This window comes from Nerophis lumbriciformis, linkage group LG20 (assembly GCF_033978685.3).
Source record: "Nerophis lumbriciformis linkage group LG20, RoL_Nlum_v2.1, whole genome shotgun sequence".
Lineage (NCBI taxonomy): Eukaryota > Metazoa > Chordata > Actinopteri > Syngnathiformes > Syngnathidae > Nerophis > Nerophis lumbriciformis.
The window spans coordinates 3,737,625-3,809,713 of NC_084567.2; the positions used below are offsets into that span (position 1 = coordinate 3,737,625).

A 72,089-nucleotide genomic window follows, 5' to 3' on the forward strand; every position below is an offset into this window, starting at 1 on the left:
GTAGTTCCATGAAGTGCGGTGTGCTTGCAAAGAAGTCAGAGTTGGATGAGAGTAAAAAAACGAGTTGGATTGAGTGAACTGTACCTTCAGGAGGTAAATATCCTTGTGGTGCTCATGGATTCTCTCGATGGGCTTCAAAAGGTAGTCATCTGAAAGGGTTTTTGTCATGACTTGGTCTTGGGTGTTTGCTTTTCCGGAATGCAATGGCTCGGGCGAGACGGGAATGTAAGTACATTTTTATTTAACACTATAACTACAAAACAAGGAAGTAAACAAAAGGCGCGCACAAACTATGAAAAACAAAAAGACTATAAACATGGAACAAAAACTTACTTTGGCATGGGACATGAAGCAGGATCTTAGAGGATGAAGAGTGTACAGAAGCATAAATGTGGAGATGTTGTCAGAACGACAAACTGAAAAGAATGAACTTAAATACTATGGACATGATTAGTGAAAGCAGGTGCGTGACTCAAAACGTGAAACAGGTGCGTGACGTGACAGGTGAAAACTAATGGTTGCTATGGTGACAAAACAAAAGTGCACAAAAAGTCCAAAAACCAAAACGAACATGACCAAAACAAAAACATGATCACACAGACATGACAGTTTTCACTTCACAGGTGTGCTTGAAGCTCATGGAGAGAATGCCAAGAGTGTGCAAAGCAGTAATCAGAGCAAAGGGTGGCTATTTTGAAGAAACTAGAATATAAAACATGTTTTCAGTTATTTCACCTTTTTTTTGTTAAGTACATAACTCCACATGTGTTCATTCATAGTTTTGATGTGACAATCTACAATGTAAATAGTCATGAAAATAAAGAAAACACATTGAATGAGAAGGTGTGTCCAAACGTTTGGCCTGTACACCAATATTGTGGTACCAAAATGTATATCGTTATGTGTTTCAATACTTTTTGATACTTTTCAAAATAAAGGGGACCACAAAAATGTAATCATTGGCTTCATTTTAACAGAACATTTATGATAAAACTTATGTTTCTTATCGCGCCCAAATAACACATTTCAAAGTTAGGAATTAAAATTAAAATTGAGCTGTGCTTTAAGACATATACAATAATTATAAACACTGCAAACAAGGCTAAAAGTACACAGATCAAGTATCATGTAAACAGTGTTGGGACTAACGCCTTACAAAGTAACACATGACTGTAACCAGTGTTGGGTTAGTTACTGCAAAGCAGTAACTAGTTACAGTTACTAGTTACTTCATTTCAAAAGTAACTCAGTTACTAACTCAGTTACTTACACCAAAAAGTAATGCGTTACTGTGAAAAGTATCTATTTAGTTACTTCTTTTTTTCTTCTTTTTTTTTTTTTAAAGCTCCCATTAATTCCCTTTTAGCCTTCATTTCAGTACTGTTATTGTAGTGGAGAATAATACAATCTGTTGATCAACTTTACATGCATTTGCATCACTGAACTCTGCTAAGCAATGTGCTCTACATACAACACACAAAGACAAAGATATGTTACAAAGGCCAATTTGTTTCTGGCCAGAACAAATTGACAAAACTATTTTAAATAGCTGCAACATAACGTACATAAGTAACAAACAGCATAATAACAGCATAGATGTAAACCAAGAAAGGCACACACTACATACACAAAGCCTAACCAGGCATTTTCTTTACTGAGCAAAACTCTTTATTGTCGGCCATAAACACATCACCAAAACATTAGTAAAAAAAATTATATCTAGCAAAAGTGGTCATTTTCTGCAGTACAAACCAGACCAAAAGCTACTTTGTTATATCGACAGCAGCCACTCGCTCTTTCTCACATGTGCCAACACTTGCACATATGGCACTTAGCCAGTGATGCGTTTACAGACACACAAAAAGTCGGACAACTCCAACACCACACATAAAGTGTAATTCCAGGTTGTTACACTATGATTTACCAATCAAATGTGTGCTTATTCTAGTGTCATTTATTAGGAATCTTAATTTATAAATATTAATCATTAAATGCTGTTAGTATATTAAATAAATACTAATAAAAATATATTTTTTACAAACAGGAAGTTGCAGGAATGTACACATGATCCCCTGCTTACATCTCATTGTGCAACATGTGAATGTTTTAATGGGAACTAAATGAAAGGGGTACAAACTATTTCCAAAGCAGGACCTCCACCCAGACAAACAATACAAGTACACAGTTCATGAAAAACAATATTTGTTGTTATTGTCATTGTAAGTGGGCCTAAACACTTATATTAGAAATGGAAATGACTGCTGTCATTTGATTCTAATAATAAGAGAAGGTTGTCTGTGTATCTGTGTTGGCCCTGTGATGAGGGGGGGTCTTGTCCAGGGTGTACCCTGCCTTCCATCCGAATGCAGCTGAGATAGGCTCCTGCGACCCGAAAGAGACAAGCGGTAGAAAATGGATGGATGGATGGAGATTGAACTTGTTATTTAGTCACGTTTGGGACAGGTGTGCTGCTGGTGTCGCCACAGTGTGCACGTCTAAAGTTGCTCACATGGACTCCACTCAATGCTCAGGGAGTTTTTGCGTTTGCTCACACACATGAACAATTAGAGGGAACATTGATTGACAGAGTGTGTGTACCTTCAGCGGTGAATGATGAGGCAGAGGCAGAGTTAATCCTTAAATGGTGGTGGTGGAGGTGAAGTGGCATCAGAGTCTCTGTCTCTCTTTACTAGCTTCGTCGAAGCATGTTGCTTATGTAGCTTGTTTCAGCAGATTTGAATTGCTGTTTTGGGCAGTAGATGGGATTTTTGATCCAAAGCACAATTTACATTTAACTAAAATGTTATTTTCTTTGTGCTCGACAAAAGAAAAGTAGTGAAAATATCTCCATGTTAGCAAACTCAACTTCTGGCTCCGCCATGATCAGACACGCCCCCCTCCCCTCCCTCCCCACACTCACACACAGAGCGCATATGTCTCTCTTCTCCGGCTTGTGACACAAGAAGAATCAGAACGATGACACAGCAGCGCTCCGATAAAACACACTTTATACTACATAAAAAGTAACGTAAAATAACGCAGTAACGCATCATGTAGTAACGGTAACTGAGTTACTGAATATAAAAAATAACGCGTTAGATTACTAGTTACCGCCGAAACTAACGGCGTTACAGTAACGCGTTACTTTGTACCGCGTTAGTCCCAACACTGACAGTAACGCCATTATTTTTCGGCAGTAACTAGTAGTCTAATGCATTATTTTTTATATTCAGTAACTCAGTTACCGTTACTACATGATGCAGGCATGTGATTTGACCACAATGAAAAAGACTGAAAACATTTCCGGGGGTCTGGGGGACGAAGGCCCCCAGCCAGGTCCCCCCTGGTGGGGGGACAAGGGGGGCGATGCCCCCCGAAGCTCCTGGTTTTTCACCAATTTAACATGCTAAAATTAACAAAGACAGCACCATTTGAAGAAAATATTTTAGTGTTTAAAGACATGAAAACATCATTAATAAAACATACATAACCAAATGATCCTAATGAATCACTGTATATGGTTCAGTCCCAACAGTATTTAGTCACTAATATTTACATCTTGTGTTCATTTCACATCCACAGGTGTCACATTGATCAGTATTATTATCTACACTTTATTTACAGTATTACCACATTACTTCAGTTCACTTCACACATTAGCTTTCTCGGAGAGCCCTAACATGAGCTTTCCTTGCAACTTTCTGAGCAGCCTGCATTTTCCTTTTGGTCTCTGCTTTTGGGGCTTCTTTTTTGGATTTCACTGCCAACTTCTGCCTCTTGGACTCTCTCTCCACTTCCATCTGCTCTAGATCATCCCTGTACCTCTTGCTTGAGGTTCTGATCTTGAGACACAGTTTTCCGTTGACAGGGTCCATGACAATGTCTTTCCTTGAGAAATGTTGAACTGATGATTTCTTTTTAGATCTTAGGCCATACTTTACTGTGTGGATTGCACTGTATGTGGAAATATGTATATAATTGCCTACAAGTTTAGTTATACCGTATTTTCCGCACCATAAGGCGCCCTGGGTTATAAGCCGCGCCTTCAATGAACGGCATATTTCAAAACTTTGTCCACCTATAAGCCGCCCCGTGTTATAAGCCGCATCTAACTGCGCTAAAGGAATGTCAAAAAAATAGTCAGATAGGTCAGTCAAACTTTAATAATATATTAAAAACCAGCGTGATGTGGGCGCACATGGAGTCGTATATCAACATGGACGGAGCTGCGTGAAAAAAGCCACCCGGCCTCTTCGCGTAAACTTCCCTTAACCACTCGCTCATCTTTTCTTCATCCATCCATCCCTTCGAGTTAGCTTTTATGATGACGCCGGCTGGAAAGGTCTCTTTTGGCAAGGTCTTCCTTTTGAATATCACCATGGGTGGAAGTTTCTGGCCATTAGCATGGCAAGCTAGAACCACAGTGAAGGATGACTTCTCATTCCCTGTGGTGCGAATATTCACCGTACGTGCTCCCGTTGTATCCACAGTGCGGTTCACAGGAATATCAAAAGTCAGTGGAACCTCGTCCATGTTGATAATGTTCTCTGGCCGGATCTTTTTTTCAGCTATCTTGTTTTTACAATATGCACGGAAAGTAGCCAGCTTTTCTTGAAAGTCTTTAGGCAGTTGCTGTGAAATAGTAGTCCGTGTGCGGATGGAGAGATTGCGTCTTTTCATGAACCGGAAACCTGTCGCTTAGTAGGAGCCATTTTGTGGTCTTTACAGATGTAAACACACAAAGGAAATGAAACGTAATATCCGCGCGCTTCTTCTTCTTCTACGCGGGCGGGTGGTTGCTTACAGTAGAAGAAGAAGCGCTTCCTGTTCTATGGGGGCGGGTGCTTACCTTGGCGGTTGCTTGCGTAGAAGAAGAAGCACTTCCTCTTCTACGGGGAAAAAAGATGGCGGCTGTTTACCGTAGTTGCGAGACCGAAACTTTATGAAAATGAATCTTAATATTAATCCATATATAAAGCGCACCGGGTTATAAGCCGCACTGTCAGCTTTTGAGTAAATTTGTGGTTTTTAGGTGCGGCTAATAGTGCGGAAAATACGGTAAATATAACAAAATACCAAATGTAAACATTTCATTCTTTTCGCCAAAATAGGATATAAATTTATGAAAATAATGAAACATGTTTAGTATTGTTTACTCATATTTGAAAATAGGAAATAATAATAATGTGAGGACACTGACATATTGCATGAAAATATTTACCTTCAAGATTGTTACACCACTGACAATATTGTTTCAAGAGACTACATAAGAACTTAATATTACAAAATAGTATTATATGCAAATTTATTTCAAATAAATTGTTAACTGGAATCAATAATGCGACTCTCTGAATTTCTGTAATTTCATAATATATTTTCACATGGCTTTTTATTTTTAGAAAAACCCATTTATATTTCGCAAAGCAATAATTGGTTAATATTTAAAACAAACATGCGTATTTCGCAAGCAAATATTTTTTAGCTTACCTCATTATTAACAACACTGTCTGCAACTGAAGTGGGTTGTTTGGGTGGATCTTTCCTCTCCATGTCTACGGCAGTTGTCGATGTAAACAAAGGATGAAGTCCGTAAGGTTTGCTCACTTTCGGTTGACATCCAAAAGTACCAGCTAGTGAAAAGTTTGTTTTCCTTGCTTCAAGTTGTTTCATATGTTTTTGGCGTTTCGCATGTACTTCCAAAGCCTTGAAACCTCGTGATCCATAGTCAATATTATCATGACACCACGTGCACAAAACCTTTCCGGGACGATCGATTTTCCGAATAAAATCACTGAACAAAAAAATCAAAATGAAGTCCCATCGAAACTTATTTTTGACATGTTTATCAATTTATTTTACTCGTAAAGCGTCCTTTCTCTCGAGAACCGACATCGTTTACATATGGAAAATGGCGGTAATAACCATTATGAATGATGACGTTATTAACGTCATCATTCATAACAGATGTCCTGATTGGTCACAAGGAACATATCGACCAATCAACTACGGCGTAATATAAACTACGTCTCGAATCTTGATTTAGATTCGGAAAAAAAAACGGAAAAACGGGAGATAATTATTTTTTTTTCCGAGATTAAAAAAGACGGAATTCCGACTTTAGACGGAAAAATCACATGCCTGATGACGCGTTACTGCGTTATTTTTTATGTAGTATCGGCTAGAAACTGAGAAGATCCATCCATCCATCCATTTTCTACCGCTTATTCCCTTTGGGGTCACGGGGGGCGCTGGAGCCTATCTCAGCTAGAATCGAGCGGAAGGCGGGGTACACCCTGGACAAGTCGCCACCTCATCGCAGGGCCAACACAGATAGACAGACAACATTCACACACTAGGGCCAATTTTAGTGTTGCCAATCAACCAAACTGAGAAGATCTGAGTGTGTTTTATTGGAGAGCTGCAGTGTCGTTCTTCTGAATCTTCCTGTGTCACAAGAGGGAGAAGAGGTGGGCTGTGTGTGTGTGTGGGGGGGGGGGGGGGGGGTGTCTGTGTTTACTAACAAGACATCATGGCAGAGCTGAAGTTGAGTTTCTTAAGATGGAGATATTCTCACTACTATTCTTTCGTCGAGCACAAAGCAAAGCACATGTTAAATGTAAGTTGTGTCTTGGATCAAATATCCTATCTACCGCCCAAAACAGCGATTCAAATCTTCTGAAACAGCAACAAAAGCAACATGCTTCGACGAAGCTAGTAAAGAGAGAGACAGACTCCGATGTCACTTCACCTCCACCTCCACCTAAGCAACAGCGGCTGGCTTTTAACGGGGGGACTGCTAGCCAGGACAAGATTGATAGAGCCATTGCAGCGTATGTGCTAGAAGACATGCAGGCTATTTCTACAGTGGAGTCAAACAACAAATGGCACAAAAACATGTTCCAAGTACCTGGACAGTGAGGACATAAACATGGAAAGCGAGCTAAAGAAAACATTCAAAACTCTGCCTCTGCGCATCATTCAGCACTGAAGATACACACACTCTGTCAATTGTCTTATATACTCTTTCATTCTTGACTTCTAGAGTGTTTGATTATCACATCACTCTAAATGTATAGACTATAAAGTTCACAAACATAAAGAGGAATCCTCGTGGGCCAGGCCAATATTTCCTTATCTCTAAACTAAAACTGGGGAAATGCGTAGAGTGTTCTGGGCTTCAGTACAGTGTTGATGTCCTGAAGACATGATTTCATTTCACAATTCCTTGAGAGAAAAAATTGCCTGGTTAGGCGTGTGTATAGCAGTATGTGTGCTGTATATAGTGACATGACCTATAATCATGTCATGTGTGCCTTCCTTGGGTGAAGCCAGGTTTACAGCTATGTTGTTATTATGCTGTTTGTTACTTATGTATGTTATGTTGCAGCTATTTAAAATAGGTTTGTCAATTTGTTCTGGCCCGAAATAAATTGGCCCTTTGTAACATATCTTTGTCTTTGTGTGTTGTATGTAGAGCACATTGCTTAGCAGAGTTCAGTGATGCAAATGCATGTCAAGTTGATCAACACATTGTATTATTCTCCAGTGCAATAACAGTACTGAAATGAAGGCTAAAAGGGCATTAATGGGAGCCTCAAAAAGAAGTAGTAACTAAATAGTTACTTTTCACAGTAACGCATTACTTTTTGGTGTAAGTAACTGAGTTAGTAACTGAGTTACTTTTGAAATAAAGTAACTAGTTACTGGTTTTCAGTAATTAACCCAACACTGCAGGTAAAACACACATTGTTACAGATGAAACACATGAAAAAGTGGGCATTTGCTACAAAATTCAGTCAATTTACATTATGTGGACGGTGTCGGAGGAAGATATTTACATATATCCGAATTTAAGTTGTACTTCTTTTATTTCATAGTCATATTTGAAAACAGCTCGTGTTTTCCATTTCTTCTCTTGCTGCTTTGTCTGCAAGTAAACTGTGTGTGTTAACCTTGAATTCTTTGGAATGTAAGAAGAAGCGATAATAAGCATTTGTTTTGGCTAGAGACAGAGGACTGCCAGGGACTTAAGAAGAGAGAGAGGGTTTTGGGGTTGGGAGGACAGACCATTTTGGCGGGGCGATAGAATGTTCTATGCTGGACTGGTCTGAAAGTATATCTGCAAAGCTTTGAAAATATACAACAAAATACCTATTCTGTCTCTGGTGGTTTTTTAACTCAGCTTTAAGTGTCGTAAAAAGCTTGGGAGCGACTTGTGACTTGAATTCCCTGGGAGGAACAACTGGTCCAAAACGCAACAACGGTTTGGACTGCTCTAATCATTCCCAACAAGCCAAGCAGTCTTGTATCTACTTTCTGTTAACTATATTACCTGCCATGCTCCATGTGCACTCCATGATGTCCACATAGAGAGACACGGAAGTGATTATATCTCCCCTATAAATAGTTTGTCTGTGTTCGCGCCTATAATAATAATATCACTAATACTTATAGTTAATAGTCAAGTCACAAAATGTAAATTGAGTATTGTTATTTATTGTATTTTATGGGCGCAATAGTGGAGTTCCTATTGACTGTTAGCGGACTTCTATTTATTTTGATTCAATAACACCTACTCATGTCAGAGTGCGTAGGTGGTGACGAACCCCAAGATGCAGAGATGGCAAGCTTTGTCCAGGAAAACATGATTTAATGTTCATAAAATAAAAGTAAAAACACACACCAGGAACTATGAATAGCCAAAACTGAAAACAGGAACCAGCAAACAGAAAAAAATGGAAACAGCTAATGTATACTTGCCAACCCTCCCGGATTTTCCGGGAGACTCCCGAAATTCAGCGCCTCTCCCGAAAACCTCCCGGGACAAATTTTCTCCCGAAAAACTCCCGAAATTCAGGCGGACCTGAGTGACGTGTTGACAACACACAACAACAGTGTCTACCGTAAAGCAGTTCGTCTGCCGTAAACAGCAATGTTGTGACACTTTTAAACAGGACAATACTGCCATCTAGTGTACATGCATATGTGACCCACCCATAATGTGTCACATTTTTGTGTTGATTTATTTATTTTATTTTGTGGTTTGAATTCGTTTTTGGAGCTGTCATTACACATTTAACAGTATTCACCTTGGTCAGTAGGGGGCAGTAGGGCGTTTCTTCCCAATTGAATGCTATCACCTGCAGACCGGAAGTGTCTTGTCATTCTGATGAGCGCGACCAGTCTGTGAACAATTAAAACGTCCTGTGTGCTTTTTCCTCCAGTATAACAGGTTAGTTTTGGTGAATCAACTCACTGAATAATATCCATGTGATCTTTATAAGTTTAATGATAAATAATGTTTAAGTACACATTCTGATGGTGGAGCCTAACTCTAAAGTGTTTGTGAGTTGTAGTTTATAAATGAACACTGAAATTCAAGTATTTATTTTATATATATATATATATATATATATATATATATATATATATATATATATATATATATATATATATATAGCTAGAATTCACTAAAAGTCAAGTATTTCTTATATATATATATATCTTAACCACGCCCCCAACCACGCCCCCCGCCCCACCCCCCACCTCCCGAAATCGGAGGTCTCAAGGTTGGCAAGTATGAGCTAATGGCTAACAAGAAAACACGAAACTAGTGATGGGTCCGGCAACACCGATGCATCGGCGCATGCGTCGAGCTCATAGAGCAAAACCCTGTGTCGGTGCGCGTACCGCTTTTAGAAAGTCACGTGACCGATCATGAGCTGTTTTGGTCACGTGACCGATACGCGAACTGTGTCGCACTGACGCCTCCTCTGCGCCCTGTGAGCGGCTCTTTTCTACAGTCGGAGAAATAATAACTAAGAAGAGAAATCGTCTAAAATATAATATGTCGGAAAAACTTTTTTTTTTTTAATAAAAATGTGTAAAAAAATAAAATTAAAACAATTCCCAGTCCACAATCATCCACAACACGTTCTCTTAGATTTCCATGTTATGATACATGTTCACATTATTTATTGACTGTATCTAAAAAAGATAAAAATATATTTTTATTTAAATGAAGATATGAAATAATCCTAAATGAAATACAATGACTTGGTTTATATTATTGTATATACTAGGGCAGGGGTCACCAACGCGGTGCCCGCGGGCACCAGGTAGCCCGTAAGGACCAGATCAGTCGCCCGCTCGCCTGTTCTAAAAATAGCTCAAAGAGCAGCACTTACCAGTGAGCTGCCTTTATTTTTTAAATTGTATTTATTTACTAGCAAGCTGGTCTCGCTTTGCTCGACATTTTTAATTCTAAAAGAGACAAAACTCAAATAGAATTTGAAAATCCAAGAAAATATTTTAAAGACTTGGTCTTCACTTGGAATAAGCGGTAGAAAATGGATGGATGGATGGGTCTTCACTTGTTTAAATAAATTCATATATTTTTTACTTTGCTTCTTATTACTTTTAGAAATACAATTTTAGAGAAAAAAATACAACCTTAAAAATGATTTTAGGATTTTTAAACAAATATACCTTTTTACCTTTTACATTTCTTCCTCTTCTTTCCTGACAATTTAAATCAATGTTCAAGTAATTTTTTTTTTTTTTTTATTGTAAAGAATAATAAATATTTTAGCTTCTGGTTTTTCCACGAAGAATATTTGTGAAATATTTCTTCAAACTTACTATGATTAAAATTCAAAAAAAATATTCTGGCAAATCTAGAAAATCTGTAGAATCAAATTTAAATCTTATTTGAAAGTATTTTGAATTTCTTTTAAAATTGTTCTGGAAAATCTAGAAGAAATACTGATTTGTCTTTGTTAGAAATATAGCTTGGTCCAATTTGTTAAATATTCTAACAAAGTGCAGATTGGATTTTAACATGTCATCAAAATTCTTAAATTTATCTTAATCAGGAAAAATTACTAATGATGTTCCATAAATTATTTTTTTTAAATTTTTTCAAAAAGATTCAAATTAGCTAGTTTTTCTCTTCTTTTTGTCGGTTGAATTTTGAATTTTAAAGAGTCGAAATTGAAGATAAACTATGTTTCAAAATTTTAATTTTTTTTCGTGTTTTCTCCTCTTTTAAACCGTTCAATTAAGTGTTTTTTTCATCATTTATTCTCTACAATAAACCTACCGTAAAAGGAAAAAAAAATGTACGACGCAATGACAGACAGAAATACCCATTTTTTTATATATATAAATGTATTTATTTAGCTATTCTTGTTTAAATCACACTTACGTGTAACTTACAAATGACAATATATTTCTTTATTTAAGTGTGTATCAAACTGGTAGCCCTTCGCATTAATCAGTACCCAAGAAGTACTTTTTGGTTTCAAAAAGGTTAGTGACCCCTGTACTAGGTCATCAAATCAGTGTCAGTTGAGTCGGTCCATAGGTTGCCTGTAGGGATTTTTAATGTCCAGCAGATGTCAGTATTTAGTGACACAGTATCGACACAGTATCAATACAGTTTTGCAATGTGTCGAAACGCTTCATGACGCCTCATCAACCCATCACTACACGAAACAAAAGAGCTAGGAGAAAGCAAACTACAAATAGCTAACAGGAACAGCTTACCGCTACGACGACAGGTAGAAGGACAAGTAGTAGCACGACAGGTAGTAGCTGTAACGATATCGACAGGTAGAAATGACAATAATCCAGCAGTGACTGGAGGGCAGGGCAGGTTCAAATAGCAGCTGGCTGATTGACACCAGGTGTGGCCAGGTGCCAATCAACCACAGCTGAGGGGACAAAGCACTCAGGGAGATAATCAGGAAACAACCAAAATAAGAGCGATGACAGGAAACAAAGACAAACGCAGAGGAAAAACTAAAACATGGCCAAACTGTCAGGGACAATCCTGACAACTCAGTGGCCTTGTGGTTAGAGCGTCCGCCCTGAGATGGGTAGGTCGTGAGTTCAAACCCCGGCCGAGTCATACCAAAGACTATAAAAATGGGAGCCATTACCTCCCTGCTTGGCACTCAGCATCAAGGGTTGGAATTGGGGGTTAAATCACCAAAAATTATTCCCGGGCGTGGCCACCGCTGCCGCACACTGCTCCCCTCACCTCCTAGAGGGTGAATAAGGTGATGGGTCAAATGCAGTGGAAACATTTCACCACACCTAGTGTGTGTGTGTGACAATCATTGGTACTTTAACTTAATAGAATACATTAAAAAAAAAATCATAATGATTGTGAACAATAGGCAAAATTCAAAAAAGTGCAGTTCCCCTTGAACAATAAGTGAAGTCCCTAACAATCCACATATATTTTAGATATACACAAAAAACACTTCACTTCAGATAACACTCCATCGCTCCAAACTTAACTTCCGTTTCATGCATACTTGCCAACCTTGATACCTCCGATTTCGGGAGTGGGGGTGGGGGGCGTGGTCGGGGGGCGTGGTTAAGAGGGGAGGAGTATATTTACAGCTAGAATTCACCAAGTCAAGTATTTCCTATATATACAGTATATATAAATATATAGGAAATACTTGACTTTCAGTGAATTCTAGCTATATATATATATATATATATATATATATAAATAAATAAATAAGAGAAATAGTTGAATTTCAGTGTTCATTTATTTACACACATATACACACACATAACACTCATCTACTCAGGGCCGGCCCGTGGCATAGGCCGTATAGGCAAATGCTAAGGGCGCCGCCCATCAGGGGGCGCCACGCCAGTGCCACAAATGTTGGAGAAAAAAATAAATAAAAATAAAAAAGTTGGTACTATTATTTCTAAATACAAAAAATAATCCCACGTTAATTAAAATGCAAAGTAAAGCCTATTTAATAGAAATATTATTTGTTACAACATTACGCCCCCCCCCCCTCCCCCGCACGGTGCGCCCCCTCCCTTCCCGTATCATGACTCTTTTTGGACGTCACCACATCAAAAAATCAACACAAGATGTCAAAACGGCCAAAACTGTCAGGTGCCCAGGGAAGAAAAAAGAGAAAAGAAGAGGAGGAGAAACGAGAAAAGACAGAAGTAGCAGGTAGGTAACGTTAGCCTACATGAAATTATTTGTCTGTTACAGAATGTGATAGTAACCTGGCTTTTTAGCATTAAGCTAATGCTACATGATTCGGCAATTGCTAGTCAATAAATAGCTAGTTCTGTTTTAACGTCGGGTTAATATTGTGGAGGGGGCTAAATTGTTATGGAAAATAATAATGTAACGTTAGGTAATTACAGTACTCCCACCTTACATTCCTCAGGGACATTTGTATTAGATCTTTTAAGCAGGTGTTTTTTGTTTACATTGTTATAGCCTTCTGGTTAGCTAATGTTTGCCCTGCAGGTAATAGTCACTTGTCCACCCCTTTATATATTAGGTATAGTTGTAAGTAAAAAAAAAAAGGTCAAAGACAAAGCTATTCGGGTTCTTGTGAGTATATACACTTCACTGCCGATGTGGGGGGGGGGCGCCACCTAAAATCTTGCCTAGGGCGCCAGATTGGTTAGGGCCGGGCCTGCATCTACTCAATGTTGAGTTAAGGGTTGAATTGTCCATCCTTGTTCTATTCTCTGTCACTATTTTTCTAACCATGCTGAACACCCTCTCTGATGATGCATTCTGCTTCGTCTCCTTGTTGTGTGCGCAGTTGTGCACTGCACTCTCTAAAAAACCCTAGATGTTAATGTCACATATGCATGTACAGTAGATGGCAGTATTGTCCTGTTTAAGAGTGTCACAACATTGCTGTTTACGGCAGACGAACTGCTTTACGGTAGACGAAAAGGTGACTGCTGTTGTTGTGTGTTGTTACCGCGCTGGGAGGACGTTAATGAAACTGCCTAACAATAAACCCACATAAGAAACCAAGAACTCGCCCTCGATCATTCTACAGTTATAACATGATTGGGCAGGCACACTGTTTATATTGTGGGAAAGTGGACGTGAAAACAGGCTGTCGACACGTCACTCAGGTCCGCCTGAATTTCGGGAGATTTTCGGGAGAAAATTTGTCTCGGGATGTTTTCGGGAGACTGCGATGAGGTGGCGACTTGTCCAGGGTGTACCCCGCCTTCCGCCCGATTGTAGCTGAGATAGGCTCCAGCGCCCCCCGCGACCCCAAAGGGAATAAGCGGTAGAAAATGGATGGACGGATGGATGTTTTCGGGAGAGGCGCTGAATTTCGGGAGTCTCCCGGAAAATCCGGGAGGGTTGGCAAGTATGGTTTCATGGGTTTAAGAACAAAAACTATCTTTGAGAATCTATGTCGGTGTTAGATCATAAATTTGAAACTTCTTCCAGAAGCCACAGCCGTTCAGTCCGCCATTTTGTTGCCGCCAAAGTCTTTTTGAACTGCTTGATTCCTTTGCACCCCAAAGGGAATAAGCGGTAGAAAATGGATGGATGGATGGATGATTCCTTTGCCCATGCGCCAAAAGTCAGCAACTTCCGTTTCCGACTTTACGGAAGATTTTTTACAAAATAAAGTCATGTTAATATGTCTTCTTTCAACAACCGGTTCGCGAAAGTATCTAAAGATAACCTAAACTAGTCAAAAACTACACCATGAAAAATGTAATCAACTTTAATTTATCAACATTGTTCAAACAAGATTTTATGTTGTTGTTTTAAACAAGACACATTTTAACAACGAAGGATGACTGCATTATGTGTGTTTTTCTTTAAACACATAAATAAAAATGGATCAAAATATTTCAATTTTATTTTGGCTCAATTAGCAATCAGTCATTTTAAATAGTTCGATAATGTTGTCAATTACTTGAATCATCAAATGACTTCCATTTTCTACTACTTATTCATGTAATCTGATCGGGCATTTAAAATATTATCTTTGCTGTGTGTATAAAGCCTTCTAAAACCACAACCATAACTCCTATAGTTTATTGTTGGAAATGTTTTAAGATGTAAGGTTTCCTGTGCTCTAATGTTGGGGATACATCTGTGACGTCATTTTTCTGTTTAGTAAGTTTATATATGCCAAAATTCCTATATTGTGTGGTTATTGTAGCTTTCACGCCAAATGTATTTGCAACAATGTTTCTGCATTCAGCTATTTTTCCATGTTCAACTTTCGTTCTCGAAATGGCGACGTGCTTACCCCATTTGACCACTAGAGGTCGCTATAGACCACGCTTAAAGCACTATCTAAATCCATCCATCCATTTACTACCGCCTGTCCCATTCGGGGTCGCGGGGGGAGCCTATCTCAGCTGTACATGGGTGGAAGGTGGCGTACACCCTGGACAAGTCGCCACCTTATCACAGGGCCAACACAGATAGACAGACAACATTCACACTCAACAGTGTTTATTCTTTATTCACTTCCAATGAGAGGTTTTAATAATCCATGTACATTTGTTTTATGACATAATATACAGTATATTATATTTTATATAGTGATACACATATCTTATGTTACTTTATCATATAATAGTGCCTATTTTTATTCTAATCTTTCTTTGTGTTTTTTATCGTCTCCCTTCACTATTATTCTTATTTTGTATATTAAGGAAAACCAGCGTTCTCTACAGCAGAGGCCCCCAACCTTTTTTTGCACCAGGGACCGGTTTAATGTAGGCATTATTTTCAGGGACCGGCTTTCCACTTGTGCCAGATAAATACAGCAAAAAAAAAAGTGCATGAAAAATACAAGTGACTATAACGCTGGATTAGTGGGAGCCCTGCAGGGCTTGTTTCTTTGCAAAGAGATGCAGATGGAAATCAGCCTTTGGCTACAATCTGTCACATTTATATTTGATATGTTCATTAATGTGCATTGTATCATGTCACAAAGCCAGAGGTGGGTAGAGTAGCCAGAAATTGTACTCAAGTAAGAGTACTGTTACTTTAGAGATTTATTACTCAAGTAAAAGTAAGGAGTAGTCACCCAAATATTTACTTGAGTAAAAGTAAAAAGTATGTTGTGAAAAAACTACTCAACTGAGTAACTGATGAGTAACATACACACACATATCATATATATATATATATATATATATATACACACATATACAAATATATATATACATACACACACACACACACACACACACACATATATATATATACACATATATATATATATATATATATATATATATATATATATATATATATATATATATATATATATGATATGTACAGTATATAATTTAGATTTATTTATTTTGCCGTTTTTGTTTACATGTTAAAGGTGTTTTAATGAATATACATGCATGTTTAACACATATAGATTCCTTTCTTTCATGAAGACAAGAATATAAGTTGGTGTATTACCTGATTCTGATGACTTGCATTGATTGTAATCAGACAGTAGTGATGATAACGTCCTCGTTTTCAAATGGAGGAGAAAAAAAGTTCCTCCTTTCTGTCTAATACCACATGAAAGTGGTTGCTTTTTGGCATCTTTTTTGTCCAGCTTCCATATTCGTTTTTATACACTTTACAAGAAATACATTGGCGGCAAACTCCGTAGCTTGCTAGCTTGTTTGCGCTGGCTTTCGGAGACTCTTATTTTGAAAGCGCAGGCGCGATGGAGCGGCACTTTTATTGTGAAGACAGGAACTGTGCAGTCAGTCTTTAGGCTTTTGACGGGATGTACGGTTGAAATAAAAAAGGGTCTTTTTTCCTTCACACTTTTGATTGATTGATTGGAACTTGTATTAGTAGATTGCACAGTACAGTACATATTCCGTACAATTGACCACTAAATGGTAACACCTGAATACGTTTTTCAACTTGTTTAAGTCAGGTCATGTGACCCCTGGCTCTGTTTGATTGGTCCAACGTCACCAGTGACTGCATCTGATTGGTGGAACGGAGTGAACGTCACCAGTGACTGTATTTGTTGAAACGCAGGCACTATGAAGGTCTGTCTGACAGACCAAAACAACCAAAGCGTGCATTAACAGATCGATAAAAATTAGTAGCGAGTAGCGAGCTGAATGTAGATAAAAGTAGCGGAGTAAAAGTAGCGTTTCTTCTCTATAAATATACTCAAGTAAAAGTAAAAGTATGTTGCATTAAAACTACTCTTAGAAGTACAATTTATCCCAAAAGTTACTCAAGTAGATGTAACGGAGTAAATGTAACGCGTTACTACCCACCTCTGCACAAAGCTATAAAAAATGGCAACTTACTATGAGGAGTGTTTTTGTACATCTATAAACAAGCTGATTGGTGTGTCTAGTGCAGGGGTCGGCAACCTTTACCAGTCAAAGAGCCATTTTGACCAGTTTCGCAAATTATAGAAATCAATGGGAGCTGCAAATTTTTTTTGAAATTTTAAATGAAATAACACTGCATACAAAGTTTTCTTTTTGCTTTGCGCTATGTATAAACCAAGGGTCTCAGACACGCTGCCCACACCTCTATATGGAATTTGAAAGCTGGTGCGGCACGCTGGTTTTAAATGAATGGCGCTTGTCAGCGTCATGCGTGCCGTGATGGTACAGCGTATAGCACCCGCTACAACCAACGTGCCTGATCAGCCACACGTTGTATGGTGTTTCCGCTTGCTCACGTAGGTGACAGCAAGGCATACTTGGTCAACAACCACACAGGTTACACTGACGGTGGCGGTATAAAAAAAAACTATAACACTCTTACTAATAATGCGCCACACTGTGAACCCACACCAAACAAGAATGACAAACACATTTCGGGAGAACCTCTGCACAGTAACACAACATAAACACAACAGGACAAATACCCAGAATCCCATGCAGCCCTAACTCTTCCGGGATACATTATACACCCCCACTACCAAAGCCCGCACACCTCAACTGACACACAGGAGGGGGGGGGGGGGGGGTTTGGTGGTAGCAGGGGTGTATAATGTAGCCCGGAAGAGTCAGGGCTGCATGGGATTCTGGGTGTTTGTTCTGTTGTGTTTATGTTGTGTTAAGGTGCAGATGTTCTCCCGAAATGTGTTTGTCATTCTTGTTTGGTTTTGGTTCAAAGTGTGGCGCATTATTAGTAAGAGTGTTAAAGTTGTTTTATAGGGTCACCGTCAGTGTAACCTGTGTGGCTGTTGACCAAGTATGCCTTGCTGTCACGTACGTGTTCAAGCAGAAGATGTATATTGTATAACAAGTGTTGAGCTGGCACGCTGTTAATACAGATTGTAGAGATCACCAAATGTTGTACCATTACGGCACGCCCTTATTATAGCTATAAGGGTGAAAATCGGTGAATTTTCTGCGAGAGGTACTGAGATCTGGAAGTCTCACGGGAAAATTGGGGGGTTCAACAAGTAAGCTGCTGAGCCGCATCAGAGTGATCAAAGAGCCGCATGCGGCTCCGGAGCCGCGGGTTGCCGACCCCTGGCTTATACCATAACTCCATCCATCCATCCATCTTCTTCCGCTTATCCGAAGTCGGGTCGCGGGGGCAGCAGCCTAAGCAGGGAAGCCCAGACTTCCCTCTCCCCAGCCACTTCGTCCAGCTCCTCCCGGAGGATCCCGAGGCGTTCTCAGGCCAGTTGGGAGACATAGTCTTCCCAACGTGTCCTGGGTCCTCCCCGTGGCCTCCTACCGGTCAGTCGGACGTGCCCGAAACACCTCCCTAGAAAGGCGTTCGGGTGGCATCCTGACCAGATGCCCGAACCACCTCATCTGGCTCCTCTCCATGTGGAGGAGCAACTGCTTTACTTTGAGCTCCTCCCGGATGACAGAGCTTCTCACCCTATCTCTAAGAGAGAGACCCACCACCCAGCGGAGGAAACTCATTTCGGCCGCTTGTACCCGTGATCTTGTCCTTTCGGTCATAACCCAAAGCTCATGACCATAGGTGAGGATGGGAACGTAGATCGACCGGTAAATTGAGAGCGTTGCCTTCCGGCTCAGCTCCTTCTTCACCACAACGGATCGATACAGCGTCCGCATTACTGAAGACGCCGCACCGATCCGCCTGTCCATCTCACCATCCACTCTTCCCTCACTCGTGAACAAGACTCTGAGGTAACTCCTCCACTTGGGGCAAGATCTCCTCCCCAACCCGGAGATGCCACGGGCGAGAACCATGGACTCGGACTTGGAGGTGCTGATTCTCATCCAAGTCGCTTCACACTCGGCTGCGAACCGATCCAGTGAGAGCTGAAGGCCATCAGGACCACATCATCTGCAAAAAGCAGAGACCTAATCCTGCAGCCACCAAACCAGATCCCCTCAACGCCTTGACTGCGCCTAGAAATTCTGTCCATAAAAGTTCAGAACAGAATGGGTGACAAAGGGCAGCCTTGGCGGAGTCCAACCCTCACTGGAAACGTGTCCGACTTACTGCCGGCAATGCGGACCAAGCTCTGGCACTGATCATACAGGGAGCGGACCGCCACAATCAGACAGTCCAATACCCCATACTCTCTGAGCACTCTCCACAGGACTTCCCAAGGGACACGGTTGAATGTCTTCTCCAAGTCCACAAAGCACTAATTTTGTTTATTGTTGGAACTATGAAGCAATAGTCCTGCCTCTTTCATGCGCATCCTGTTGAGCATTTTCGGACACTTTAATTTCAGTGATGTGTTTTGCTATTTTGACGACCCGTTTTGTGTTTGCTGCAAGTGAATAAAAAGCATTGGCGCAGCTCACTAACCTGAAATTGAGCGCCTAATAATGCCACTTAATGAGATTGTCAGTCAAGTTTTAGCTGGATTTAGGCTCTGCATCCTGGAGTCATGACCAATATTTCTGTGACACAAACAAGAAATCTTAAAAAGAGTCTCTTTGAAATGTGACATCCTCTAACATCCTGCTCAGTGGCCTAGTGCAGTGTTTTTCAACCACTGTGAGATATAGTCTGGTGTGCCGTGGGAGATTAAGTAATTTCACCTAATTGGGTTAAAAATATTTTTTGCAAACCAATAATTATAATCTGAAAATAATGTGCCGTTGTTGAGTGTCTGTGCTGTCTAGAGCTCGGCTCCATGTTATACTCTTCCATATCAGTAGGTGGCAGAAGGTAGCTAATTGCTTTGTAGCAGCGTGCAGGTCCAAAGGTATCCAACGCTTAAACCAAAAATAAACAAAAGGTGAGTGCCGCTAAGAAAAGGCAATGAAGCTTAGGGATGGCTGTGCAAAACGAAACTAAAACTGAACTGGCTGCAAAGTAAACAAAAACAGAATGCTGGACGACAGCAAAGACTTACGGCGCGTGGAGCAGACGGCGTCCATAAAGTACATTCGTACATGACACGACAATCAACAATGTCCACACAAAGAAGGATAGCGTCCGCACAACTTAAGACAGTCTTGATTGCCAAAAAAAAACAGGTGTGGGGAACAGCGTTCAAGGAAGACATGAAAACTGCTACAGGAAAACACCAACAAAACAGGAAAAGCCACCAAAATAGGAGCGCAAGACAAGAACTAAAACACGACACACAGGAAAACGACAGAAAACTCAAAATAAGTCTGTGGAGGGAAGTGCGTCAGTGCGCCTGCAGGAACAAAGGTCACCGCCTCTGGAAATGGTGTAGAGGGCGGAGCACCATCAGCTAGGGGCAGGGCATGTGCGGGACGGCGAGACACAGCTGGCAGGTGATTAGGTTTCACAGGTGGTACATGTTAATCTAATCATCTGTTGTCTTTAAAGGGGAACATTATCGCCCGACCTATATAAGCGTCAATATATACCTTGATGTTGCAGAAAAAAGACCATATATTTTTTCAACCGATTTCCGAACTCTAAATGGGTGAATTTTGGCGAATTAAACGCCTTTCTAATATTCGCTCTCAGAGCGATGACGTCACAACGGGAAGCAATACGCCATTTTCTCAAACACCGAGTCAAATCAGCTCTGTTATTTTCCGTACCTTGGAGACATCATGCCTCGTCGGTGTGTTGTCGGAGGGTGTAACAACACGAACAGGGACGGATTCAAGTTGCACCAGTGGCCCAAAGATGCCAAAGTGGCAAGAAATTGGACGTTTGTTCCGCACACTTTACCGACGAAAGCTATGCTACGACAGAGATGGCAAGAATGTGTGGATATCCTGCGACACTCAAAGCAGATGCATTTCCAACCATAAAGTCAAAGAAATCTGCCGCCAGACCCCCATTGAATCTGCCGGAGTGTGTGAGCAATTCAGGGACAAAGGCCCTCGGTAGCACGGCAAGCAATGGCGGCAGTTTGTTCCCGCAGACGAGCGAGCTAAACCCCCTGGATGTCTTGTCTTACACACCGTCCCTTATGCAACCGAAGATGATCAAGAGAAGTATATCGACCGTAGCTTCCCTGGCCTGCTGACATGAGAGTATGTCTACAGAATATATTAATTGATGAAAATTGGGCTGTCTGCACTCTCAAAGTGCATGTTGTTGCCAAATGTATTTCATATGCTGTAAACCTAGTTCATAGTTGTTAGTTTCCTTTAATGCCAAACAATCACATACCAATCATTGGTTAGAAGGCGATCGCCGAATTCGTCCTCGCTTTCTCCCGTGTCGCTGGCTGTCGTGTCGTTTTCCTCGGTTTCGCTTGCATACGGTTCAAACCGATATGGCTCAATAGCTTCAGTTTCTTCTTCAATTTGGTTTTCGCTACCTGCCTCCACACTACAACCATCCGTTTCAATACATGCGTAATCTGTTGAATCGCTTAAGCCGCTGAAATCCGAGTCTGAATCCGAGCTAATGTCGCTATAGCTTGCTGTTCTTTCCGCCATGTTTGTTTGTGTTGGCTTCACTATGTGACGTCACAGGAAAATGGACGGGTGTATATAACGATGGTTAAAATCAGGCACTTTGAAGCTTTTTTTAGGGATATTGCGTGATGGGTAAAATTTTGAAAAAAACTTCGAAAAATATAATAAGCCACTGGGAACTGATTTTCAATGGTTTTAACCCTTCTGAAATTGTGATAATGTTCCCCTTTAAACCTGCACGCTTGGCTCTTGTGCCGTGTCTACAGTGGAGCTGCTAGGAAGCCACTTCCACAAAGTCACAACGTGATGTGACAGGTGGTGACAGTACACCTGCTTTGAGACAAGAGTTATAGTGGAGCATGCTTGGTTATGCTTTGAATTCACATCCAACAATTGCAAAGACAACTTTGTATCGTCTGTGATGAGGTGGCGACTTGTCCAGGGTGTACCCCGCCTTCCGCCCGATTGTAGCTGAGATAGGCTCCAGCGCCCCCGCGACCCCGAAGGGAATAAGCGGTAGAAAATGGATGGATGGATGGAACTTTTTATCGTCGGTATCGGCTGCTGAGTTTCATTTTTCAATGATTTCTACTGGTTGTGTGCCTCAGAAAAGGTTGAAAAACACTAGCCTAGTGGTTAGAGAGTCCGCCCTAAAACCGGTAGGCCGTGAGTTCAAACCCCGGCTCAGCGGCCTAGTGGTTAGAGTGTCCGCCCTGAGATTGGTAGGTCGTGAATGCAAACCCTGGCTCAGCGGCCTAGTGGTTAGAGTGTCCGCCCTGAGATTAGTAGGTAGTGAGTTCAAACCCCGGCCGAGTCATACCAAAGACTATAAAAATGGGAGCCATTACCTCACTCAGCATCAAGGGTTGGAATTGGGGCTTACCGTATTTTCCGCACCATAAGGCGCCCTGGGTTAAAAGCCGCGCCTTCAATGAACGGCATATTTCAAAACTTTGTCCACCTATAAGCCGCCCCGTGTTGTAAGCCGCATCTAACTGCGCTAAAGGAATGTCAAAAAAACAGTCAGATAGGTCAGTCAAACTTTAATAATATATTAAAAACCAGCGTTCTAACAACTCTGTTCACTCCCAAAATGTACGCAAATGTGCAATCACAAACATACGTATATCAACATGGACAGAGCTGCGTGAAAAAAGCCACCCGGCCTCTTCGCGTAAACTTAAACTTACCTTAACCACTCGCTCATCTTTTCTTCATCCATCCCTTCGAGTTAGCTTTTATGATGACGCCGGCTGGAAAGGTCTCTTTTGGCAAGGTCTTCCTTTTGAATATCACCATGGGTGGAAGTTTCTGGCCATTAGCATGGCAAGCTAGAACCACAGTGAAGGATGACTTCTCATTCCCTGTGGTGCGAATATTCACCGTACGTGCTCCCGTTGTATCCACAGTGCGGTTCACAGGAATATCGGTTGCTGTGAAATAGTAATCCGTGTGCGGATGGAGAGATTGCGTCTTTTCATGAACCGGATCCCTGACGCTTAGTAGGAGCCATTTTGTGGTCTTTACAGATGCAAACACACAAAGGAAATGAAACGTACGGTATATCCGCGCGCTTTTTCTTCTTCTACGCGGGCGGGTGGTTGCTTACAGTAGAAGAAGAAGCGCTTCCTGTTCTATGGGGGCGGGTGCTTACCTTGGCGGTTGCTTGCGTAGAAGAAGAAGCGCTTCCTGTTCTACCGGGAAAAAAGATGGCGGCTGTTTACCGAAGTTGCGAGATCGAAACTTTATGAAAATGAATCGTAATATTAATCCATATATAAAGCGCACCGGGTTAAAAGCCGCACTGTCAGCTTTTGAGTAAATTTGTGGTTTTTAGGTGTGGCTAATAGTGCGGAAAATACGGTAAATCATATGGTCTTGGAGTTGTTTAAACTCAAGTTCCAGGTGGTGAAGAACAAGTACCAGTGACAAAGTTTGAGTTCAATTTTTGTTACCTTACAGCCCAATCGCTACTGAAACACCACCATCTTGTGTAGACTGTTGGTTACTTTAATTAATGACTATGAGTGTCACTTTGAAATAATTTGTGTTTGGCATCATTTTATATTACCCAACCCAAACAACCTTTTATACTCAAGGTGCACATAATCTATAATCAACACAGAAAGTTAACACACAGCCTGCTCACTAAATGTCATGTACATTATAGAACATGTCTAAGCACCATACACAAATTAAAATCACACTCATATACATTTACTACAAAGCATGATGGGTAATATTCATTGGGTGCATTTTAGCTGCCTAATATTTCTGATTGATTGCAAAACCTGGAGGATGTTGAAGTGAATTAATTAACTCATATTAAAGCGAACCACCAGGTTTAAGTAAATAACGGTTGAGTCCTTAATAAATTAAGGGGCCTTAGTTGGACATTCGTATGTCGATTGGAATAAAGGGGAACATTATCACAATTTCAGAATGGTTAAAACCATTAAAAAACAGTTCCCAGTGGCGTATTATATTTTTCGAAGATTTTTTCAAAATGTTACCCATCACGCAATATCCCTAAAAAAAGCTTCAAAGTGCCTGATTTTAACCACCCGTCCATATTCCTGTGACGTCACATAGTGAAGCCAACACAAACAAACATGGCGCATAGAACAGCAAGCTATAGCGACATTAGCTCGGATTCAGACTCGGATTTCAGCGGCTTAAGCGATTCAACAGATTACGCATGTATTGAAACGGATGGTTGTAGTGTGGAGGCAGGTAGCGAAAACCAAATTGAAGAAGAAACTGAAGCTATTGAGCCATATCGGTTTGAACCGTATGCAAGTGAAACCGACGAAAACGACACGACAACCAGCGACACGGGAGAAAGCGAGGACGAATTCGGCGATCGCCTTCTAACCAACGATTGGTATGTGTTTGTTTGGCATTAAAGGAAACTAACAACTATGAACTAGGTTTACAGCATATGAAATACATTTGGCAACAACATGCACTTTGAGAGTGCAGACAGCCCAATTTTCATCAATTAATATATTCTGTAGACATACCCTCATCCGCGCTCTTTTCCTGAAAGCTGATCTGTCCAGTTTTGGAGTTGATGTCAGCAGGCCAGGGAAGCTAGGGTCGATATTCTTCTCTTGATCATCTTCGGTGGCATAAGGGACGGTGAGCCAAGACATCCAGGGGGTTTAGCTCGCTCGTCTGCGGGAACAAACTGCCGCCATTGCTTGCCGTGCTACCGAGGCCCTTTGTCCCTGAATTGCTCACACACTCCGGCAGATTCAATGGGGGTCTGGCGGCAGATTTCTTTGACTTTATGGTTGGAAATGCATCTGCTTTGAGTGTCGCAGGATATCCACACATTCTTGCCATCTCTGTCGTAGCATAGCTTTCGTCGGTAAAGTGTGCGGAACAAACGTCCAATTTCTTGCCACTTTGGCATCTTTGGGCCACTGGTGCAACTTGAATCCGTCCCTGTTCGTGTTGTTACACCCTCCGACAACACACCGACGAGGCATGATGTCTCCAAGGTACGGAAAACAGTCGAAAAAACGGAAAATAACAGAGCTGATTTGAATCGGTGTTTGAGAAAATGCCAGATTGCTTCCCAATCACTCCGAGAGCGAATATTAGAAAGGCGTTTAATTCGCCAAAATTCACCCATTTAGAGTTCGGAAATCGGTTAAAAAAAAATATGGTCTTTTTTCTGCAACATCAAGGTATATATTGACGCTTACATAGGTCTGGTGATAATGTTCCCCTTTAACTCTCTCACGAGAAGAGGCAATGAATTCAGACTTCGGAATGCAAAAGTGATAGCTCTGTCCTGGAGGATAGACTCCATGTCTATCTTCAAGCCAACATTTAAGGTACAACCTGTAGAGGTTGTTTTCACTTACACATGGATTACACATCTCCTTACATGGTCAGGTTGTGCTGTCCTGACTTAGCACACACCCTGAGACAGAAAGGAGGAATATAAAAACTGATGGTTTGGCTCCTCCAAGTTGATCTTTCTGTGTGGAGTTTGCATGTTCTCCCCGTGAGTGCGTAGGTTCCCTCCGGGTACTTCCTCCCACCTCCAAAGACATGCACCTGGGGATAGGTTGATTGGCAACACTAAATGGTCCCTAGTGTGTGAATGTTGTCTGTCTATCTGTGTTGGCCCTGCGATGAGGTGGCGACTTGTCCAGGGTGTACACCGCCTTCCGCCCGAATGCAGCTGAGATAGGCTCCAGCGACCCCAAAAGGGACAAACGGTAGAAAATGGAAGTGAAGAGTGCCTAATTTTTTTGACTTGACCACCTCCAGGTACTGCAGTCCTGTATAATGACGCTCGATTGTAATAAAGCAACTTTTAGTTGAGTAAAGCGTCTCCGACGTCTCTTTTGATCCAGCCGCACTGCCGTGTCGCCCTTCTGCCCGGACGAGGACGACAAGACCAGAAATACACATCAATGTCACAGAAGGAAACAAAACAATGTAAGAGTCGAACTTTCACATACTCCAAATATTCAGTGTTTTATCGTACATACTTCATATTGTAGTGTCGTCAGGGTCCCATGTCGTTCTCGCCAGTTCCGGGTCCTAAATGGTCGTCTCCTCGGCCATATCCTTTTCAGGTGAGATGCATGATTTATGATCTAAAATAAACTTAAGAGGGAGCAAGGAAGCGATGCAGCAGCAGGCCACATGGTTATGTCAACATAGGCACACACCAAAATGGTCACGGCGCTGCTATAACTAATTGGTCTGCGTTAGTGCTTATCAGTGTTCGGTTAGTTACTGAAAACAAGAAACTAGTTACAGTTACTAGTTACTTTTTTTCAAAAGTAACTCAGTTACTAACTCAGCTGCTTACACCAAAAAGTAATGCGTTACTGTGAAAAGTAACTATTTAGTTACTGTCGGAGGCAGATATTTACATATATCCGAATTTAAGTGTTACTTCTTTTATTTCATAATCATATTACAAAACAGCTAGTGTTTTTCTTCCAATTGTGGTCTTTTGGTTGTCTGCAAACTGTGTGCTTAACCTTGAGTGAGGAATGTAAGAAAGAGAGATAATGGGCATGTGTTTTGGCTGGAGGGACATGACTTTTCCAGGGTGTACCCCGCCTTCCGCCCGATTGTAGCTGAGATAGGCTCCAGCGCCCCCCGCGACCCCAAAGGGAATAAGCGGTAGAAAATGGATGGATGGATGGACATGACTGCCAGGGTGGGAAGAAGAGAGACTTAAGAGGGGAGAGGGTTTCTCGGGGGGGGGGGCAGACCATCTTGGCGGCGCGATTGAATGTTCTATGCTGGACTGGTCTCAATGTATATGCAAAGCTTTGCAAATATATTACAAAATACCTATTCTGTCTCTGGTGGTTTTTCTACTCAGCTTTAAGTGTTGTAAAGAGCTTGGGAGCGACTTGTGACTTGAATTCCCTGGGAGGAACAACTGGTCCAAAACGCAACATTACTTACAGGTAAAAGCCAGTAAATTAGAATATTTTGAAAAACTTGATTTATTTCAGTAATTGCATTCAAAAGGTGTAACTTGTACATTATATTTATTCATTGCACACAGACTGATGCATTCAAATGTTTATTTCATTTAATTTTGATGATTTGAAGTGGCAACAAATGAAAATCCAAAATTCCGTGTGTCACAAAATTAGAATATTACTTAAGGCTAATACAAAAAAGGGATTTTTAGAAATGTTGGCCAACTGAAAAGTATGAAAATGAAAAATATGAGCATGTACAATACTCAATACTTGGTTGGAGCTCCTTTTGCCTCAATTACTGCGTTAATGCGGCGTGGCATGGAGTCGATGAGTTTCTGGCACTGCTCAGGTGTTATGAGTGCCCAGGTTGCTCTGATAGTGGCCTTCAACTCTTCTGCGTTTTTGGGTCTGGCATTCTGCATCTTCCTTTTCACAATACCCCACAGATTTTCTATGGGGCTAAGGTCAGGGGAGTTGGCGGGCCAATTTAGAACAGAAATACCATGGTCCGTAAACCAGGCACGGGTAGATTTTGCGCTGTGTGCAGGCGCCAAGTCCTGTTGGAACTTGAAATCTCCATCTCCATAGAGCAGGTCAGCAGCAGGAAGCATGAAGTGCTCTAAAACTTGCTGGTAGACGGCTGCGTTGACCCTGGATCTCAGGAAACAGAGTGGACCGACAGCAGCAGATGACATGGCACCCCAAACCATCACTGATGGTGGAAACTTTACACTAGACTTCAGGCAACGTGGATCCTGTGCCTCTCCTGTCTTCCTCCAGACTCTGGGACCTCGATTTCCAAAGGAAATGCAAAATTTGCATGGTTGGGTGATGGTTTGGGGTGCCATGTCATCTGCTGGTGTCGGTCCACTCTGTTTCCTGAGATCCAGGGTCAACGCAGCCGTCTACCAGCAAGTTTTAGAGCACTTCATGCTTCCTGCTGCTGACCTGCTCTATGGAGATGGAGATTTCAAGTTCCAACAGGACTTGGCGCCTGCACACAGCGCAAAATCTACCCGTGCCTGGTTTACGGACCATGGTATTTCTGTTCTAAATTGGCCCGCCAACTCCCCTGACCTTAGCCCCATAGAAAATCTGTGGGGTATTGTGAAAAGGAAGATGCAGAATGCCAGACCCAAAAACGCAGAAGAGTTGAAGGCCACTATCAGAGCAACCTGGGCTCTCATAACACCTGAGCAGTGCCAGAAACTCATCGACTCCATGCCACGCCGCATTAACGCAGTAATTGAGGCAAAAGGAGCTCCAACCAAGTATTGAGTATTGTACATGCTCATATTTTTCATTTTCATACTTTTCAGTTGGCCAACATTTCTAAAAATCCCTTTTTTGTATTAGCCTTAAGTAATATTCTAATTTTGTGACACACGGAATTTTGGATTTTCATTTGTTGCCACTTCAAATCATCAAAATTAAATGAAATAAACATTTGAATGCATCAGTCTGTGTGCAATGAATAAATATAATGTACAAGTTACACCTTTTGAATGCAATTACTGAAATAAATCAAGTTTTTCAAAATATTCTAATTTACTGGCTTTTACCTGTATATGCAAAGCTTTGCAAATATATTACAAAATACCTATTCTGTCTCTGGTGGTTTTTCTACGCAGCTTTAAGTGTCGTAAAGAGCTTGGGAGCGACTTGTGACTTGAATTCCCTGGGAGGAACAACTGGACCAAACGCAACATTACTTATATATATATATTTTTTTTTTTTTAAGGCTCCCATTAATGCCCTTTTAGCCTTCATTTCAGTACTGTTGTTGCAGTGGAAAATGTCCTTCTGCGTCTGTCCCTGACACCCACATTTCAGGCTCTGGAAACACTCTGTGGAAACGCTCCCCACCCACACTGCTTGGTGCCTCGTCTGAGCTGCTGTGACTTAGATCAGTGATTTTCAACCACTGTGCCGCGGCACACCAGTGTGCCGTGAGATGTTGTCTGGTGTGCCGTGGAAAATTATGAAACTTCACCTAATTGGTCCAAAAAATATTTTTTGCAAATCAATAATTATAATCTGCAAATAATGTGCCGTTGCTTAATGTCTGTGCTGTGTAAAATTCGGCAGGGTAACCACGTAATACTCCATGTCAGTAGGTGGCAGCAGGTAGTTAATTGCTTTGTAAAAGTCGAAATGTGTCGGGTGAGACGAGGATGGTTTGTTGTGATCCCAATATGCAGACCACGGCGTGCAGGTAAAAAGCTCAAACCAAAAATGAACAAAAGGGAAAGGAAAAGGTATGCAAAACGAAAGTAAAACTGAACTGGCTACAAAGTAAACAGAAACAGAATGCTGGACGACAGCAAAAACTTACGGCGTCCGCAAAGCACATCCGCACCTGACGTGACAATCAACAATGTCCACACAGGGTAGCGACAACTTAAATAGCCTTGCTTGCTAACACAAAGCAGGTGCGGGGAATAGCGCTCAAAGGAAGACATGAAACTGCTACAGGAAATCACCAACAAAACAGGAAGGGGCCACCAAAATAACAGCGCAAGACAAGAACTAAAGCACAGGAAAACGCCAACAAACTCAAAATAAGGCACGACGACCTGGTGGAGTATAATTTTTTTTAACGTTTTCTGCTGGTGGTGTGCCTCCGTGTGCCTTGCCTCAAAAAAGGTTGAAAAACACTGACTTAGATGACCATAATAACTAGTAGGGGTGTAACGGTACGTGTATTGGTATTGAACCGTTTTGGTACGGGGGTTCCAGTTCGGTTCGGAGGTGTACTGAACGACTTTCCACACGGACATAATAAGTAGCGTAACGCACGTTGTGTAAACAATGCACACCGAGGCACAACACACGGCTTGCTAGGAGCTAAAGGGCTACGATAGACTGAAATGTCCTCTTTTGCGGAGCTGTCCGGGCAGAGTTTCTTAAATCAATCAATCAATCAATGTTTATTTATATAGCCCTAAATCACAAGTGTCAAGCCAACACAAACAAACATGGCGGAAAGAACAGCAAGCTATAGCGACATTAGCTCGGATTCAGACTCGGATTTCAGCGGCTTAAGCGATTCAACAGATTACGCATGTATTGAAACGGATGGTTGTAGTGTGGAGGCAGGTAGCGAAAACCAAATTGAAGAAGAAACTGAAGCTATTGAGCCATATCGGTTTGAACCGTATGCAAGCGAAACCGACGAAAACGACACGACAGCCAGCGACACGGGAGAAAGCGAGGACGAATTTGGCGATCGCCTTCTAACCAACGATTGGTATGTGTTTGTTTGGCATTAAAGGAAACTAACAACTATGAACTAGGTTTACAGCATATGAAATACATTTGGCAACAACATGCACTTTGAGAGTGCAGACGGCCCAGTTTTCATCAATTAATATATTCTGTAGACATACCCTCATCCGCTCTCTTTTCCTGAAAGCTGATCTGTCCAGTCCAGTTGGAAATGCATCTGCTTTGAGTGTCGCAGGATATCCACACATTCTTGCCATCTCTGTCGTAGCATAGCTTTCGTCGGTAAAGTGTGCGGAACAAACGTCCGATTTCTTGCCACTTTGGCATCTTTGGGCCACTGGTGCAACTTGAATCCGTCCCTGTTCGTGTTGTTGCACCCTCCGACAACACACCGACGAGGCATGATGTCTCCAAGGTACGGAAAAACAGTCGAAAAAAACGGAAAATAACAGAGCTGATTTGACTCTGTGTTTGTAATGTGTTTGAGAAAATGGCGGATTGCTTCCCGATGTGACGACACAATGTGACGTCATCGCTCCGAGAGCGAATAATAGAAAGGTGTTTAATTCGCCAAAATTCACCCATTTAGAGTTCGGAAATCGGTTAAAAAAATATATGGTCTTTTTTCTGCAACATCAAGGTATATATTGACGCTTACATAGGTCTGGTGATAATGTTCCCCTTTAAAGATCTAAAAAAAAATTATTTTGGGAATGGTCGGCGGGCCAGATTGAAAAGCTTGCGTTCCCCGGGCTTTAATTTGCCCAGGTCTGGTTTAAGCGATCACATGTAGTCCCACCTCGCCTTAGGACCTTAGGCACCAAGAACACAATAGTGGATGTTCTCAGCAGAGATCCCTTTGTAAAAAAGTGTCACTGTGACTTTGTTGCTGCTAAAACTCGACCCGGATGTCTACGACCAGTAGGAAACTGCTGGTGAGAGGAACGGTAGGCAGCTCAGGTAGAATCCAACAGTTTTTATTCCACAAAAGAGCTGATTTTCTCAGCTTGAACATTCATTTTCATACACTTCAAAGTGGACAATGAGCCACCACTAAGGTGTGACCTTCTTCTTTACTATCTTGATTAATATAATTACACTGGTCAACACACATCCATCATGCCCATACATAGTCAACATTACGTCATTGCTGTTACAAAATGGCGCTCTCTGCTGCACTAACACTAGTACTGACGGAGTCATCATTATATCTAACATATTATATATATATATATATGGGGCCTTAAAAAAGTTTGCTACGACAGATGCTGAAACACGCAGGGAAAAAAATCAATTTAGTTGACCAGTTTGTGCTAAAAGATTGTCAAATCATAAAAATGTAATGTCACAAGCGTGTGCATTTTCATGTAACATCAAGCACTAGAGAGAAAAATCTGTCTTGGGCAACATTTAGGTTTTATACAATTGCACAGTCACTGATCCTGAAAGTAGCAACTTTCCCTAGGCAGCCACCAAGCTCTCCGTTATCCTGACTGAAACCTACTATTCAGTGTATAAAAGAGCTAACGCCTCTCTCTTCCTATTGCGCACTCCTTACATGTGACCTGTGCCTTTTTCAGATGCTCGAGCTTCTCAAATAAATCTAAGAAAGACAATGTTGTTTGACTACTTGATTAGAAAATTTCCAATACAAATCTTACACCGCAAACTAAACTTTTGTCCAATCTGTTTCATAGTGTGTTGCGGCAATTTCTTTCAGGAAAAAGCTTTTGTTTCAAACAGTGAAACTAAAGGGTTTTTCTTTTGTGCGTTCTCATGTGAGCAGACAAAATGCTCTTTCGAGTAAAGATTTGAACACAAACTGAAGAGCTGAATGTTTTTTCTCCAATGTGTGTTCTTGTGTCTTAATCTAAATGTATTTGTCCGGCATCTTTTCTTGTACCACATGTTGAACACCTACATGATTTTTACTACAATGTGTTTAATCACGTGTAGCGCCTTACGTCGCCTGGGAAAAAAAGTGTTTACCACAAACTGAACAATTAAATGTTTTTTCTCTCGTGTGTGTTATCATGTGTTCTTTCAAATGGAACTTGTGTGAATTTTTTTTTACCACAGGTTGAACAATCAAATGTTTTTTCATGTGTCGACTCAAAAGGCTCTTTCTAAAAAAGCTTTTACCACATACTGAACAAATACATGTTTTTATACTCCTGTGTGTGTTGTTTTTGTGTCCAGTCCTTGCGAGAAAAGCTTTCCCCACAAACTGAACAAGTTTTTTCTCCTGTGTGCGTTCTCAAGTGTTGAGCCAAAAGGCTCGCACTAGTAAAGTCTCTCCCACAAACTGAACAATTAAATGTTTTTTCTCCAGTGTGTGATCTTATGTGCAGAGTAAAAGTGGTCTTTTGGGAAATGTCTTTACCGCACTCTGAACTATTAAATGTTTTTTCTCATGTGTCGAGTAAAATTACTTTTTTTTAGTAAAGTTTTCCCACAAACTGCACATTAAAATGGGGTTTCTCCTGTGTGTGTTCAGTCAAATGGGACTTTACAGGTAAAAGCCAGTAAATTAGAATATTTTGAAAAACTTGATTTATTTCAGTAATTGCATTCAAAAGGTGTAACTTGTACATTATATTTATTCATTGCACACAGACTGATGCATTCAAATGTTTATTTCATTTAATTTTGATGATTTGAAGTGGCAACAAATGAAAATCCAAAATTCCGTGTGTCACAAAATTAGAATATTACTTAAGGCTAATACAAAAAAGGGATTTTTAGAAATGTTGGCCAACTGAAAAGTATGAAAATGAAAAATATGAGCATGTACAATACTCAATACCTGGTTGGAGCTCCTTTTGCCTCAATTACTGCGTTAATGCGGCGTGGCATGGAGTCGATGAGTTTCTGGCACTGCTCAGGTGTTATGAGAGCCCAGGTTGCTCTGATAGTGGCCTTCAACTCTTCTGCGTTTTTGGGTCTGGCATTCTGCATCTTCCTTTTCACAATACCCCACAGATTTTCTATGGGGCTAAGGTCAGGGGAGTTGGCGGGCCAATTTAGAACAGAAATACCATGGTCCGTAAACCAGGCACGGGTAGATTTTGCGCTGTGTGCAGGCGCCAAGTCCTGTTGGAACTTGAAATCTCCATCTCCATAGAGCAGGTCAGCAGCAGGAAGCATGAAGTGCTCTAAAACTTGCTGGTAGACGGCTGCGTTGACCCTGGATCTCAGGAAACAGAGTGGACCGACACCAGCAGATGACATGGCACCCCAAACCATCACCCAACCATGCAAATTTTGCATTTCCTTTGGAAATCGAGGTCCCAGAGTCTGGAGGAAGACAGGAGAGGCGCAGGATCCACGTTGCCTGAAGTCTAGTGTAAAGTTTCCACCATCAGTGATGGTTTGGGGTGCCATGTCATCTGCTGGTGTCGGTCCACTCTGTTTCCTGAGATCCAAGGTCAACGCAGCCGTCTACCAGCAAGTTTTAGAGCACTTCATGCTTCCTGCTGCTGACCTGCTCTATGGAGATGGAGATTTCAAGTTCCAACAGGACTTGGCGCCTGCACACAGCGCAAAATCTACCCGTGCCTGGTTTGCGGACCATGGTATTTCTGTTCTAAATTGGCCCGCCAACTCCCCTGACCTTAGCCCCATAGAAAATCTGTGGGGTATTGTGAAAAGGAAGATGCAGAATGCCAGACCCAAAAACGCAGAAGAGTTGAAGGCCACTATCAGAGCAACCTGGGCTCTCATAACACCTGAGCAGTGCCAGAAACTCATCGACTCCATGCCACGCCGCATTAACGCAGTAATTGAGGCAAAAGGAGCTCCAACCAAGTATTGAGTATTGTACATGCTCATATTTTTCATTTTCATACTTTTCAGTTGGCCAACATTTCTAAAAATCCCTTTTTTGTATTAGCCTTAAGTAATATTCAAATTTTGTGACACACGGAATTTTGGATTTTCATTTGTTGCCACTTCAAATCATCAAAATTAAATGAAATAAACATTTGAATGCATCAGTCTGTGTGCAATGAATAAATATAATGTACAAGTTACACCTTTTGAATGCAATTACTGAAATAAATCAAGTTTTTCAAAATATTCTAATTTACTGGCTTTTACCTGTATGTGCAGAGTAAAAGTGGTCTTTTGGGAAATGTCTTTACCACACTCTGAACTATTAAATGTTTTTTCTCATGTGTCGAGTAAAATTACTTTTTTTAAGTAAAGTTTTCCCACAAACTGCACATTAAAATGGGGTTTCTCCTGTGTGTGTTCAGTCAAATGGGACTTTATAGTAAAGTGTTTGCCACAAACTGGACAGATAAATGTGTTTTCTCCAGTCTCCCCTCATGTGTAGAGTAAAAATGGTCTTTTGCGAAAATGATTTACCACAAACTTAACAAATAATTGTTTTTTCCCCTCTGTGTGTACTCACGTGTCGAGTGAAATTGCACTTTTTGGTAAAGTTTTTCCCACAAACTGCACATTCAAATGGTTTTTCTCCTGTGTGTGTTTTCACGTGGTCATTCAAATGGGACTGTATAGTAAAGTGTTTGCCACAAACTGAACAGACAAATGTGTTCTCCCCAGTGTGTGTCCTCATGTGTCGAGTAAAGTTGCACTTTTTAGAAAAGTTTTTCCCACAAACTGCACATTGAAATGGTTTTTCTCCTGTGTGTGTTCTCACGTGTTCAGTCAAATTGGACTTCATAGTAAAGTGTTTGCCACAAACTGGACAGATAAATGTGTTTTCTCCAGTGTGTCCTCTCATGTGTAGAGTAAAAGTGGTCTTTTGGGAAAATTCCTTACCACAAACCGAACAAATAAATGTTGTTTCTTCTGTGTGTGTAGTCATGTGTCGAGTAAAATTGCACTTTTTTGTAAAGTTTTTCCCACAGACTGCACATTTAAATGGTTTTTCTCCTGTGTGTGTTCTCACGTGTTCAGTCAAACGGGACTTTATAGTAAAGTGTCTGCCACAAACTGGACAGATAAAAGTGTTTTCTCCAGTGTGTCCTCTCATGTGTAGAGTAAAAGTGGTCTTTTTGGAGAATTCCTTACCACAAACTGAACAAATGAATGCTTTTTCCCCCGCGTGTGTACTCATGTGTTCAGTAAAAGTGGTCTTTTCAGTGAAGTTTTGACCACAAACTGCACATTTAAATGGTCTTTCTTCTCTGTGCGTTCTCACGTGTTCAGCCAAATGGGACTTTATAGTAAAGTGTTTGCCACAAACGGAGCAGATAAATGTGTTCTCTCCTGTGTGTACGCTCACGTGTCGAGTGAAATTGCTCTTTTTGGTGAAGTGTTTACCACAGAATGCACATTCAAATGGTTTTTCTCCCGTGTGTGATCTCATGTGTTCGGTCAAATGGGTGTTCATGGAACAGCGTTTTCCACAAACTGAGCAAATGAATTTTTTCTCTCCAGTGTGTGTCCTCATGTGTCGAGTGAAAGCCCTCTTTTTAGTGAAGTTTTTAGCACAAAATGTACATTTAAATGTTTTCTCTCCTGTGTGTGTACTCACGTGTTCAGTCAAATGGTTCTCTGGGGAAAAGCTTTTTCCACAAACTGAACTACCACTTTCCTTTATAGAACATTCAGAGTGTTTGTTGTCAGTGTGAGTCCTCATATCACCTTCGCAGTCTGTATCGCTGCTCAAAGGTTCTTCAGCCTTGTCTTCAGCCTCACTATCATCGTTGCTCAAAGGTTCTTCAACGTCGTCTTCAGCCTCACTGTCTGATAGTGGAGCTAAGAGGTCGTCTGGTTGTGGTTTCTCTTCCTCATCTTCAATCTTCACAGAGACAACGGTCAGTGGCAACTTGGTGGGATCAGCTCCCTCTGGTCCTAGAAGACACTCTCCCTCCGGATTGATCCAGAGTTTCTCCTCTTCCTCTTTAATGTGAGGGGGCTGTGGATCCTCTTGCTTCAAAGGAGAGATCCCTCCCTGCGGCCGAGGGGGACGTTCTCCTGGATGACCATTCAGCTGCTGGGCGTGTGGAGGACAATACCAACGGAGGGTCTCAGATGGGTTCTCTTCATCATCTTCAATCTTCACAGAGACAACAGTCAGTGGCAACTTGGTATAATCAGCTCCCTCGGGTCCTAGAAGACACTCTCCCTCCTGAGTGATCCAGAGATCGTCCTCTTCCTTTTTAATGTGGGGAGGAAATGGCTTCAACGTGGAGCCTCGACCCTGCGGCTGAGGGGAAAGTTCTTCTGGATGACCAATCAATTGCCGGACGTCTGCAGGACACAAACACACAGACATGATCCATGAGATGTTTCTCTTTGAACTTTCTACACACATTCTCCTATGTACTGTACTGGTGCGTTCCAGTTGTACTGGGAAGAATTTCAACTGGAACGTCCAGGCCCGGCCCTAACCAATCTGGCGCCCTAGGCAAGATTTTAGGTGGCGCCCCCCCACATCGTCAGTGAAGTGTATATACTCACAAGAAACCGAATAGCTTTGTCTTTGACCTTTTTTTTTTACTTACAAATATACCTAATATATAAAGGGGTGGACAAGTGACTATTACCTGCAGGGCAAACATTAGCTAACCAGAAGGCAATAACAATGTAAACAAAAAACACCTGCTTAAAAGATCTAATACAAATGTCCCTGAGGAATGTAAGGTGGGAGTACTGTAATTACCTAACGTTACATTATTATTTTCCATAACAATTTAGCCCACTCCACAATATTAACCCGACGTTAAAACAGAACTAGCTATTTATTGATTAGCAATTGCCGAATCATGTAACATTAGCTTAATGCTAAAAAGCCAGGTTACTATCACATTCTGTAACAGACAAATAATTTCATGTAGGCTAACGTTACCTACCTGCTACCTCTGTCTTTTCTCGTTTCTACTCCTCTTCTTTTCTCTTTTTTCTTCCTTGGGCACCTGACAGTTTTGGCCGTTTTGACATCTTGTGTTGAATTTTTTGATGTGGTGACGTCCAAAAAGAGTCATGATACGGGAAGGGAGGGGGCGCACCGTGCGCGGGAGGGGGGGAGGTCGTAATGTTGTAACAAATAATATTTCTATTAAATAGGCTTTACTTTGCATTTTAATTAACGTGGGATTATTTTTTGTATTTAGAAATAATAGTACCAACTTTTTTTTCTTTTTTTTTTTCTCCAACATTTGTGGCACTGGCGTGGCGCCCCCTGATTGACGGCGCCCTTAGCATTTGCCTATACGGCCTATGCCACGGGCCGGCCCTGGGAACGTCCCTCGAAGTCTGATTTCCGACTCGGAAAGTCGGGAGCATTCTCACCACCCCCGAGTTTGTTTAAAAGATGGCTGCTCTGGATGTAAACATCCGCTTCTATAATACTTTTGAGCAATTAGCAATCAGTCATTTTAAATAGTTCGATAATGTTGTCAATCACTTGAATCATCAAATGACTTCCATTTTCTACTATTTGTCCCTCTCGGATTGTAGATCATTATTCATGAAATCTGATCGGACATTTAAAATATTACCTTTGGGGTTTGCTGTGTGTATAAAGCCTGCTAAAACCACAACCATAACTCCTATAGTTTATATTTGGAAATGTTTTAAGATCATACCTGCCAACTTTTGAAATCAGAAAAACCTAGTAGCCAGGGTCCAGGACAAAGTCCTGGTGGGGGGTTCAGGGGGCCGACGCAAAATGATTGATTGCATTCAGACAGGTTAAAATGTTGCTAAAACCATCACTTTTCTATCAGTCACAGTAACTTTTCAAAACAAAAATATTACAGCAAAAATCATATGGGTTGATTGACATGTTTATTCTGTAAGCTAACTTCAATAGTTTGAAATTATTTTGACAGTTAATGCCAGTTATCCTGTCAACCTTTCACAAGACTTCAATTTGTTAATTGAAAGTATAAACACTTTTTACAGTAAACAAATGGTAAAACAGTACTAAACAATTCCATTGAAAAAAAAATTGGTGTCATTATTAACTTTCTGTCCAAGCTTGTATAATCTACCGTATTTTCCGCACTATTAGCCGCACCTAAAAACCACAAATTTACTCAAAAGCTGACAGTGCGGCTTATAACCCGGTGCGCTTTATATATGGATTAATATTAAGATTCATTTTCATAAAGTTTCGGTCTCACAACTACGGTAAACAGCCGCCATCTTTTTTCCCCGTAGAAGAGGAAGCGCTTCTTCTTCTACGCAAGCAACCGCCAAGGTAAGCACCCGCCCCCATAGAAGAGGAAGCGCTTCTTCTTCTACTGTAAGCAACCACCCGCCCCCGTAGAAGAAGAAGAAGCGCGCGGATATTACGTTTCATTTCCTTTGTGTGTTTACATCTGTAAAGACCACAAAATGGCTCCTACTAAGCGACAGGGATCCGGTTCATGAAAAGACGCAATCTCTCCATCCGCACACGGATTACTATTTCACAGCAACTGCCTAAAGACTTTCAAGAAAAGCTGGCTACTTTCCGTGCATATTGTAAAAACAAGATAGCTGAAAAAAAGATCCGGCCAGAGAACATTATCAACATGGACGAGGTTCCACTGACTTTTGATATTCCTGTGAACCGCACTGTGGATACAACGGGAGCACGTACGGTGAATATTCGCACCACGGGGAATGAGAAGTCATCCTTCACTGTGGTTCTAGCTTGCCATGCTAATGGCCAGAAACTTCCACCCATGGTGATATTCAAAAGGAAGACCTTGCCAAAAGAGACCTTTCCAGCCGGCGTCATCATAAAAGCTAACTCGAAGGGATGGATGGATGAAGAAAAGATGAGCGAGTGGTTAAGGTAAGTTTACGCGAAGAGGCCGGGTGGCTTTTTTCACGCAGCTCCGTCCATGTTGATATACGACTCCATGCGCGCCCACATCACGCTGGTTTTTAATATATTATTAAAGTTTGACTGACCTATCTGACTGTTTTTTTGACGTTCCTTTAGCGCAGTTAGATGCGGCTTACAACACGGGGCGGCTTATAGGTGGACAAAGTTTTGAAATATGCCGTTCATTGAAGGCGCGGCTTATAACCCAGGGCGCCTTATGGTGCGGAAAATACGGTACTGCCTTGTTCAATTGTAAAAAATATTCTGTGCCTAAAATTCACATTTCTATCACAATTATCATACTGTAAACATGGTAAGCTAACTTCATTAAAATTAATAGTCCTGTCAATAGCATGGAATTACAATTCAAATGTAGTTTTTTTGTAAGCCTTTCAAAAGAATTCAAAATATGAAAAATTAATGAAAATTAATTGAAGCCATCAGACACTTGAAAAGTGGCACATCACATCTCTAATGTAATCATTTTAACTTTTCAACAGAATTAGCACTGCAAAAATATTAAGGACATACTTCTGTATTTTGGTAGTTATGCTGTCAACATTTAACAAGATTTCTTCAACTTGGACTTGAAAGCATAAATAGTATAAACACTTTTAACAGTATAACAGTACTAAACAATTCCAATAGATAACATTGGTGTCATTACCTTTTTGTGGCTAAAATCCGAAAAACGTTGAAAGTTTTCCACTTGTATCGCTAGCAACGGCATTAGACTTGTGTTTTTTTGTCCCAACGTGGTCTTTTACATCGCTAATTCCTCCGTGTCCGATCGAAAAATCTTGTCTGCACAAGGTGCAATTCGCGTAGTTTTCACCCTTTTAGGAACGGATAATTATTCCCGGATAGGCTTTTGAATATTCTTCACGGAATGACTGCAGTTTTCTTTTCGGTTTAAGACTCGTTTGCGATTTTTCTCCGGCTGATTCCATGATCGTTCGCTCGTTTGGAAACAATGGCAACAGGTGCCTCGTGCTTGGCAGCGGTGCTATAAATAGCCTCGCGCATGGCATTCGGAATGGCTCGATAGGAAGTTACGGGAAGCAGTGTCGATTGTCATTGTTGTTACACGATTTCGTGAATAAAACTTTTTTTTAAATATTTTTTTTAATTAATGAAAAACCGTATTTTTTATCACTGCAACCGTAACCCGGAATAGGTTGATGAAAACCGTACTAATTACGGGAAAACCGGAGTAGTTGGCAGGTATGTAAGATGTACGGTTTCCTGTGCTCTAATGTTGGGGATACATCTGTGACGTCATTTTTCTGTTTAAGTAAGTTTATATATGCCAAACTTCCTATATTGTGTGGTTATTGTAGCTGTCACTCCAAATCTATTTGCAACAATGTTTCTGCATTCAGCTTGGTTAGAGTGTCCGCCCTGAGATTGGTATGTCGTGAGTTCAAACCCCGGCCGAGTCATACCAAAGACTATAAAAATGGGAGCCATTACCTCCCTGCTTGGCACTCAGGATCAAGGGTTGGAATTGGGGATTAAATCACCAAAAAAGATTCCTGGGGGCAGCCACCGCTGCTGCCCACTGCTCCCCTCACCTCCCAGGGGGTGAACAAGGGGATGGGTCAAATGCAGTGGAAAAATTTCACCACACCTAGTGTGTGTGTGACAATCATTGGTACTTTAAAGGCCTACTGGAATGCGATTTTCTTATTTAAACGGGGATAGCAGGTCCATTCTATGTGTCATACTTGATCATTTCGCGATATTGCCATATTTTTGCTGAAAGGATTCAGTAGAGAACATCGACGATAAAGTTCGCAACTTTTGGTCGCTGATAAAAAAGCCTTGCCTGTACCGGAAGTAGCAGACGAGTAGCGTGACGTCACAGGTTGTGGAGCTCCTCACATCTGCACATTGTTTACAATCATGGCCACCAGCAGCGAGAGCGATTCGGACCGAGAAAGCGACGATTTCCCCATTAATTTGAGCGAGGATGAAAGATCCGTGGATGAGGAAAGTGAGAGTGAAGGACTAGAGGGCAGTGGGAGCGATTCAGATAGGGAAGATGCTGTGAGAGGCGGGTGGGACCTGATATTCAGCTGGGAATGACTAAAACAGTAAATAAACACAAGACATATATATACTCTATTAGCCACAACACAACCAGGCTTATATTTAATATGCCACAAATTAATCCCGCATAACAAACACCTCCCCCCTCCCGTCCATATAACCCGCCAATACAACTCAAACACCTGCACAACACACTCAATCCCACAGCCCAAAGTACCGTTCACCTCCCCAAAGTTCATACAGCACATATATTTCCCCAAAGTTACGTACGTGACATGCACATAGCGGCACGCACGTACGGGCAAGCGATCAAATGTTTGGAAGCCGCAGCTGCATGCGTACTCACGGTACCGTGTTTGCATATCCAACTCAAAGTCCTCCTGGTAAGAGTCTCTGTTGTCCCAGTTCTCCACAGGCCGATGGTAAAGCTTGACTGTCATCTTCCGGGAATGTAAACAATGAAACACCGGCTGTGTTATCCGGCACAACAGTCAGGGGGTGCATTCTACGGCGGGGGTGCGTTATCCGGCACAACACCTGCCGCAATACACCGCTTCCCACCTACAGCTTTCTTCTTTGCTGTCTCCATTGTTCATTGAACAAATTGCAAAAGATTCACCAACACAGATGTCCAGAATACTGTGGAATTTTGCGATGAAAACAGACGACTTCATAGCTGGCCACCATTCTGTCCCAAAATGTCCGCCACAATCCGTGACGTCACGCGCTGACGTCATCATACCGAGACGTTTTCAGCAGGATATTTCGCGCAAAATTTAAAATTGCACTTTAGTAAGCTAACCCGGCCGTATTGGCATGTGTTGCAATGTTAAAGGGGAACATTATCACCAGACCTATGTACCGTATTTTCCGCACTATTAGCCGCACCTAAAAACCACAAATTTACTCAAAAGCTGACAGTGCGGCTTATATATGGATTAATATTAAGATTCATTTTCATAAAGTTTAGGTCTCGCAACTACGGTAAACAGCCGCCATCTTTTTTCCCCGTAGAAGCGGAAGCGCTTCTTCTGCTACGGCAAGCAACCGCCAAGGTAAGCACCCGCCCCCATAGAAGAGGAAGCGCTTCTTCTTCTACTGTAAGCAACCACCCGCCCCCGTAGAAGAAGAAGAAGCGCGCGAATATTACGTTTCATTTCCTTTGTGTGTTTACATCTGTAAAGACCACAAAATGGCTCCTACTAAGCGACAGGTTTCCGGTTCATGAAAAGACGCAATCTCTCCATCCGCACACGGACTACTATTTCACAGCAACTGCCTAAAGACTTTCAAGAAAAGCTGGCTACTTTCCGTGCATATTGTAAAAACAAGATAGCTGAAAAAAAGATCCGGCCAGAGAACATTATCAACATGGACGAGGTTCCACTGACTTTTGATATTCCTGTGAACCGCACTGTGGATACAACGGGAGCACGTACGGTGAATATTCGCACCACAGGGAATGAGAAGTCATCCTTCACTGTGGTTCTAGCTTGCCATGCTAATGGCCAGAAACTTCCACCCATGGTGATATTCAAAAGGAAGACCTTGCCAAAAGAGACCTTTCCAGCCGGCGTCATCATAAAAGCTAACTCGAAGGGATGGATGGATGAAGAAAAGATGAGCGAGTGGTTAAGGGAAGTTTACGCGAAGAGGCCGGGTGGCTTTTTTCACGCAGCTCCGTCCATGTTGATATACGACTCCATGCGCGCCCACATCACGCTGGTTTTTAATATATTATTAAAGTTTGACTGACCTATCTGACTGTTTTTTTGACATTCCCTTTAGCGCAGTTAGATGCGGCTTATAACACGGGGCGGCTTATAGGTGGACAAAGTTTTGAAATATGCCGTTCATTGAAGGCGCGGCTTATAACCCAGGGCGCCTTATGGTGCGGAAAATACGGTAAACGTCAATATATACCTTGATGTTGCAGAAAAAAGACCATATATTTTTTTAACCGATTTCCGAACTCTAAATGGGTGAATTTTGGCGAATTAAACGCCTTTCTAATATTCGCTCTCGGAGCGATGACGTCACAACGTGACGTCGCATCGGGAAGCAATCCTCCATTTTCTCAAACACCGAGTCAAATCAGCTCTGTTATTTTCCGTTTTTTTCGACTGTTTTCCGTACCTTGGAGACATCATGCCTCGTCGGTGTGTTGTCGGAGGGTGTAACAACACGAACAGGGACGGATTCAAGTTGCACCAGTGGCCCAAAGATGCGAAAGTGGCAAGAAATTGGACGTTTGTTCCGCACACTTTACCAACGAAAGCTATGCCACGACAGAGATGGCAAGAATGTGTGGATATCCTGCGACACTCAAAGCAGATGCATTTCCAACGATAAAGTCAAAGAAATCTGCCGCCAGACCCCCATTGAATCTGCCGGAGTGTGTGAGCAATTCAGGGACAAAGGCCCTCGGTAGCACGGCAAGCAATGGCGGCAGTTTGTTCCCGCAGACGAGCGAGCTAAACCTCCTGGATGTCTTGGCTCACACCGTCCCGAAGATGATCAAGAGAAGAATATCGACCCTAGCTTCCCTGGCCTGCTGACATGAGGGTATGTCTACAGAATATATTAATTGATGAAAATTGGGCTGTCTGCACTCTCAAAGTGCATGTTGTTGCCAAATGTATTTCATATGCTGTAAACCTAGTTCATAGTTGTTAGTTTCCTTTAATACCAAACAAACACATACCAATCGTTGGTTAGAAGGCGATCGACGAATTTGTCCTCGCTTTCTCCCGTGTCGTTTTCGTGGGTTTCGCTCGCATACGGTTCAAACCGATATGGCTCAATAGCTTCAGTTTCTTCTTCAATTTGGTTTTCGCTACCTGCCTCCACACTACAACCATCCGTTTCAATACATGCGTAATCTGTTGAATCGCTTAAGCCGCTGAAATCCGAGTCTGAATCCGAGCTAATGTCGCTATAGCTTGCTGTTCTTTCCGCCATGTTTGTTTGTGTTGGCATCACTATGTGACGTCACAGGAAAATGGACGGGTGTATATAACGATGGTTAAAATCAGGCACTTTGAAGCTTTTTTTAGGGATATTGCGTGATGGGTAAAATTTTGAAAAAAACTTCGAAAAATATAATACGCCACTGGGAACTGATTTTTAATGGTTTTAACAATTCTGAAAATGTGATAATGTTCCCCTTTAAGATTTCATCATTGATATATAAACTATCAGGCTGCGTGGTCGATAGTAGTTGGTTTCAGTAGGCCTTTAACTTTATTTTATGATGATGAGGGGACGGCGTGGCGCAGTGGGAGAGTGGCCGGGCGCAACCCAAGGGTCCCTGGTTCAATCCCCACCTAGTACCAACCTCGTCATGTCCGTTGTGTCCTGAGCAAGACACTTCACCCTTGCTCCTGATGGGTGCTGGTTAGCGCCTTGCATGGCAGCTCCCTCCATCAGTGTGTGAATGTGTGTGTGAATGGGTAAATGTGGAAGTAGTGTCAAAGCGCTTTGAGTACCTTGAAGGTAGAAAAGCGCTATACAAGTACAACCCATTTAACCCATTTATGTTCAACATTCGTTCTCGAAATGGCGACGTGCTTACCCAATTTGACCACTAGAGGTCGCTAAAGACCAGGCTTAAAGCACTATCTATTCACGTCCAATGGGAGGTTTTTTAATAATACATGTACATTTGTTTGTATATTTGTTTTATGAAATAATATACTGTTTTTTTTTATAGTGATACATATATCTTATGTTACTTTATCATATAATAGTGCCTATTTTTATTCTAATCATTCTTTTTTTTCTTGTTCTTTATTACCTCCAATCCTCTGCACGTTGATGTAGACATGTGGTCCAGTCTTCTCTTCACATCTCTTACTCTTCCCCAACATCTCTTCTTTCACATCATTATTATTATTATTATTATCGTTTTTGGTTGACTTTTGCATTCTTTCATCTCCTCTGATGTGAACTCCACTGCCTTCTTCAAGCTAACAATCATGGCGGTCCTTTGTTTACATTCTTCGACAAAGTCGGCTAATTTCTCATCAACACTCATCTCACGGCTTAAAATAGTTTTCAAATGACAAAACTTCAAGTCACTCACCTTCATCTTTCGTCTTTATCTCCGTTGGTGATTTGCTGGAAGTTGATTCTCTTTCATGTTCTCTTTTAGCGGACGTCGCCATCTTAGCATAGCAGTAGTCGTCCATCTTCTATCACGTCTTCAATCTTCACTTCACGTAACATTCCATCGCTCCAAACTCAACGTGCGGACTTTCGAACAGACGAATTTTAATTAATCTATAAAACTGTTGGATCGTAATATTTGAAAGCCGTTCAGCATTTCAGTCCGCCATCTTGATCGCCTGCGAAGCAGATCGGTTCGTCCATGCGCCACGTGTCAGCCACTTCCGTTTCCTACTTACGTCAAGTTTTTTTTCAAAATAAAGCAATTTTATTCTCCATCCGTCAATCCGTTTTTTTTCTACCGCCTATTTTTTTAAACAACCGTTTCGCAAACGTATCTATTCATGACCTAAATTAGTCAGAAAGTCAGGAAAATTAAAATAACTTTTATCCATCAATATTGTTGAGCAGAGGTGGGACCAAGTCATCGTTTTGCAAGTCACAAGTAAGTCTCAAGTCTTTGCCCTCAAGTCCGAGTCAAGTCCCGAGTCAAGACAGGCAAGCCCCGAGTCAAGACTGGAAAGTCTCAAGTCAAGTCCTAAGTCCTGCATTTTGAGTTTCGAGTCCTTTCAAGTCCTTTTAACCACAGACTAATATATTAACACAGATTGTGTATGCTTTTCAAACGCTGTATTTATTTATTAAAACAAGTGCATTTTAAATTGCAGGAAAGAAAATTGTGCTGACATTGCACTTTATAATAGCACTATTAACCAGTCATTTTAAACATTAACTCATTCCTTTACAGAACAAACACATTGAAAAATAAAGTGCAAATGTACTTATTTGTACAAAAGTGTTAAAATTGAAAAAACATGACATATACGTGAACATAACAAAAAAGTTGTACTTTTTATATGTCAGGGCCCTATGCTGCATTGCATTTGCAAAAGACCAAATTAGCCAAGAGTCTGTCAGTCATTTGTGCACGATGGGGGCGTAGTATGATGCCACCATGGCTGAAAACTCGCTCCACTGGAGCACTGGAGGCAGGCACTGCCAAGACTCTCATGGCCACTCGGAACAGTGAAGGAAGAGTCTTCATGTTCACTGCCCAGAACAAAAGGGGGGAGAGAGTTGTTTTGGGTTGGTGCACTACTTGTAAGTGTATCTTGTGTTTTTTATGTTGATTTAATTAAAAAAAGAAAAGAAAAAAAATATATTTCTTGTGCGGCCCGATACCAATCGATCCACGGACCAGTACCGGGCCGCGGCCCGGTGGTTGGGGACCACTGAGGTAAACAACCAACAGTATGTCAGAAAGCTAGCTAAAACGGTACACATATTCATAATATAGTATACATTTTAACTGACCTTTATTTGACTATTTTTGTCTTTTTTTAGGTGGCTAAAATACGCGGTGCTGCTGACCGCCGTCTAACGTTACGTGTGATATATTGACTAACGTAACCCTGCTTAAAAAAAATCACTGAACAAAAAGTATGAATAAGGTAGTGAACTGCAACAGATTCCCGTGTTTGCAATAACGTTATAACGTTAGCAGTGAGTTTACAGCCTCACTGATTTAACTACGCAGCAAATAAAAGTCACGTTACTTAGCCAATAAACGTTATCTTACATTCAAAACTTACCCTTCTTTGTGCAACTTCAAATGCCGGACGAAGTTGGAAGTTGTTTCCTCTCCATCAGTAATTTTGGAACCGCATGTGTTGCATACTGCAAACCGTTTTGTGTTGACCACCTCGTAATTTTTATATCCAAACAAAATTATTTTAGGTATCATTTTTTGTTCACTGGCGTGTGGTTTGGACATGTCTTCTTCGTTGGTTGTCCTGCAATTTGATTGGATGAATGCTGTGTGATGAAAACAAAGTAGATCTAATTTGATTGGCTGTTGTACTGAGACCACACCAGCTGACACACGCAACGCTGATAGACAAGTACACAATGAAAAATACGGAGCGCTCCCGAATAACTTTTTCATCTTTGGGTTTTGGGGAAAGTAGCAAGTCATGTCAAGTCATGTCAATTCAAAAGGCTCAAGTCCAAGTGAAGTCACAAGTCATTGATGTTAAAGTCTAAGTCGAGTTGCAAGTCTTTTTACATTTTGTCAAGTCGAGTCTAAAGTCATCAAATTCATGACTCGAGTCTGACTCGAGTCCAAGTCATGTGACTCGAGTCCACACCTCTGTTGTTGAGTATTAAACTTTGCGACTGGTTTTTTCGGTTATAGGGCAGGGCCGACATCCGGGCAACTGAGCTACATACGGGTTCTTCGAGCCATAGCAACCTGACTGGCGTTGAAAACAAACCGTCGCCATTACTCTTTAACCTGTCGACCTGCGCTGATTAAACCCGTCATTCTGCCTCCAAAATGCCAAAAAACTGTGTTGTTTTTGGTTGTGCAAACCACAACTGGAAACAGGGAAAACAAAGGTCGTATTTTGTTCTGCCAAAGCGTGCTAAAAGCCCACAGAGACGAGACAAATGGCTCGCAGCTTTACACCGGGAAAACGAGGACGGTTCTCACTGGAGTCCCCCAAAATCCCGGGTCGTGTGTTCGGATCACTTCGTTTCTGGTAAATATAAGGAACAAAAATCCACCTTCTTAACCACAACTTGGCTATACCGTCCATGCTAATGTTGAACCCGTTGAATTTTTACTGAATAACGTTCGACAGCTGAAGTTGTTGTTGTTGCACAACAATAACATACGGTATAAAGGCTATTTCCAGTAATTCAGCAAATAATAAATCATAATACTGAACTGAATTTGAATGAGCTCTCTACAGATATAATAAATATACAGATACTGGAAGCCACCGTGTCATCCTTATTATCATTTATCAACATACCTTGGGTGATTTAACCATTTTTATGTGATTTATTCGTTATATAACAACCGAAGCTAACAACCGACCTGGTGCGCTTGTGAGGTAGACATAAAGATTTCCAAATTCCATGTCCGGCCATTGTGTAGGATTATCAGTCCACGCATCTGCTGGAAGGCGGTAAGGGCAGTCGTTTAATCCAACTACAGAACATTTTAACTCGTATCTTAACCTAGCCTCACTGGAAAGACTATTTACATAATCATACGCCATTTAGAACAGTTTAAAATGCCGCGAAACCTCGTTAAATGCCTTTTCTGTCAATGCTGTGTTCGCTGTGAGCTGGTTTGTTTTCAACGAATTCAATATGGCGACCGGTTGCTAGGGGATTGGCAGGCGGAAGTTACGTAGGTCCGCCCTCGCCTATAGACCTCGTTGGGGTTCCGGTCAGAGAACACACAGTCATCATTTGGACTCTTCCAACTTTAATGGTGCATATTGGTTTAGGTTCATTTCTTTAGTTAGTGTTGTTGTTTGTGGTTACCAGTAGGAAGAACCATGTCGAGCTGCATGAATAACTTGGCTTTAATAAAGACTTCAGGAGGACAGCAATTTTACATACGCACTGCATGAGAGAGTGGTAATAACTGATTCCCTGATGTGCACACCCTGGTGGTGTGTTCGAAAATTACAACAACAAAACAGTCATTTTACCAAATGATCTACATCCTTCCCTTTTAGTTAAGAGTCTTTCATAAAAAACAAAAGCAGATCAACAGAAAGAACCGCTCCATCTCCATCCAGTTCCAGACCTTCCCTGGTCCACAGTTGCTACAGACATTTTTGAATGGCGTGGACAACACTACCAGGTGCTAGTGGATTCCTATTCTGGATGGTTTGAAATTGACCTTCTACAAAACATCACAGCGACAGCTGTAATTTCCAAATTGAAAAGACATTTTTCAGTGCATGGTACACCACACACACTGCTATCTGACAATGCAAGACAGTACAAGTGTGAACAATTCAGGAAGTTTGCTGAGGAGTGGGACTTCATCCACACCACTAGCAGCCCAGAGTTTCCCCAGTCGAATGGACTTGCGGAAAGAGCTGTCAGGAGTGCCAAGCAACTGATGGAAAAATCCCACTTCTGACACCATGTTGGTGTTTGTGGTTACCAGTAGGAAGAACCATGCCGAGCTGCATGAATAACTTGGCTTTAATAAAGACTTCAGGAGGACAGCAATTTTACATACGCACTGCATGAGAGAGTGGTAATAACTGATTCCCTGATGTGCACACCCTGGTGGTGTGTTCGAAAATTACAACAACAAAACTGTCATTTTACCAAATGATCTACAGTTAGTATCTGTAAATCAGAAGCAAACACCCATCAACATTTATGTCATTTAACTAAACAACAATATAAATATATGCTCAAAGTAAAATACTAGAGATATAATATATTGCATTTCTACAATGGCATGTGAGCTAGCCACATTAGCAGCAACAATGCTATCCTTAACAGGGAGATGTTAGCTCCGAGCATTCTGACAACACAGCACCAATAATACTCATAAAACACCACTAAATTTTACACAAACACAATGATGTCTATTAATAAACTAAATTAGTCTTATATAACAATCAACACACTCACATCGTCAAAGACTAGAGCACCGATTAAACTTAGCAGAGAAACAAGTTAGCACACATTAACACACGTCAAAAGGGAAGCGGAAGTGACCCCTACAGGAAGGAAGCGGAAGTGACACTGTCAAGAAATGCTTCAAAATAAAGTATCTGAAAACATAGATAAACATGGAGAATTCTTAACAAATATCGTTCAAACAAGTTTTTATTTTCAATTCAGAATTGAAATCTATTACTAAATTGGTTTGCAAACTTTAATTAACTGAAACTTTGCGGGGATTTTCTTTAAACAAATATATAGAAAAAAAACAGATTTTTATTTTTTCTATCATTTTAAATTATTTAATATTGTTACCAATGATTGTCACACACACACTAGGTGTGGTGAAATGTGTCCTCTGCATTCGACCCATCCGCTTGGGAGGGGAGGGGAGCAGTGAGCAGCAGCGGTGGCCGCGCCCGGGAATCATCTTTGGTGATTTAACCCCCAATTCCAACCCTTGATGCTGAGTGCCAAGCAGGGATGTAATGGCTCCTACTTTTTATAGTCTTTGGTATGACTCGGCCGGGGTTTGAACTCACGACCTACCCATCTCAGTGCGGACGCTCTAACCACTAGGCCACTGAGTAGGTTATTATTGTTTTCAATCACTTAATTTATCAAATGACATGTCAATAATTATGTTATTACATGTAGAGGGAATAGGACATGAAGGATTATTGCTTTTCAATTTTGTGTGTGTCCAATGATAATCCTGTTTGTTGTGTAGACAGTGTCTTAGTTATTCCAGCAGGGGTCACTGTAGTTTGTGTACTCTGCTCTCTGTTGTGCTGGTCCCTCTTTTCACTTTGTGTTGAGTGTTTCCTGTTTCTACTGCTGTCTTGCCTTCAGTTCCATAGACATGTTGTAAGGGTACGCAGCATGGAACGCTACTGCCTACTGGCGCTGACGAGACGCGGGGCCGCCATCTTGGAGTGGTGATCCGCTCCACTCAGTGCAATTCATTTGGCAGGAGCAATGAACTGTCAGCGCATTTAATTCATCTTACCTCACTGAATACCACTGATTTTCACGCACTTTTTTGTCATACGTGGAGCTATGATAAAGGACACATGTTTTATCATTCATAGTTTGCTTAACAGTAATATAATATTCTTATAAGCTATAAGTCAGTGGTTCTCAACCTTTTTTCAGTGATGTACCCCCTGTGCATTTTTTTTAAAATTCAAGTACCCCCTAATCAGAGCAAAGCATTTTTGGTTGAAAAAAAAAGAGATAAAAAAGTAAAATACAGCACTATGTCATCAGTTTCTGATTTATTAAATTGTATAACAGTGCAAAATATTGCTCATTTGTTGTGGTCTTTCTTGAACTATTTGGAAAAAAAGATATAAAAATAACTAAAAACTTGTTGAAAAATAAACAAGTGATTCAATTATAAATAAAGTTTTCTACACATAGAAGTAATCATCAACTTAAAGTGCCCTCTTTGGGGATTGTAATAGAGATCCATCTGGATTCATGAACTTAATTCTAACCATTTCTTCACAAAAAAAGAAATCTTTAACATCAATATTTATGGAACATGTCCACAAAAAAATCTAGCTGTCAACACTGAATATTGCATTGTTGCATTGTTGCATTGTAATGAATGGAATAGCCGACTTGATTTGATGTTCAGTTTATGAACTTACATTCATATTTTGTTGAAGTATTATTCAATAAATATATTAATAAAGGATTTTTGAATTGTTGCTATTTTTAAAATATTTAAAAAAAATCTCACATACCCCTTGGCATACCTTCAAGTACCCCCAGGGGTACGCGTACCCCCATTTGAGAACCACTGCTATAAGTGACCAGATGTAACAGATCAAAACTGAGAATATAATCCCAGAGAAGGGGGAAAATATTGGTCAGCTATTTTTAAGTTGAAGAAACAATATGATGAGGTTATATATACATGCTACATAAACAATGTATGAATACATTAGATATCTATATATCTTATAGACTGTATCTCTGTTGCTGCAGCAGCAGAGAGTTTATTCTGTCTTGACACTTTGTATTGATATTTTCTATTACATTCTTCCCTTAAATGATCATGTTTACACTGATTGATTTATATGTATTTTTTATGTATGTCGCTTTGGATAAAAGCGTCTGCCAAATACTTAAACACAAACATATATAAACACCTGAAAGTCTTTATATATGTTAAAGTTAAAGTACCAATGATTGTCACACACACACTAGGTGTGGCGAGATTATTCTCTGCATTTGACCCATCACCCTTGATCACCCCCTGGGAAGTGAGGGGAGCAGTGGGCAGCAGCGGTGGCCGCGCCCGGGAATCATTTTGGTGATTTAACCCCCAATTCCAACCCTTGATGCTGAGTGCCAAGCAGGGAGGTAATGGGTCCCATTTTATAGTCTTTGGTATGACTCGGCCGGGGTTTGAACTCACAACCTACCGATCTCAGGGCGGACACTCTAACCACTAGGCCACTGAGTAGGACTGTGGTCCTAACTTTTACCCCTGTTGGCTTTTACAATCTTTATCTTCATCATTTATTTCAAATTTATGTTATTCAAGTATGACATTTTCAAATGTAATTAATTTAATTGACAAGCAATTCTATTATGGTCATACTCTTGTTTGCTAGCGGCTACGATTTCAGTACTATTGAAGATCTTTGCTCCTTCTCAACTCTGTGCTAATATTATTTTCACAAAATAAAACCAATAGTGCATTAATGTTAAATCTTACTTGTGAAAAGTCATCCCCCAGATTCCTATTTTCAACAGTCCGCTCATTTGAGCAGGAAAACGCTGAACACCATCTTTGTTTTCTACCTGTCAACTGTCAGTTTAGGCTGCTCGCCGGGTCCTCATCACCACTTCAAGATGGCGGCCCAATTTCTCAGGTCACAGCAGCCTATGCTGCGTCTACTTATAACATGTCTATGGGCACTTGCGGTTACCGCTCCCTCACTTCTCTCGCCCACTCACTCACTGACGTCACTGACCTCACATGTTGTCATGTTTTAAAGGGCCACACACACACACACACACACACATACGCTACTTTTATGCGCTCAGATTTTTGGCACTAATGTGACGCCATAGCTACTTTCATAACGGCTTACTTCAGCACAATGGTTTTGACTTCTTGGCTTTTAGAATATCCCGATGACAGAAGACACGGCCCTAAAGGGACTATTTGAATACGCACATGATGTTGAGCGTTTTAGAGTCGTGAATATTAGTAATCTTAGACTTAGAAAAACTGTATTGATCCACAAGCATAGGCGCCGAGGACCCACGTGGGATTGATGGCAAATTCTTGCTCACCACCAAGCAAAAACCGCGCATGCTCAGGCCCCTTCTACACTAATGCCCCGTTTACATAAAAAGGCCCCGTTTACAGTAAGCCGGATAAGGTTATCCAGGGTAAATCCCACCTACCCTTATCCGTGTCCACACACAACAATGCCACCCATACTTGCCAACCTTGGGGTAGGGGGTGCGTGGTTGGGGCCGGGGCATGGTTGGGGGTGTGGTTAAGAGGGGAGGAGTATATTTACAGCTAGAATTCACCAAGTCAAGTATTTTATTTATATATATATATATATATATATATATATATATATATATATATATATATATATATATATATATATATATATATATATATATATATATATATATCATACTTGCCAACCTTGAGACCTCCGATTTTGGGAGGTGGGGGGTGGGGAGAGGGGGGGCGTGGTCGGGGGTCGGGGGGCGTGGTTGAGTGAGGGGGCGTGGTTAAGAGGGGAGGAGTATATATATATATATATATATATATATATATATATATATATATAGTATAGCAGTTGTGTACTGCACTCTCTAAAAGCCCTAGATGTTATTGTCACATATGCATGTACAGTAGATGGCAGTATTGTCCTGTTTAAGAGTGTCACAACATTGCTGTTTACGGCAGAAGAACTGCTTTACGGTAGACGAAAACGTGACTGCTGTTGTTGTGTGTTGTTACCGCGCTGGGAGGAAGTTAATGAAACTGCTTAACAATAAACCCATATAAGAAACCAAGAACTCGCCCTCGATCATTCTACAGTTATAATGTGATTGGGCAGGCACGCTGTTTATATTGTGGGAAAGCGGACGTGAGAACAGGCTGGCCGCTGTCGACACGTCACTCAGGTCCGCATGGAGCTGGAGGTGGCGTAGCCTCCAGCTCCGCCTGAATTTCGGGAGATTTTCGGGAGAAAATTTGTCCCGGGAGGTTTTCGGGAGAGGCGCTGAATTTCGGGAGTCTCCCGGAAAATCCGGGAGGGTTGGCAAGTATGATATATATATATATATATATATATATATGTATATATATATATATATATATATATATATATATATATATATATATATATATATATATATATATATATATATATATATATATATATATATATAAAAAAGAAATACTTGACTTTCAGTGAATTCTAGCTATATATATATATATATTTATTTATTTTACTATATATATATATATATATATATATATATATATATATATATATATATATATATATATAAAAAAGAAATACTTGACTTTCAGTGAATTCTAGCTATATATATATATATATTTATTTATTTTACTATATATATATATATATATATATATATATATATATATATATATATATATATATATATATATATATATATATATATATATATATATATATATATTTATACATACATATATATATATAAATAAAAGAAATACTTGAATTTCAGTGCTGCAATTCCCCACACGTAACAGCATGTCTGCCTCCATGGGGCCCTGAGCAAAATTTGATTTTGGGGCCCTCTATTTCTGCCAATAATATTGATTGTTGATCATTCACACACCTACTATAAACTCATTGCGGCTCTGGCAGTGTTGTTTACATGATCCTATTGTCAGCCTGGCATGTCTTTACAAATGACATGTCATTTATAAAGATATGGGGGTGGCCCAGTTTATAACATAAATAATACCAATGAATGAACGAATGATGTCCAGAGTGCCACATATGGTTCCTAATCTTAAAATGTAGAAAACATTCAGCTACAAGAGTGGCCTGGGGTTGAACAGTCCAAGTGATAAAGCTTTGTATTTACAGTAAAAGTGTCATATTGTCTCATCAGTCTTGTACATATTAGTCTTTAATTACTAGTTTATATTTTTAGTTAATTGTTCATATTTAATGTTTACTTTGTACAAAGAGAGCGCAGTCTACGGAAGTTAAATTCATCAATAGTTTTCCCCTTTGAAAGACGCAAGACTAATTCCTTCCATTTCACCATGTTGCTACAATGATCTTCAGTGTTTTCATGCTGTTTCAGCAGTGCACCTATGTTGACCCAATCCCGCTGTCCCTCGGCTGCCAGTTTTAAGGACTTTTTGGAAAATAATTTGCAGCAAAAGCAATAGACTGCATCTTTACTTCTTGAATAAGTCAGCCAGCTACGCTCGACTTTTTCCCCATTGACTAGCTGTCTGTAGGTATAATGATAATGAAAACTTCGGCCATCATGCCGTTTGGGGAATGAAAAGTTCTCCTTAATAGACAGTGGTCCTCTGATCACCTGCTCAGTCCTGTCTGAATCTGAGAGGAAAGAAGGCCACTCAGCTGGGTCAACTGGCGGAGCTGATGATGGTCCATGGTGTGAAGGGGACGTTGTGGTGGAAGTTGCTGAGGAAGTGACCAAAGAAAGACAATGACTAAAAAAGAAGGACCTATAAGGTCATTAAATTGCACTGTTGGACATAATTATTAATCTCAGAATGTTCTGCAATACAATGAGCAATTATAAAGGGTGTTTTGCAGTTAACTTACTAGATAAATCAGCTGTGGTTTCAGACATGGAGGGGACAGTGGGCACAGAGGATGGAGGTGTGTGAGAGAGCACTGTAGAGGATGGAGATGGACCTAAGATGAAATACATACATACATACATATAGGCACACATATTAATGAGATACTTTGACTATATTCATTTCCCTTCAGGTGTAATGTTTATACTAATAAATTAAATGTATACTGTATGGTGACAGTCTTTTCCTCACCTGATTCATCACTCACAGTTGAGCCTGAGGATGTGGACTGGCTCTGGGCTGATTCTGTGCCTCCAAAGTATTTGAACAATGCTCCTGGGGAAGTTTCACATAACTTATGAGTTGATGTAAAAAATAATGTTTATTTTACTCACATAGATTACCGTGCTCTGCTGCAAACAATTCGTGCGAACAACATATCTCACTAGTAACCTGATACTAAAAACATATTGCTAGCACCGCGCTTGCTAGCTAACGTCACCTAGCTAAAGCTAATTACAGCTACAAATCTCTTTGATAAACTTTTTATTACCAAGTCATGCAAACATACCTTTATCATGGCATTTTTTCTCCTCTTCCACTTTCTTATTCTTCCTTTTTTCTGCACCTGAAGGATATGTCCTTTTTTGTGACATTGTTTTGCCTCTATCTGCGCTTTTGATGCCCAGTGCGCACTGGCATTGCACGGCAGGCGGCAAACGTCACAGGTGCAGCAGAGGCAGCTTTACATTTAAAGAGAGGCAGGAAGAATCACTAGGACTAGATCAGCACTCTGTTGACCTAAAATTGTGTTTTTGTACAATAATATATCTTTGATCATTTAGAAATCATCAGTCAGACTCGTACATGCAAAAAATAAAAAATACGAATTTTTTGTTAATTGCTTTTGGGGGCCCCCTGGTGGCCGCGGGGCCCTAAGCAAGCGCTTAGTACGCTTATGCCTTGGGCCGGCTCTGTCTGCATGATCCGTCTCCATCTTTGTTATGAAGCTAGCTGTGGCGCGTTCTTTCTGGCGCCACTTCCTGTGTGGGGCGCTGACTTTCTGGCGCTACTTCCTGTGTGGGACACTGACTTTCTGGCCTCACTTCCTCTCCGAACTCAGTTGGTAAACGATCAATGAGTCCATACAAAGCTAAGAGCTGGAGATTCAAGAAATACATGGCGCACTTACCTGTGTAAAAATTTGTCCGAGGAGGGGGACCTTAAACGATGGTTTAGTGTGGCTGAAACGGGGCGTAGGCTAAATGATTATTCCTTTAAGGGGTTAAACGACTTAGTGTAGACATGGCCTAATAAGCCGGCTAAGGATATCCAGGGTAAATAACACCTAACCTTATCCATGCCCACACACAACAATGCGTCAGTGACCGCAAGGCATACTTGGTCAACAGCCACACAGGTATAAAACAACTTTAACACTCTTACTAATAATAATGCGCCACACTGTGAACCCACACCAAACAAGAATGACAAACACATTTCGGGAGAACATCTGCACCGTAACCCAACATAAACACAACATAACAAATACCCAGAATCCCATGCAGCCCTAACTCTTCCGGGCTACATTATACACCCCCGCTACCAAACCCCGCCCACCTCAAACGACGCACGGGGGGTGGGGGTGGGGGCCTGGGGGGTTTGATGTGTGAGGAAGCAGGGTTGGGGTGGGGGCGGGGTTTGGTGGTAGCAGGGGTGTATAATGTAGCCCGGAAGAGTCAGGGCTGCATGGGATTCTGGGTATTTGTTCTGTTGTGTTTATGTTGTGTTAAGGTGCAGATGTTCTCCCGAAATGTGTTTGTCATTCTTGTTTGGTTTTGGTTCACAGTGTGGCGCATTATTAGTAAGAGTGTTAAACTTGTTTTATATGGCCACCGTCAGTGTAACCTGTGTGGCTGTTGACCAAGTATGCCTTGCTGTCACTTACTTGTGCAAGCAGAAGATACATATAATAAGAAGCTGGGCTGGTACGATGTCAATACAGATTGTAGAGGCCATTAAATGCTGTACCATCACGGCACGCCCTTATTATTATTGCAAGGGTGCAAATCTGAGAACATTAATCCCGGGAGTTTACTGTGAGAGGCACTGTATGTATTGCTGGATGGAGTGTGGAATGAAGGAGTTCTTGAATGGAACACTGTGGGAACAAAGCTGAAGGAGCCTGTTGGAGTATGAACGAGCCTGTCCATGATGGCCAGCAGTTTGTCCAGTGTCCTCCTGTCCCTCACTGACACAAACGCCTCCAACTGTGTGCCAATAGTTTAACCTGTTGTGCTATTTTGACGACCGGCTTGTGTTTAATGAAACTGAATAAGAGGCAATGGCTCCTGACCTGAAACTGAGCCTTGATGTCTCGTTAGATGGCCTTGGAGCTTTTTTTCATCCCAAGTTCCAGCTGGTGAAGACAAAGCACGGCCCATGGAGGAACATCTATTCCCAAGCGGGCCAGACTGGTAAAATCATGGCATGATAGCTTAAAAATAAAGATAACTTCAGATTGTTTTTTGTTTAATATTAGACTAATCGCCTGGGTTCAATCCCCGGGCTTGGGTCTTTCTGTATAGAGTTTGCATGTTCTCCCCGTGACTGCGTGGGTTCCCTCCGGCTTCCTACCACCTCCAAAGACATGCACCTGGGGATAGGTTGATTGGCAACACTAAATGGTCCCTAGTGTGTGAATGTGAGTGTGAATGTTGTCTGTCTATCTGTGTTGGCCCTGCGATGAGGTAGCGACTTGTCCAGGGTGTACCCAGCCTTCCGCCCGAATGCAGCCGAGATAGGCTCCAGCACCCCCCGTGACCCCGAAAGAGACAAGCGGTAGAAAATGGATGGATGGATGGACATTCTGAAAATGTACAAATCCTAATTGTGCCGCCCTCGATATGTAGGAATATCTTGGCTTTACCCTAACACCTTTCCTTGATCAAACACTCCGAAAAACGTCTTCTTGGCCACAGGTTTATTGACCGTAAAAAGGGTCAAACTGAAAACATACAAGCAGAAAGGATGCTTACAAAATAAAGACATGCACACACACACAAGCATACTACAATAACACATGCATTATGCTGTGTAATGAACTTAAATGGATAAAGAAACACCACAAAATATGTATTTTGAGCACTCTACTGCAAACTAGCTTACTATGCTAACATTCACTTCACTGTATGAAATTACGAAAATTAGCATGACTGACTTTTTTGGCCATAAAATGTCCAAAAATTGTATCACAGCCAGTGTTGGGTTAGTTACTGAAAACCAGTAACTAGTTACAGTTACTTTATTTCAAAAGTTACTCAGTTACTAACTCAGTTACTAACACCAAAAAGTAATGCGTTACTGTGAAAAGTAACTACTTAGTTACTTTTTTTTTCTTCTTTTTTTTTTTAAAAGCTCCCATTAAAGCCCTTTTAGCCTTCATTTCAGTACTGTTATTGCACTGGAGAATAATACAATGTGTTGATCAACTTGACATGCATTTGCATCACTGAACTCTGCTAAGCAATGTGCTCTACATACAACACACAAAGACAAAGATATGTTTCAAAGGGCCAATTTATTTCAGGCCAGAACAAATTGACAACACTATTTTAAATAGCTGCAACATAACATACATAAGTAACAAACAGCATAATAACAACATAGCTGTAAACCTGGCTTCACCTAAGGAAAGCACACGTGACATACACAAAGCCTAACCAGGCAGATTTGAATTGCTGTTTTGGGCAGTAAACTGTCAGGACGTGGACTATGGAGTGGTTGTTTTCCCGAGATGCAAGTGAACTTGGACCGGACATGGCGTGAAGGTAATGACATCTTTTAATTTTTACACTCAAAAGGAACAAACAAAAGGCGCTCACAGCGGAGGTACAAAACGTGGCTATGAAAATAAAACACTTGCACGAAGGCAGAACTATGGAAAAAACAAAACTTGCAAACTATGGCCTGAATAAAGAGAACTTACGTGGAAGGAGAAAAGGACACGAAAAAGAGCAGCATGGATATCAACAAGGGTGTGTAGAAAGTGATGTCGCCAGGAAGACAGCCTGGCAACTGGGAGCTTAAATAATAGTGACATGATTAGTGACAGCAGGTGCGTGACGCAAAATGTGAAAACGTGAGACAGGTGCGTGACATGAGGAAACTAATGGTTGCTATGGTGACAAAACAAACAAAAGTGCACAAAAAATCCAAAAACAAAACCGAACATGACTAAAACAAAACATGATCACACAGACATGACATAGACGGGATCTTTGATCCAAGACACAACTTACATTTAACTAAAATGTTCTTTTCTTTGTGCTCGACAAAAGAAAGAAGTGAGAATATCTCCATGTTAAGAAACTCGACTGCAGCTCCGTTGTTAGTAAACACAGACACGACCCCCTCCCTCCCTACCCACACCCAGACACACACAGCGCGCCTCCGGCTTGTGACACAAGAACATTCAGAAGGACAACACTGCAGCGCTGCAATAAAACACACTCAGATCTTCTGTTTCTAGCCGATACTACATAAAAAAATAACGTAAAATAACGCAGTAATGCATCATGTGGTAACGGTAACTGAGTGACTGAATATAAAAAATAACGTGTTAGATTACTAGTTACCGCCGAAACTAACGGCGTTACAGTCCCAACACTGATCACAGCCAACAAATAATACACCACAATCAAATATTAACATGTTACTGATGATACTGATGATACTTTGTTTGGCATGAGAATTGAGCAGATGAAAACGTTTGCAATTGTCACCGAACTAGCTTAAAGTAGACCTGAAAGGAACTCCTTTTAATCAAATTAATCAAATGTATTTCTAATGTATATACTTGTTCTTATGCTATCCGAACTCACTATGTTCTCTGCTCGCTGTACATATCCTACCAACTGTTTCAATGTCCAGTTCTCTGATGATGCAATTGTTGATGACTGAAGTGCTGATATCAACCTCCTCATCCCAACCCCCAGATTGTAAATAATGTCAATAATGTCAATAATTCAATGCAGTGACGTGCGGTGAGGTTGATGGCTGGTGAGGCACTGACTTCATCACAGTCAGATTTACAAACATATGAACCCTAAAGAGTATCTTATTCACCATTTGATTGGCAGCAGTTAACGGGTTATGTTTAAAAGCTCATACCAGCATTCTTCCCTGCTTGGCACTCAGCATCAAGGCTTGGAATTGGGGGTTAAATCACCAAAAATGATTCCCAGGCGCGGCGCCGCTACTGCCCACTGCTCCCCTCACCTCCCAGGGGGTGAACAAGGGGATGGGTCAAATGCAGAGGACAAATTTCACCACACCTAGTGTGTGTGTGACAATCATTGGTACTTTAACTTAACTTTAACTTTACACATACAAACTGTAGCACACAAAAAAGCACATTTAATAAGAAAAACGTTATTATGGTCTTACCTTTACTTAGAAATTAAGTCCATGCGCCGCAACTAAAGCCCTCACTTAAACTTTCCACGTGCAAGATTGAATCTATTTAAAAAAGTGTAACCGAGGGTTTATAAATGTCGCCTATACTGTATGAAACTACAAAATAACAAACACGGAGGCTCCAGTTTACACTTTATTTACCTTCTTTCAAAAACCTCCGCAACGTGACATCACTTCCGCTCTTAGCGCCTTCAAAATAAGAGCTCAAAGCATATACTGTATAACAGCGCATAACAGGAACTTAACATCACAAAGAGGAAAGCCCATGAAAATAGGTTACAAAAGTTATTTAATAAGAAGCCAAAAAGTGCAAAAACAATAATGTTCGTGTTGGAGGAGTTGTGAATTAGATACACCTGCAGTCTGCAGGTGTACATAATGTTGTGGCCCTGAAGTCATTCACAACTCCTCCAACACCAACATTATTGTTTTTGCACTTTTTGGCTTCTTATGAAATAATTTTTTAAAATAGACTCAATCTTGCACGTGGAAAGTTTAAGTGTGGGCTTTAGTGGATATAACAATTCTACGGCGGGGGTGCAGGAGGCGAGCCTCAGCCAGTGCATTTGCAGCCATTTTATGATCGCTCAGCACAAGAAATACGTTACACACATACAGTTGTTGACAAAATACACTGTACATTATATACCTCAGCTAACTAAACTATGGAAATGTATAATACAATTCATATAGCAATACAGTCTCACTGCACAGCAGGCCAGCAGTTAGCCGAGTCATTGCGCAATCCATGTTGAGGCACTGAGTGACGTGCCTCAACTGGCTGCTGTTCACCGCACCGTCTCTTCTCAGTATTTGAACGGCAAATGTGAAAATTCAGCGATTTTGAATAAAAATAATCTAAAACTGGTGAAGTTAAATGGAAAATAACTTTATAGTATAATCACTGGATACATATAACAATTTAATTTTTTTTTTTCTTTTTACATTTTTTTTCTGTCCATGAGGCGGGGCCTCACCTGCCTCTAGTGACTGCACGTCACTGATTCAATGTATATACTCTGATGATTATCTTGTGTGATGACTGTATTATGATGATAGTATATATTTGTACCATGAATTGATTAACGTGGACCCCGACTTAAACAAGTGTAAAAACTTATTGGGGTGTTACCATTTAGTGGTCAATTGTACGGAATATGTACTGTACTGTGCAATCTACTAATAAAAGTTTCAAGCAACCAATCAATCACTGCTAAGTCGGACATTACTGTAAACTAGGCAATGCTGCCCCCCGCTGTCTAAAGGAGGAAGTGCACCTCACTGTTGAATTCCAAAGTGAACTTAAACACTGGTTTTTCATATATTCTTAATACATTCTACAAACAAGACAGAACAATAATGGGGTTTCTTTTCACACTTACATGTTGCAGTTAATTGTATTCTATCTTCATGAGTTGTTAGTTATACTTTCTGAATAAATGATGTGATAATGTTCATTAGTTCATTAATGTTCATTGTTGATGACTGAAATATGCTGATAGCAACTCAACCTAACCCCCCCCCAAAACCCCTCCACATCCCACCTCCCGGACTGTAAATAATTCAATGTATGTACTCTGATGACTAACTTGTGTGATGACTGTATTATGCTGATAGTATATATTTGTACCATGAATTGATTAACGTGGACCCCGACTTAAACAAGTTGAAAAACTTATTGGGGTGTTACCATTTAGTGGTCAAATGTACTGCATATGTACTGTACTGTGCAATCTACTAATAAACGTCTCAATCAATCAATCAATCAATCAATCAGTCAAATAGGTGGAATTGAGTCTGGCAGAGTTTTAAAGTGCTCCCATTGGTGATCATTTGTAATCCATCAGAAGATGAAATGAAACTGATGTACTAACCTCATGTGGTTTATTCTGCACATATGTAGTGTACCGTATTTTCCGCACTATAAGGCGCACCGGATTATTAGCCGCACCTTCTATGAATTACATATTTCATAATTTTGTCCACCAATAAGCCGCCCCGGACTATAAGCCGCGCCTACGCTGCGCTAAAGTGAATGTCAAAAAAACGCTGCGCTAAAGTGAATGTCAAAAAAACAGTCAGATAGTTCAGTCAAACTTTAATAATATATTGAAAACCAGCGTTCTAACAACTCTGTCCCAAAATGTACGCAAATGTGCAATCACAAACATAGTAAAATTCAAAATGGTGTAGAGCAATAGTAACATAATGTTGCTCGAACGTTAATGTCACAACACACAAAATAAACATAGCGCTCACCTTCTGAAGTTATTCTTCATTCGTAAATCCTTCGAATTCTTCGTCTTCGGTGTCCGAATTGAAAAGTTGCGCAAGCGTGGTATCCAAAATGGCCGGTTCCGTCTCGTAGAAGTCATCGGGAGTCAGTGTCGCTGTTGTTCTGTGAATCCTGCCTTCCGGAAAGCTCGGACCACAGTTGTGACCGAAATATCTGCCCAAGCATTTACGATCCACTGGCAAATGTTGGCGTATGTCGTCCGGAGCTGTCTGCCCGTCTTAGTGAAGGTGTGTTCGCCTTCGGAGCTGTGTGAAAAAAGCCACCCGGCCTCTTCGCGTAAACTTCCCTTAACCACTCGCTCATCTTTTCTTCATCCATCCATCCCTTCGAGTTAGCTTTTATGATGACGCCGGCTGGAAAGGTCTCTTTTGGCAAGGTCTTCCTTTTGAATATCACCATGAGTGGAAGTTAGCATGGCAAGCTAGAACCACAGTGAAGGATGACTTCTCATTCCCTGTGGAGCGAATATTCACCGTACGTGCTCCCGTTCCACAGTGCGGTTCAGTTGCTGTGAAATACGGTAGTAATCCGTGTGCGGATGGAGAGATTGCGTCTTTTTATGAACCGGATCGTTTAGTAGGAGCCATTTTGTGGTCTTTACAGATGTAAACAGGAAATGAAACGTACGGTGATATCCGCGCGTTTTTTCTTCTTCTTCCGGGGGCGGGTGAAGCGCTTCCTGTTCTATGGGGGCGGGTGAAGCGCTTCCTGTTCTATGGGGGCGGGTGCTTTCCTTGGCGGTTGCTTGCGTAGAAGAAGAAGCGCTTCCTGTTCTACCGGGAAAAAAGATGGCGGCTGTTTACCGAAGTTGCGAGATCGAAACTTTATGAAAATTAATCGTAATAAAGCGCACCGGGTTATAAGGCGCACTGTTAGCTTTTGAGAAAATTTGTGGTTTTTAGGTGCGCCTTATAGTGCGGAAAATACGGTAGTCTACAACAAAACTTGTCAATTTGGACTCATTTTCATTTGTCACAGGTGACGCAAGAAGGCATACTTGCCAACCTTGAGACATCCGATTTCGGGAGGTGGGGGGTCGGGGGGCGTGGCTAAGAGGGGAGGAGTATATTTACAGCTAGAATTCACCAAGTCAAGTATTTATATATATATATATATATATATATATATATATATATATATATATATATATATATATATATATATATATATATATATGTGTAATTAAATAAATATATATATATATACAGAATTCACTGAAAGTTAAGTAATATTTTCTTATATATATATATATATATACATATATATAAGAAATACAAACTAGTCTCATCATTGAACCAATCTGTTGAATCGCTTAAGCCGCTGAAATCCGAGTCTGAATCCGAGCTAATGTCGCTATAGCTTGCTGTTCTTTCCGCCATGTTTGTTTGTGTTGGCATCACTGTGTGACGTCACAGGAAAATGGACGGGTGTATATAACGATGGTTAAAATCAGGCACTTTGAAGCTTTTTTTAGGGATATTGCGTGATGGGTAAAATTTTGAAAAAAACTTCGAAAAATAAAATAAGCCACTGGGAACTGATTTTTAATGGTTTTAACCCTTCTGAAATTGTGATAATGTTCCCCTTTAAATGTTGTAAAAGTCGTCAGTGACACACCATTTGTGTAGCTATTAGCCTCAACCTGAATGAACATAATGCTAATGTTAACAAGATAACGCTTAAGCCGATGTGTTCGTGTTTACCTACATGGTATCAGTGTATAAATATACTAAACACAAACAAAGAACAAGCTTATCGACTATGGTATCGCCATGGACTACGTGCGCAAATTTTCAGAACTTATGCAGATCTCAAATACAGATAATACCGCCAGATAATGTGTCTGCTAACGGGTGCTTTTTTGCGATCCTTATACACACCCAATAGTAATACTTGTATCTCTGACTACGGTTGCCATAATAGGCCGACAATCCATCAAGCAATGCGGCTTCAAAGTCATACTAAAACATTTTGACAAATTTTTGAGTGCCGTGTGTAATGTTCTTCATTCTCAATGGAACATTTACATTTTTGGTGTTGTTTACTGCGTCATATTGCAGTCTCTCTTATGTGTGACTGCCATCTACTGGTTGCACTTATCATTTCACCATGTACCAAATAAAATTGCATTAGGCACACCGGGCTATAAGGCACACTGTCGATATGTGAGAAAATGAAAGGATTTTGTGTGCGCCTGAAAGTCCGAACAATACGGTACAATTCTGTGATTCCAAAGGAAAGCGAGGAAAACACCATCCATCTTGTTCTCAACCAATCAAATGTGTGCAGCTGCTGTTCTTCACCATCACTTGAGTTGTCCGGTTTGTGCTCCAAATAATTTCTAATCATAGAAATGTAATGTCTGTCAGGTTTAAGCATCTATTAAACAGAACAAGAAGCAAGGAATCAGGCAGAGACAGAGTTCAATTTTGCTCATAAGGAGAGCGCATGGAGCTGCACACTCAGTTACAGTCTCACCCTACGCTCTGAGGAACAGTCCACACGCTCCTCTATTTATTCAGTGTAGGAGTTTCCTACTTACATGCTGAGGCTGCTTCTTAAGGGAGGGGTCACACATTATGCAAGCAGCTCAGGACGCACAATACATGATTATTCAGAACGGAACGGAATGTTCTGAAATTTGCTCATGAGGAGAACGCATGGAGCTGCAACACTCAGTTACAGTCTCACCCTACACTCTGAGGAACAGTCCACGCGCTCCTCTATTTATTCAGTTTAGCAGTTTCCTAGTTGCATGCTGAGGCTGCTTCTAAAGGGAGGAGTCACACATTATGCGAGCAGCTCAGTACGCATAATACGTGATTATTCCGAACGGAATGTGCTGGGGGGCGTTGTGATTGCACCCTGTCTCTGCTTTGTCTGCCTGATGTTGATATGCCTTATCTTCGTTGAGGTGCTGGTTCGTCCTTGGCTGTTAGCAAGCTGAAAGACAGAAAACATCTGCGGCGAGGCCACTCCTCACATGCAGTGGAAGATAAGTTGTGTGCCCTTGCACGAGAAGAAAAAGTATAGCTTGAGCACAATAGATAATAACTAGAGCAACGGCCTTTAAGCATAAGAGTTGTGTGATACCTTATATACAATTATTCTAACACGCCACATGTGAGAAGTCTCTTAAAAAGTGATCAGAGCAGATTCCCTTAAGTGATCACACTAAATGCTACTTTGACTGTAGCTATACTGAACAACTGAATATTTCTCCCCCTGTGTGTTCTTCTGTCTTGACATAAGTGTATTTGTCTGCCATCTTGTTCCACATAATGATAAACTAAACGTGTTTTTCTCCAGTGTGTTTGATTATGTGTCGATTTAAACCTTGCCTGGTGTAATAGTTTTTACCACAAACTGAACAATTAAACGGCTTTTCCCCGGTGTGTGTTCTCATGTGTGCTGGTAAATGGGCCTTAACAGAAAAACGTTGACCACAAACCGAACAATTAAATGGTTTCTCCCCTGTGTGCGTTCTCATGTGCGCAGTCAAAAACATTTTGCGCGAAAATGTTTTGCCGCAAACCGAACAATTAAATGGTTTCTCTCCCGTGTGCGTTCTCCGGTGTACTGTCAAATTGTCCTTTCGAGAAAAATGTTGACCACAAACCGAACAATTAAACGGCTTCTCTCCTGTGTGCGTTCTCATGTGTGCTGCAACTGAGATCTTATAAGAGAAAACTTTCCCACAAACTGAACAATTAAATGGTTTATGTCCTGTGTGTGTTCTCACATGTCGTGTCAAATTGGGCTTTTGAGAAAAGGTTTTACCGCAAACAAGACAAACGCATGGTTTTTCTCCTGTGTGCGTTCTCATGTGTTGAGACAAAAATCTGTTGTTACAAAAGCTTTTAGCACAAACTGAGCAGCTCAAACGTTGTTTATCTGTCATCATTTTAGAACATCCAGAGTGTTTGTTGTCAGTGTGTGTTTTCATGTGTTCTTTCAAATGGGTCTTTTGAGAAAATAACTTACCGCAAACTAAACAACTAAATGGTTTCTCTCCTGTGTGCGTTCTTATGTGCACTGTCAAACTGGTCTTTTCAGAAAAATTTCTGCCGCAAACTGTACAGTTAAATGGTTTTTCTCCTGTGTGCGTTCTTATGTGCGCTGTCAAATTGGTCTTTTGAGAAAAATTTCTGCCGCAAACTGTACAGTTAAATAGTTTTTCTCCTGTGTGTGTTCTCATGTGTCCAGTCAAAGTGTTCTTATGATTAAAGCTTTTAGCACAAACCGAGCAGCTGAAATGTTTGTTGTCAGTAGGAGTATTCATATCACCTTCACAGTCTGTATCGCTGCTCAAAGGTTCTTCATCGTCATATTCGGCCTCACTATCTGATAGGGGAGCTAAAAGGTTGTCAAACTGTGGTTTCTCTTCATCATCTTCAGTCTTCACAGAGACAATAGTCAGTGGTAGCTTGGTGAGATCATCTTCCTCTGTTATCCAGAGTTCTTCCTCTTCCTCTTTAATGTGGGGGGGCCATGGACGCTCTGGCTCTTGCTTCAAAGCGGAGCCCTCGCCCTGCGGCTGAGGTGGAAGTTCTTCTGGATGACAAATCAGTGGTTTCTCTTCATCATCTTCAGTCTTCACAGAGACAACAGTCAGTGGCAACTTGGTGAGATCACTTCCCTGCGTTATCCAGAATTCCTCCTCTTCCTCTTCAATGTGGGAAGGCCATGGACACGCTTGCTTCTGCACACGAGGTGGAAGTTCTTCTGAATGACCAATCAGCTGCTGGACGTCTGCAGGACACAAACACACTTTAGTTCAGACATGATCCATGAGATGTTTTGTCCTTGAACTCGCTACACACTTTCTTCTATGTACTGCATGTGTGTGTAGTGTTTCATGGACATTCATTTAGTGCCTGGCCAGAATGATGGATCAGTGTCTCTCATTATGAGAGACAAGAAAATAAAAATGTTTTTCCCGCTTTCTAACATATAAAAATGGTCTCGTTCTAGGTGGCTAGCAATGCAGCTAATGGGAGCAATAAATTCGACCTGTAAATCACTTTAAAAATGCATTCAAAAAACGTCAACAATACTTACTTTAAAGGGGAACATTATCACCAGACCTATGTAAGCGTCAATATATACCTTGATGTTGCAGAAAAAAGACCATATATTTTTTTAACCGATTTCCGAACTCTAAATGGGTGAATTTTGGCGAATTAAATATTCGCTCTCGGAGCGATGACGTCACAACCTGACGTCGCATCGGGAAGCAATCCGCCATTTTCTCAAACACCGGGTCAAAACAGCTCTGTTATTTTCCGTTTTTTCGTCTGTTTTCCGTACCTTGGAGACATCATGCCTCGTCGGTGTGTTGTCGGAGGGTGTAACAACACGAACAGGGACGGATTCAAGTTGCACCAGTGGCCCAAAGATGCCAAAGTGGCAAGAAATTGGACGTTTGTTCCGCACACTTTACCGACGAAAGCTATGCTACGACAGAGATGGCAAGAATGTGTGGATATCCTGCGACACTCAAAGCAGATGCATTTCCAACCATAAAGTCAAAGAAATCTGCCGCCAGACCCCCATTGAATCTGCCGGAGTGTGTGAGCAATTCAGGGACAAAGGGCCTCGGTAGCACGGCAAGCAATGGCGGCAGTTTGTTCCCGCAGACGAGCGAGCTAAACCCCCTGGATGTCTTGGCTCACACCGTCCCTTATGCCACCGAAGATGATCAAGAGAAGAATATCGACCCTAGCTTCCCTGGCCTGCTGACATGAGGGTATGTCTGCAGAATATATTAATTGATGAAAATTGGTCTGTCTGCACTCTCAAAGTGCATGTTGTTGCCAAATGTATTTCATATGCTGTAAACCTAGTTCATAGTTGTTAGTTTCCTTCAGAGGTGGGTAGAGTAGCCAGAAATTGTACTCAAGTAAGAGTACTGTTACTTTAGAGATTTATTACTCAAGTAAAAGTAATGAGTAGTCACCCAAATATTTACTTGAGTAAAAGTAAAAAGTATGTTGTGAAAAAACTACTCAAGTACTGAGTAACTGATGAGTAACATACACACACATATCATATATATATATATATATATATATATATATATATATATATATATATATATATATATATATATATATATATATATATATATATATACATATACATATATACACATACATTGATATATACAGTATATCATTTATATTTATTTATTTTGCCGTTTTTGTTTACATGTTAAAGGTGTTTTATTGAATATACATGCATGTTTAACACATATAGATTCCTTTCTTTCATGTTGACAAGAATATAAGTTGGTGTATTACCTGATTCTGATGACTTGCATTGATTGGAATCAGACAGTAGTGATGATAACGTCCACGTTTTCAAATGCAGGAGAAAAAAAGTTCCTCCTTTCTGTCTAATACCACATGAAAGCGGTTGGTTTTTGGTATCTTATTTGTCCAGCTTCCATATTCGTTTTCACACACTTTACAAGAAATACATTGGCGGCAAATTCCGTAGCTTGCTAGCTTGTTTGCGCTGGCTTTCGGAGACTCTTATTTTGAAAGCGCAGGCGCGATGGAGCGGCACTTTTATTGTGAAGACAGGAACTGTGCAGTCAGTCTTTAGGCTTTTGACGGGGTGTACGGTTGAAATAAAAAATGGTCTTTTTTCCTTCACACTTTTGATTGATTGATTGGAACTTTTATTAGTAGTTTGCACAGTACAGTACATATTCCGTACAATTGACCACTAAATGGTAACACCCCAATAAGTTTTTCAACTTGTTTAAGTCAGGTCATGTGACCCCTGGCTCTGTTTGATTGGTCCAACGTCACCAGTGACTGCATCTGATTGGTGGAACGGAGTGAACGTCACCAGTGACTGTATTTGTTGAAACGCAGGCACTATGAAGGTCTGTCTGACAGACCAAAACAAACAAAGCGTGCATTAACAGATCGATAAAAATTAGTAGCGAGTAGCGAGCTGAATGTAGATAAAAGTAGCGGAGTAAAAGTAGCGTTTCTTCTCTATAAATATACTCAAGTAAAAGTAAAAGTATGTTGCATTAAAACTACTCTTAGAAGTACAATTTATCCCAAAAGTTACTCAAGTAGATGTAACGGAGTAAATGTAGCGCGTTACTACCCACCTCTGGAAGGCGATCGCCGAATTCGTCCTCGCTTTCTCCCGTGTCGCTGGCTGTCGTGTCGTTTTCGTCGGTTTCGCTTGCATACGGTTCAAACCGGTATGGCTCAATAGCTTCAGTTTCTTCTTCAATTTCGTTTTCGCTACCTGCCTCCACACTACAACCATCCGTTTCAATACATGCGTAATCTGTTGAATCGCTTAAGCCGCTGAAATCCGAGTCTGAATCCGAGCTAATGTCGCTATAGCTTGCTGTTCTTTCCGCCATGTTTGTTTGTGTTGGCTTCACTATGTGACGTCACAGGAAAATGGACGGGTGTATATAACGATGGTTAAAATCAGCCACTTTGAAGCTTTTTTTTAGGGATATTGCGTGATGGGTAAAATTTTGAAAAAACTTCAAAAAATATAATAAGCCACTGGGAACTGATTTTTAATGGTTTTAACAATTCTGAAATTGTGATAATGTTCCCCTTTAATGTTCTGTAACCTGCGTAACAACCAAGCTGTAGCAAAATTCCTATTTTAAGAGCGAACACTGAGGAACTATTTTTCAATCGTAGTAACACATCGCCGTACTTCGATACAAGCCGTATAAGCCCTTTATCACCATCAACAAGTACACCCTGGAAGTCGTAAACACCTTCACCTACCTCGGTTCCACCATCACCGACAACCTGTCACTCGATGCCGAACTCAGTGGCCGCATCGGAAAAGCTGCCTCAACTTTTGGGAAGCTTACAGCGAAGAGTATGGGAAAACAGCAAGCTCACTATCCACACTAAGGTGCAGGTGTACAGAGCCTGTGTCACCAGCACTCTACTGTACGGTAGTGAAACCTGGACCCTATACTCCCACCAAGAGCGGCGGCTAAACATCTTTCATCTTCGCTGCTTTAGGAGTCTACTGGGCATCACCTAGACCAGGGGTCGGCAACCCGCGGCTCCGGAGCCGCATGCGGCTCTTTGATCACTCTGATGCGGCTCAGCAACTTACTTGCCGACCCCCTCGATTTTCCCGGGAGACTTCCGGATTTCAGTGCCTCTCGCAGAAAACTCCCGGGATTAATATTCTCCGATTTTCACACTTACAGTTATAGTAAGGGCGTGCCATGATGGTACAGCATTTGGCGCCCTCTACAATCTGTATTAACAGCGTGCCAGCCCAACCCCTTGTTATGCAGTCTGCATCTCCTGCTCGCACACGTAGGTGACAGCAATGCATACTTGGTCAACAGCCACACAGGTTACACTGACGGTGACCATATAAAACAACTTTAACACTCTTACTAATAATGCGCCACACTTTGAACCAAAACCAAACAAGAATGACAAACACATTTCGGGAGAACATCTGCACCGTAACACAACATAAACACAACAGAACAAATACCCAGAATCCCATGCAGCCTTGACTCTTCCGGGCTACATTATACACCCCTGCTACCACCAAAATCCGCCCCCACCCCAACCCTGCTCCCTCACACATCAACTCCCCCCCCTCTGTGCGTCGGTTGAGGTGGGCGGGGTTTGGTAGCGG

General features: G+C 41.1%; 2 protein-coding genes and 1 long non-coding RNA gene across 4 annotated transcripts in view; all 3 read right to left on the bottom strand.

Moving 5' to 3' along the window:
- Nucleotides 1–34,176: 34,176 nt before the first annotated feature.
- On the bottom strand, nt 34,177–45,582 carry LOC133619200 (uncharacterized). The gene is made up of 2 exons (XM_061980133.2): nt 45,251–45,582; nt 34,177–36,545 (listed from the first exon to the last, which is right to left on the bottom strand). Exons 1-2 carry the CDS (start codon nt 45,354–45,356, stop codon nt 34,696–34,698), a joined length of 1,956 nt encoding a protein of 651 aa, XP_061836117.2. The 5' UTR covers nt 45,357–45,582; the 3' UTR covers nt 34,177–34,695.
- A 9,807-nt stretch (nt 45,583–55,389) lies between these two features.
- Nucleotides 55,390–55,990, bottom strand: LOC140679637 (uncharacterized). The gene is made up of 3 exons (XR_012051027.1): nt 55,901–55,990; nt 55,671–55,763; nt 55,390–55,526 (listed from the first exon to the last, which is right to left on the bottom strand). It is a non-coding gene; the product is annotated as an uncharacterized lncRNA (long non-coding RNA).
- A 9,917-nt stretch (nt 55,991–65,907) lies between these two features.
- LOC133619210 (uncharacterized) overlaps nt 65,908–72,089 on the bottom strand; it is a 13,090-nt gene continuing 6,908 nt past the window's right edge. For both annotated transcript variants that reach the window (XM_061980145.2, XM_061980144.2), the window contains one exon: nt 65,908–68,174. In XM_061980145.2, the coding sequence (XP_061836129.2) occupies nt 66,712–68,174 (1,463 nt within the window). In that variant the 3' untranslated portion in view covers nt 65,908–66,711. The remainder of the gene's footprint in view (nt 68,175–72,089) is intronic.

Coding starts and splice junctions, on each gene's coding strand:
- LOC133619200 (XM_061980133.2), bottom strand. CDS start 45,356: ATGGACGACTACTGCTATGCTAAGATGGCGACGTCCGCTAAAAGAGAA. Junction 36,546..45,250: donor GATAAAGACGAAAGATGAAG/GTGAGTGACTTG, acceptor TGTGTCCTGCAG/ACGTCCGGCAATTGATTGGT.